Source organism: Helianthus annuus, chromosome 15, assembly GCF_002127325.2.
Source record: "Helianthus annuus cultivar XRQ/B chromosome 15, HanXRQr2.0-SUNRISE, whole genome shotgun sequence".
NCBI lineage: Eukaryota > Viridiplantae > Streptophyta > Magnoliopsida > Asterales > Asteraceae > Helianthus > Helianthus annuus.
Genome location: NC_035447.2, coordinates 63,582,054 through 63,654,142, shown reverse-complemented (window position 1 = coordinate 63,654,142; position 72,089 = coordinate 63,582,054). Strand labels below are relative to the sequence as shown.

The 72,089-nt window shown below is 37.2% G+C and overlaps 3 long non-coding RNA genes across 6 annotated transcripts; all 3 read right to left on the bottom strand.

Annotated features, from left to right (window-relative positions):
• Positions 1–17,314: 17,314 nt before the first annotated feature.
• LOC118487217 lies at positions 17,315–19,269 on the bottom strand. The gene is made up of 3 exons (XR_004880826.1): positions 18,917–19,269; positions 18,477–18,602; positions 17,315–18,102 (listed from the first exon to the last, which is right to left on the bottom strand). It is a non-coding gene; the product is annotated as an uncharacterized LOC118487217 (long non-coding RNA).
• Positions 19,270–19,624: 355 nt separating this feature from the next.
• On the bottom strand, positions 19,625–29,477 carry LOC118487216. Its single transcript, XR_004880825.1, has 3 exons — positions 29,347–29,477; positions 28,037–28,257; positions 19,625–19,731 (listed from the first exon to the last, which is right to left on the bottom strand). It is a non-coding gene; the product is annotated as an uncharacterized LOC118487216 (long non-coding RNA).
• A 13,389-nt stretch (positions 29,478–42,866) lies between these two features.
• Positions 42,867–47,325, bottom strand: LOC110921854. 4 transcript variants are annotated; one of them, XR_004880823.1, is made up of 3 exons: positions 46,935–47,325; positions 43,905–46,171; positions 42,867–43,819 (listed from the first exon to the last, which is right to left on the bottom strand). It is a non-coding gene; the product is annotated as an uncharacterized LOC110921854 (long non-coding RNA). The 4 variants fall into 4 exon arrangements; XR_004880822.1 differs by having other exon boundaries at positions 42,867–43,739; XR_004880824.1 differs by having other exon boundaries at positions 42,867–44,242; positions 44,341–46,171.
• Between the last annotated feature and the right edge of the window lie 24,764 nt (positions 47,326–72,089).

The window sequence follows — 72,089 nt, the reverse complement described above, 5'->3', positions numbered from 1 at the left end:
TACCCTAATTTATGTACAGACATCATTGTAGTATCTTTGCCTGTAAGACTGAATATTGGGATTCTGGATACGGGAGTATATTCAAGAGGTGGGACACATGAATCGATCTATGTTCTTAAAACACTTAAACAGTATCCTGAATAGATTGAAGTTTGTATGAAAATTTAAGATGGATCAGTATATCGACAATCGAGGTGAATTGTTTAAATCTGAGTATGTAATATAGCTTAACGGTACTTGTAATTGGTCTGAAAAGCTGATATGATTTCCTAACACGCTCGCCAAAAACAAATTTGTAAATAGTTTGTTTTCTGCAATTTAAGTTTTCTGTTATTTCATTTCTTAGTTTAGATCATCCTAAAATCCAAAAAGATTTTATTTCTGTTTTATTTTAGACAAACCAGAGTGGAAAGTTGATTGTCGGATTCTAGCAAAATGAAGCAGATGCAGGAGATTCTGAGCTGAAGATCGAGGAGAGCTTACATTGTTGGAAAATGTTTGTTTTCAAAAAGTTTTCAACAAGTTCATTAAGTTGATACTTGTTATTTTTCAGAAGATTGGAAAATTGTTTTACTAAATCAGTTTGTTTCGTCACAAGATCAACCAGGGTCATTAAGTTGAACTTGGTAGATTAATCAAGTATTCAGGGTCATTAATTTGAACTTGAAAACTTGAATGGATTTTTAAAACTGATTGAAGTTGTGTTTATTGTTTGATAAGATAGAATGTAATGTTATCGGCTGAGTAACAGGTTTGGACGATATTTCCCAACGGAGGCAAATTGCAAAAGCTTGATCCAGATATCTCAAGATTCCAGCATAATGAGAGGGGGAGTCAGTGAGAGGGGGAGTTTGGATTAACAGCTATTGGGAAGTTGGTAGATAAAGCTAGAAGTCAGTCTGAGAACCTGTGAAGAATGCTTAAAGATAGACAGAGTTGGTAAAAAGACAAAGACTAAAGGCTACGGATCAGAAGATGCTAAAGAGACTACGTCAACATCCAAGGGGGAGTCTGTTGATGCACGGAATGTCTGTTGACTGCGTCTACAAGAAAGTCTGAAGTCAAGATTGGTCTAAAGGGGTCAAAGTGTAAATATTGAGTTATATAGACTTAGGATCGCTTATTTGTCATTGATGTATTGAGAACCGCTTTTGTGTCATTAGGTTTGAACTGGAACCGCTTTTAGGACATTAAGGTAGGATCGCTTATGTGACAAGGTGCTGGATCGCTTATTGGACTGTCACATAAGCGACCCATGATCTCTATAAATAGGGTGGAGCGGTTCTTCATTTGTAACGTTGTATGTATGTGCTGAGGTGCCGAAACTCTGCTGAAATTTTATCAGAAAGCAATACAAACACAAGGAATTGAAAGGATTAGCTGTTGTTACTTTACTTACGTTGATTCCGCCTTCGTATGTAAAGATGAACTACTTCGACTGACTTTTCGGGTCATAGAACGGTCCAACATATTAAGTAAAGCTGCTCATGTTCGCTATGCACATGTGCATCACATGAAACAATAACATCATCATATCCTATTACACAAAATAACGTATCTTACACAAAACTACTATAACACCTCGCAAAATCATGCCCAATATAATAAAGACACGTGTCATGAACTTTAAACTTATAATGAATTGATTTCGAGGGACTAAAGTTTACAAACAAAGAAAGTATATGTGTGGAAGGACTAAAAGTGTCAACATGACAAATTTGTGCCTTTGATTGACCTTATACGATGTTCGTATTCCTTGTTGAATATAATTGTCAGACATAGAAAGCCGTTTGTGCTTAAAATATAGAATTTACAAGCACAGGGGTTAAACGTGTCAACATGTTAAATGTTACCTCTGAATGACCTTTTAACAATCCCGAAGCATTGTAATATTTTATTATATTCTTACGAATGTCGGACATTGATTTCATGGAGTTTCGATGCACGTAAGTAAATAAAATGATAACTCCAAGAATTGAAGGGTTAAAAGCGTCAACGTTTAAATTTAAGACCTTTCGGGTGATCTCATAACTAACCGGGAGCTTAACGATGTTTATTTGTGACCCAAAACTCTTAAAAGTTAACTATGGGGTCAATAGTGCAATAAATGAAAGTTATTTAGACTTAAAATGGACCAGGGACTGAAAATGCAAAATCTGCAAAGTTGTTACCGGAATAACATGTCCTCGCGGGCCGTGTAGACTCCCTCTAATATCTACGTGGGCTGCGACTGCAGTGCCAGCGACAGAAAATGCTCATCTGCATGTTGCAGCCTGTTCCACCGCCATTGAATGCTTGTTTTTGATACCAGGGACTGTGCAACTGGTTTTTACTTCCCTAGGGACACTTGTGAACATCTGGTGACCTCCTAGGAACAGCTGCAATGATCTTAAGACACCAAAACTTCCTATATAAAGGGCCATATCTTGAGTTCTTCATTTGCACACTTCAAATTTTTACTCTGAACTCACTCTCTGAAGCCTCCTGGTGTTCAAGGAAGCTTTCTCAAGCTCAATATTCGTGCTAAGGACCATTGTAAGCGCTCTTAGCTTCTATAGTAAAGGTTTTATTAGCTTAATGACCGAAAGTCAAAGATATCGTAAATTTACTTTGACTTGGTGATTAATCACTAACGGTCCAGCCATTATTCGAATTGAAAGTGGCTATGTGTTGGTAATTATGTAGGTGTTAAACCCTTAAAAGGGCACCTTCTAATTATCACGTTATCTCAGTCAATTGTCGGGTCAAACTACTTAACAGAAAAGTCAAACGAGTCAGTTTTTGCAAAATAAATTATAACATATAATGTAGAAGCTATAAAATACATTTTATCACTTAAACAACTTGATAAATAATATAAGAACATGTTTAGGCATGTTCAACCCGACGATTTTAAGTTTAGGCTTGGTTCGTAACCGAAAGTCGCAAAATTAGACTTTTGCTTTGACTTACAGTTCTGACCCGATTCAGCTTAGTTTAGTTATGCCTTAGGGTTCCTTTTGGACCACATTATATGTTAGTATAACCCTCTGAGGTTATGCTACATGGTTCCTTAGAAATCTGAATCATTTGCATGTTTCCGTTAAATGCTTAAAAATGGACCATTATGCCCTTTTGTAATTAAAACGAGATTTTTGAAAATGTGAGAGGACAAAAAGTTCTATTACTGATATATAAGTATGTCCTAAAAATTTGACATCAGTTTATGGTCTAAAATAAAAGTTATGCAAGATATCGTAAAACAAAGACTTTTTATTAATTAAATAGCATTTTTGGCATAAATCATATTTAAACCCAATTTTTGGCACCAAACTTTCTACCCACTGTTATAATATAATATTTTGGCATTTTTGGAAATTTTTTTCAAATTTTATACTGATCATATCATAAAGTTCTTGCATGGGCTCGGAATTGACGATAATGCCATTTTCACTAATAAAATGAGTTCTACACATCATTTACATGTCAAACCTTTTTCTACTGATTTTATATATTAAATAAGATATTTTAAGTAGTTAACACTGATCAAAATCTCAGATTTCCTTAAACATATCAAATATCGTCAAATACCGACTTTTATGCGAAATAGGCGCATAGTATGGTTTAAAACCATATTTAGCACCTAAGACTTGTTACCTACTGATTTTAAAAATAAATTTTTATACTTTAATAGTAAGTATAAGTCTTGAACTCAGATTTCCAAATTTGACCTTAAAAACATATGTGAAATGACCAAAATGCCCATACGGTGCATAGTTTGGCCACAAATGATAAACCTCACATATGTATGATATCTTACTGATGTAACTTGATAAAATTAATATTTTTACTGTATATTTTAGACCAGAACCTCAGTTTGCTATTTAACCTCTTTTATAAACTTTAAAATGACCAAAATACCCTTACGGGGCTTAAATTGGTTTTAAAATCATTTTGGGCATAATGGAAGATATCCTACTGATATTGTATCATAGTTAAAGCATATTAACTTGTGGAACTTGTACATGACTCATTTGGTTACCCGTTATGCATATACGCGTTCGGTACGGTCTATGTAACTAGTTTGCATAAATTAACCGAAACGGATCAAACCTTATCATTTTTACTTCAAAATCCATAATGTGTTTAGTTTACCCATTATATACAAGTCTTCTTACTTGTCGGGTCTAAATCACATTCCAATCCGGTCACCGCTTAATCTTGCGTTTTGTACCGTAAACTTTCCTTTAAAACTAACCGGTCAAAGTTACAACTTAAATAAGACCCGTTAGGAATCTAATAGGTTATTAAAACCTTCGCTCCAGATTAGGAGCCCAGTAAAAGCTCCTTGTACTTGCTGAATTGAAAATACGACTGAGAATAAATTATTTTTAGCTCAGGTAAATACTTTTTACTTATTTTCCCTTATACGGGCTTGGGATACGGTAAATTATTACCGCTTGGTCGGGTATTGCATATTTAATCGATTAGTGGTTAAATCATTGAGATTGTGACAATTATGCTCTGTAATCAATGTTCGATATAAAACAATGATGATTATTAATAAAACAATGTGCTTTGGTGTTATTATATATGTTTTGGTGTTATTATGTGTGTATTTGTGTTTGGTGAATTTTTAATTCGATTCGATTCTAATTTCAAGCTTTAAATCGCTTTCTGGAAAGTTATACGCAAACTGGTGCGTAAACGCAGTCAGTATAACGCGAAAAAGATTCCGGAATAGTGACATAGGCTTAACATACCTTAAATAACCTCCACATAACTTAGAAATAAGTTTTGGATGGTTTGGTGTGTTAAAATCAATTTTGTTCGATCGCAGGGACTATTTGTGTCAAACTGTGAAACTATACCGATTTGTGTAGTAACGAACATTCCAGAACTTGATCATAAGTTAAACATACCCTAAATAACCTTTACATAGCTTAAAAATAGGCTTTGAGGGGTTCGGTATGCTAAAATAAACTTTATTGATCAATAGGGACTAAAAGCGTCAAAAAGTGCACAAGTTTGCATTTTCGCGCATATCTTACGTTCTGAATAGATCCGGACATCCAAAAATTTATGTAATCATTAAAATATTTTATTTTAGTGATTGGGATGCTAAAATTCCATTCGTCGCATAATTTGGATCGTTTTTGCGTTCGTTACGACTTCCGTCGTAATTAACCGAACAACGCAAACGTACGACCGAACGAACCGACATCCGAGATATTTTTGAGCATGTTTTGAGTTCCCTATACTTTAACTTCATTTTAGAGCCTTGAAATGAGGTTAACGGGGCTTAAACGTGTCAAAAATGAGCCGAATTGCAAGTTTCTCATGTGCAGGGACCTGTTTTGACAATCTGCCAAAGTATCTTACACGGGCCGTGTAAGATATGCTTGTATGTTACGTGGGCCGCGAGGCCATGTCAGACAGAAAGTTAAGTTTCAGCAATCTGGGCTGAATTCAAGGGTTTTAATGTAATATTTGCAATACCTGGAGATGGTTTTCGACTCCCATTGTATTCTAATACCATTAACCCACATGTATGGCCAAGATTAATCCCTCAAACCACTTGGAATCATCCTATTGATCTCCATTTCCTATAAATAGCAAGATTTCTCATTTGGGTTCTTCACACTTTGATCTGAATTCAGCTCTAAGTTGGGGTGTTTACACTTCATACCTGAGCTATTTTAGATCAAACACCCTTCTTGGACCCTTTGTAAGTCCTCTTCTTGCTTGTTCTTATATTTCAAGCATGAAAGTCAAACAAGTTTGACTTTAAGCTTTGACTAAGTCAATGGTCAACACAAAGTTCCGTTGAACTTTGCAACGTGAGCGTAATCACGATGGCTATAGTCCCTTAATACCTACTGATTACCACGTTGAGTAGGCGTAGTGACGAGTCGTAGTTTCGGCCAAAATGCGTGTTTATGCGTATTTTGTAACCAAACTACTCTAGGGTATCAAAACCGTTTGTTTTGATATCAAAACCTGTTTTCTAAACTTAACTAAACTTGTTCTAGCATGTTTAGCTCGTCACTCTTAGTTTGGTGCTTGTGTAGAGTCGTAAGTCAAGCGGACTAAACACCCGTTTAGACTTTCGAACACGACCCGTTTGGTCGATCGTTAGGATCCGACCAAACCTGTTTAGTGACCATAGTAGCATAGGGAATAACCTTCCGAGGTTATACCTTATGGTCACTGATGTGTGTAAAATGCAACATATAAATTACATCAAATAAGGCATAAAACTAACCCTTTTTAAGTACTAATGTTGGAAAAAGTGTGTTTTTGTATTCCTTTTGTATTTTCAGAATTAAATGAGCTCAGATTAACAAAAGAAGCAAAAAGGCAGCTAAAACTAACATAAATACAAGAAAAGGAACAAAAGTGGATTGCCCGACCCCTCGACAGCTTCCTCCCAAGCAAAATAGAGAAGGCAGAAGACTGAACACGCCCCGTGCTCAGCAAGCACGGGGCTGTGCCCAAGAAGCAGCAGAAAAGACAAACCTGTAGAAGTTTCTATTGCTCACCACGGGGGCGTGCCCAGTGAACACGGGGGCATGCCCAAAGTACTGCAGGCGCATTAATTGTAATTGCGAATTACAATTAATGAGGAGAGATAGTGTCAGACGGGCACGGGGCCGCGCCCAATGGACACGGGGCCGTGCCCAGGCCTCTGTTCAGCCTATAAATAGGAGTGCTTGGCTTCATTGCAACTCATCCCTTGGCACACCACCTCTCTCACACTTCATCCACCACCCACCACCATCACAACACCATCATCCACCACCATCATCCATTGTCCAACGTAGAGTGTGTGAGTCGTCTCGGGATCCAAGATTGATCGTATGAGTTCTTGACAATCAAGGCCATGTTTGCCTAAGTCTCTTACATCACTTGGTGAAGACAAGTGTGTAGTATAATACTTTTATTTTTAATCTTTTGCACTTTTTATTTGGTTTTGTATTAATGACTTTAATAACTAGTTGCTTATGTTGAAGGTGACTTTTCCTTATCGTTTGTCCGTGGTGTCTTGGCATTATTTTACTGTCTATATAAAATAAAAGATTTTCACCATTCATATCTCCACGGTCTATATGGAGGTATGTTGGCTACCTGGTCGGGGGTTAAGGGAACGGTTTGGTAAGGGTCTTGCCCTTGTTCAGCGTTTAGAGGTCCTGCAAGGGACCTGGGTCAAATTTAGTAGGACCTCCTTCAATACCCAAAAGGTATTGGATGGCGGGGGTACAAACTCTTTGATCCCCTCATAAGTTAACTACTATTAATACTATAACCCGGCTATTTAGGACTATCTCCCTGCTGACTCAGACTACTTAGTCGAGGGTAACGTCACCTCCAAAAGAGGGGCCTACCATAATTTGCATTAATAACTTAATTCATTATCTTTCAATAATCCGACCCTTTAGGATTGTATCCTTGCTGACTCAAACTACTGGGTTGAGGGTAACGTCGCCTTCAAAAGAGGGGCCTACTATAATAACTAAGATAATCTCTTAAACAAGAGCAAAAGTGCGAAAATAATCAAAGGTTATACTAATACACGAGTCGGATCCAAGTGATTCATCTTGTCTATCTGTTTTTATTTTTATTTTTATTTTATTTTCAGCATTTAGTTAGTTTTATTTTCTTAGTTTAAAAATCTTTTTTCTAACATTTTTATTTGATTAGACGTTGAGGATAAACCGGTACTAAAAGCTCTTGTGTCCTTGGACGACCTCGGTATCTTACCAACACTATACCACGTCCACGATGGGTGCACTTGCCCATATGTGTGTTTAGTGTTAGTAAATATCGTGTTTTATAAATTTAAAACTTGGCTAAAAAGTGTAAAAAGGGCTTAAAAATATATATCTAAAACATATATACACTAACACGCATCAAGTTTTTGGCGCCGTTGCCGGGGACACAAGGATTTTAAGAAAGTTAGGAATCAACGGCCTAATCATTTTTTTATTTTCTTTTTAATTTTTTAGGATTTTCTTAGTTTTTCAGCTTCTGCAGAGCTCAGCACGGGCCGTGCCTTCTGAACACGCCCCCGTGCTCAATCATTGGAACTGGCAATCTTGTTTTAAGTCAGACAGTAAGCTGAACACGGGGCCGTGCTCACTCAACACGCCCCAGTGCCCAAGATTCAGTTACTGAAAACAGAACCGTTAGATCCGGCGGTTGGTAATTTCTAACACAAACATGAGTGATAGTAATTCTTTTTACTTTCGGCACTCTTATGGTACGTGGTGTCAATTATGTGGAGGCAACCATAAAGAATTAAAATGTTATTTTCTAAATTATAGGCCCCACTATATAGACCGACCGTCTCCCTATAACCTTAAGAGGGGCGAAAGTAAAAATAATCACTATTTCTCCCTCGAATGCGTCCAGCCAGATATTCTGGGAGAAATGCTCCTTGACGAGTTATTTCAACTAGAAAATCTAATTTTAAATTTGTTAAAGGAGCTTAGGAAGGACTTCAATAATCCATCCCAAGACGACGACCAGGAAGAAATGTTGGGGTCGCATTCCAACAACCTCGTTGCTCCCAAAAATACCTTCAGTTCTAGTGAAGACTTGGACGATAGTCGTCCCTGTGCCGATTGTGCCGTGAAGGACTCCCCATCGACTTCGTTCGGTGCATACATAGACCTGAGCGATTCGGCATATACCTTCTTTAACGAGAGCCCGGGAAAGGGTTGGACTTGTCCACCTAGAATAAAAATAGGAATTACCCTCACCGACAACCTCTTGCGTTCTGGCCTTAGCCTAGGACAATTAAGGTATCTTAGGCACTTTGGGGTTGTTTCATCCAGTAAAGAACCACCCAATATTAATAAGTTCCTTAGAAAATGGAAAAACTCCATTAGACAGCTTCCAGACACGGGGCCGTGCCCAGGTCAGCACGCCCTCGTGCCCACCTAAAAGATTCTCTGCTGATTTGGTCAGAATACGGACAAAATGTGTCAGGATTTTAACTGCACACGGGGCCGTGTTCAGCCAACACGGGGCCGTGTCCAGTGCGCTGTCGTTTTCTTTAAATGCAGCCTGATTCCTGCTCATTTTTTACCACTTCAAAGACAGAGATTCCTGGGATCTTCACTCATACTATCCTATGTAAGTTCTAAAAGAAGGTTCCAAAGAACCCTCTTGTCTTTTCTACTTCCATTCATTGCCTTCTCTTTCAATTTTTCATAACATTTCCTTCACTAAAGCTTGGAAACTCTATGATTCCAGCCTTTAGTGTGAAGTTTGTAAGGTTATTTTCCAAGGAATCTTACTTAAAATAAGTTATATAACTTTGTTTTAAATTATCTATGCTTAAAACTCGAATAAAAATCATAAAAATAATTTAAAACTCCAAGATTCCTTGATCTCAAAACCTGCAGACAACTGGACACGGGGCTGTGCTCAGCAAGCACGGGGCCATGTCCGAGGTTCTGTTTTATGAAAATTGAACTCTCTTCGGTATATTTCCTAGAATGGCAAGCAGAACAAGCGGAACATCTTCATCAAGAAATAACCGACAAGGGAGGAGATCGTCAATGGCGGAAGACTCTCTAGTAAACTATGTTTACGCCCTAAGAGAAGCTATTGATGAAATAATGGGGGTGGAAGAAGCATTGGTCGACCGTATCAACCATCTTACGGCGGGACTGGAAGGATGTCTCCGAGAGGTAAACCTCTTGCACCAGAGGTTAAACCTACTCGCCTCTCCTCCTTTGTTACCCATAATAACCCAAAGGGCATGGAACCTGGTCCCCGAAGTCATCATACTCGCCGAATGGTACGCCATACACCCGGAGCCTCCGCAAGGGGTAGTACAAGGAATCCCGGTGGTTATTCCCCCTCCTTCGCAAGATGTTGAGGAAAATGAAGCCACCTTCTTCCTTCCAAGGGAGATAGAAGAATGGCTTTAAACAACTCCTAGGAAGAAAACCATCGGCCGAGGGTCCTACTACATCGGGAAATTATTCCCGAAATTTTCTTATCCAAAAAGTAGAACTCTTTATGATAACTTTGTGTACCTCCTGACCTAATTAGTTAAAATTTTCTTTTATTTTCTTTTGTTTTTAGGAAAGTTATGTAAGATCTCTCTATGATTTTAATGGAATGATGATTTTAAGGTTTGATGGTGTCGTAATAAATAAAACACACTCATGGTGGTCAAGGATGACAAGGGAAACGAGAAACATAAACCCATGCACGAAAACAGGGCACCCGACAACAATTTCTCCATTACAGTAAGTTCAGCATAGGCCGTGCCCAGCCAACACGGCCCCATGCTGAACACCCTGCAGGCAAATGCCCAGTTCAGGTTACTGGACACGGGCCGTGTTCACCGAACACGCCCCCGTGTCCAGGCTTCTGCTTCTTTTCTTTAATTATTGTTACTGGCACCTGGACACGGGGTCGTGCCTGGTCCCCACGGGGCCGTGTCCAGACTGCCAGTAACATAATTTTTTTGCTTTTAACACCATTTTACACATTCAATCAACCTAAAAATTTATTTTTGGGACACATTGAGGACAATGTGTAATTTAAGTGTGGGGGGGATGCTTAAAACCTTGAATTTTGCAAGTCCTAATAACAAGCCTTACACAAAACTCTATTAGAACCGCTAATCACCCCAAATTTTTTCAAAAATTTTCATTTTTCTTTACTTGTCTAAGTTTAAGTTGGGAATCCTAAGACTAACAAGGTTATATTTTTATAAGTTTACAACCGATAGCGTCGTGATAAAAAGAACCAACATAAGAAAATTATGAAACGGCATGACAAGCTTAGTTAAAATTCGATTATATATACTCGATCACATAAAAACCCATTCCCACAAAAGTGAGTTTTGAGCCTTTATTGAGCATACAGATATACATCTTTACACTAAATGCTCATTTTTCGTTTCTTGTGTGAATAGCCGCTTGGTTCTTACGACTCTAGAACTTGCCACGACAATTCATTCCCGGTCCTTACCAACTTAAACCCAAGTAAATAAATGATGGAGGCATTAGGACTAACCCTTTTCCTTTCAACACCATTATTTTTATTTTTCTTTTCACCTACCCAAAAACTCCCCCTAGTTAGCCCCTTTGAGCCTAAGCCTTTTATTTCTTAACTCAAAATCCTTTTTACCCACCAAAAACCCTTTTTATTTTTACCCTTTATTTTAGTAACAAACCCGGTTTTCGTGTGACTGAAAAAAAAAATTTGAAGTTAGAAATAAACAAACAAAGCTCCTCAACCAAAATCTTGTTTGAAGAAATACTTCATTTAAAATAAAAAGTCACAATAAAATGTTTTACGAAAACCGACGCTTTTTACGACCTTCGCCTTTTTCTACTAACCACTAACCCAACCACCCACCTTTAGCCCAAGCCTAACCCTTCACCCAAAAAGTCCTCTTGATATTTACAAAGGTATAAAGTTAAAAATGAGGAGGATTGATTGCTTGGCAAGCTTATGGTAGGAATAAGTTCCATGCCGCTCTCGAGTGATTCAATAAAAAATACACCTTCGGCCGAGTGTGAGTGATTTCTCCCGTGAGGTATGTGAACTTGTATATAAATGGAATTTTAGAAAGGTATGTTATGCCTTAATAAATAATTTACCTTATGAAAAGTTTTTAATAAATCATGACGGATAGGATTGTAAATAAGTAAAAATAAAACCTAAACAATCTTGGAAAATCCCGAGACTCTATGACAAACCCAAAACCTTCTCTTCTACCCATTCCATTTGGGAGTGTAAGCCACATATTAAGGAGTTTTGCTTGAGGACAAGCAAAAATTCAAGTGTGGGGGTATTTGATGTGTGTAAAATGCAACACATAAATTACATCAAATAAGGCATAAAACTAACCTTTTTTAAGTACTAATGTTGGAAAAAGTGTGTTTTTGTCTTCCTTTTGTATTTTCAGGATTAAATGAGCTCAGATTAACAAAAGAAGCAAAAAGGCAGCTAAAACTAACATAAATACAAGAAAAGGAACAAAAGTGGATTGCCCGACCCCTCGACAGCTTCCTCCCAAGCAAAATAGAGAAGGCAGAAGACTGAACACGCCCCATGCTCAGCAAGCACGGGGCCGTGCCCAAGAAGCAGCAGAAAAGACAAACCTGTAGAAGCTTCTATTGCTCACCACGGGGGCGTGCCCAATGAACACGGGGGCGTGCCCAAAGTACTGCAGGCGCATTAATTGTAATTGCGAATTACAATTAATGAGGAGAGATAGTGTCAAACGGGCATGGGGCCGTGCCCAGTGGACACGGGGCCGTGCCCAGGCCTCTGTTCAGCCTATAAATAGGAGTGCTTGGCTTCATTGCAACTCATCCCTTGGCACACCACCTCTATCACACTTCATCCACCACCCACCACCATCACAACACCATCATCCACCACCATCATCCATTGTCCATCGTAGAGTGTGTGAGTCGTCTCGGGATCCAAGATTGATCGTAAGAATTCTTGACAATCAAGGCCATGTTTGCCTAAGTCTCTTACGTCACTTGGTGAAGACAAGTGTTTAGTATAATACTTTTTATTTTTAATCTTTTGCACTTTTTATTTGGTTTTGTATTAATGACTTTAATAACTAGTTGCTTATGTTGAATGTGACTTTTCCTTATCGTTTATCCATGGTGTCTTGGCATTATTTTACTGTCTATATAAAATAAAAGATTTTCACCATTCATATCTCCACGGTCTATATGGAGGTATGTTGGCTACCTGGTCGGGGGTTAAGGGAACGGTTTGGTAAGGGTCTTGCCCTTGTTCAGCGTTTAGAGGTCCTGCAAGGGACCTGGGTCAAATTTAGTAGGACCTCCTTCAATACCCAAAAGGTATTGGATGGCGGTGGTCCAAAGTCTTTGATCCCCTCATAAGTTAACTACTATTAATACTATAACCCGGCTATTTAGGACTGTATCCCTGCTGACTCAGACTACTTAGTCGAGGGTAACGTCACCTCCAAAAGAGGGGCCTACCATAATTTGCATTAATAACTTAATTCATTATCTTTCAATAATCCGACCCTTTAGGATTGTATCCTTGCTGACTCAAACTACTGAGTTGAGGGTAACGTCGCCTTCAAAAGAGGGGCCTACTACAATAACTAAGATAATCTCTTAAACAAGTGCAAAAGTGCGAAAATAATCAAAGGTTATAGTAATACATGAGTCGGATCCAAGTGATTCATCTTGTCTATCTGTTTTTATTTTTATTTTTATTTTATTTTTCAGCATTTAGTTAGTTTTATTTTCTTAGTTTAAAAATCTTTTTTCTAACATTTTTATTTGATTAGACGTTGAGAATAAACCGGTACTAAAAGCTCTTGTGTCCTTGGACGACCTCGGTATCTTACCAATACTATACTACGTCCACGATGGGTGCACTTGCCCATATGTGTGTTTAGCGTTAGTAAATATCGTGTTTTATAAATTTAAAACTTGGCTAAAAAGTGTAAAAAGGGCTTAAAAATATATATCTAAAACATATATACACTAACACGCATCAGTCACTGAGGTTTAATTAGTCGCATGATAGGTAGTTTATATGCCTTTGGTAAATTACCAAAATACCCTTTTCATGCATAATTAGTAATTAAGCATATGTAACCTAAGCTTTTGCCACGTAACTAATTATGTAACATATTTAAACATGTATGGGCATATAATACTTGTCATAAGACTAGTTAGACGTCTCGAACGCGCTTTTGCGCGCACGACACGTTAAAGTAGCGTGAGCTACCTTAATGGGTCGAAATGGGTCGAAAGCACTTAGGTTAGGTTCCGATTTAGAATGTAGGCTTTGTTAAACCATATCAGATGAGTTCCAACACTCATTTGGTTTACAAGACCTCATTCTGTCCGATCTTCCGATTTAGGCGTCTATCATTTGACTAGTGATTCGATTACTAGGTGTTGTTTGATTTCTCTGGTTTGCTCGAGTTTGCTGAAGTTCTATTGATTGAGGATACTTTGCACTCCATGTGAGTACATAGTTCCCCTATTTTACTATTTTCAATTGTTTTGGGGTGATTCATATGTGCTAAATGTTTTCAAGGTTTTAACGATGGTTTTCAAAACGATTTTCGATATTATAACGATGAATTCAAAAACGATTATGATGGTTTATACTAAACAAATAACGATTTCAATAAAGTGAATAAACTAGTTGGTTGTATTTACATAACGAATGGCATTCATTAGCATTGATCAAGCCGACCAGTATTAGGTTATGGTACCAAAGGATCTGACAAATCCCGTTACTTTACTACACCCATGGTTATGTGTGGGGGTTGTGGGTAGCGACTAAATCTGATGTTTGTTAACTTACCCTTTGGTGGTTTGTTAATTCGAGAAGCGATAAGCGAGGTGATCGAGTCACAAAGGTTTGAATGTTATTAGCGAGGCGACCACAAATAGTTTTCACACTTAAAATGAGGACGATTTAAACGATTTGAACGAGTTAACGATTTGGGAACGATTCATACAAGATTAAACGAATTTGATAAACGATTGGTTTTTGGTTAAGTGTTTAGATAACAGGACGAGGGTAATATGGTGAAAACATGGTAGATACGCCGCTGGTACTTCTTATATATAAGTGTTTTCAACATATTACATACCGTGGCGTTATTTAGTTCACTTGGGTAAACGATTTTCGAACGATATCACACGAACGAGGTTTTCGAAATGATATAGACCATACGAGTATTATTAACGAGATTTTATTAACGATTTAATACGAGATGCTTTACAAATTGCTTTATTAAAACAATTTTTTTTGGGTTAAGAATCATGGCTACGAGGTTTTATAAACTATAACCCGCTTGATTTGAGTTGGTTAATTAAGTTGCAATATTATACTCTTTTCAAAACAAAGTTTTTAAAAAAGTATTGCAACATTTAAACTAGCCATGAATCCGACACTCCTATAAAACCTATGTACTCGCCAGCATTTCTTACTAACTTTATTTTCACATATGTTTCAGGTGTTGATGCTTGATGATGATTACTAGGATGCATGAGTCACATAGGAACTGGACGAGGCCTTAGTGACATAATAACAATATTAGTCGTTATGTAACTCGTTTGTTTTGTGTTAAAACAATGTAAATTACTTAGTGAATCAATAAAACGAAACACTTTTTGTATCCAAGGTTATGAAACAATAGCTTCTGTTACAACATTCCCCGACGTTTCCGCCACGGTTTGTTGTCCTACGTGGTCGGGGTGTGACAGAGATAACCCGTTTTAATCTGTTTTGTTTGATACAAATCCTTTGGGGGGTTAATGACCGTGTCCTGGATATCCTCGGCTCATTCATTAGAAATGGCCACGACTTAAGCACGGGGTGTAGGCATACACCTGACAGTTGCGTATGTAAAACGGTATCTCACTCGTGAGGAAACTTCTTGTGGGCCTATACTAGTGGTGTCTCTATTAATCTTGTCTCGGCTCTTCTAACCGGGTCCTGAACGGACGACAAACATATAAATCTGTATACAAGATTATTTCAAATAATTGTCCCAAGTTATAAAATATTTTATGCCTTGTGCATCCAAACCAATTTTATAAATATTTTTCAAAAGAGTCAGTTAATTGTATTTACCAGTGTAAACTGACGTATTTTTCAAAAAGACTAAGTGAAGGTACTACCCGTAATGGGCTGGAAACTCCTGAGTATTAAATAAGGAGTCTTGCAAGCTTTTAATACTTAATGTCTGTTGAACAATATTTTCTTTCTGTTTTAGATCCGCCTGTGGATCCACTTACAACCGTTGTGTAATATTTTATTATACTTTCATTTCTATTTGTATTATTATTTTAGACTTCCGCTGTGCATTAAACTGTGATTATTGACTATGATGATATCAACTACGTCACGATACTCCCCACCGGGCCCACCGGTAATACGTGAAAATATCGGGGTGTGACAACTACTCAAGTTCACAATGCACGTGTGTATTACCTAAAACAACAACACCAGCATATTCTAATTACACAAAATCATCTACACGTATCCTAAACAAATCTGCTCCAATTCACTATGCACATGAATGATATTATTAACTTTATTTGGTTCACATATACATACTAGGTCGGCTTTGACACTGTATAAGTCCATGCAATAACATAACAAGAACAATTAACAAATCAACGACTTGAATCACATTCATATAAATCATTCATAGAAATCAAAGTTACCGATTAAAATAGATACCTAAAGTATAATATATATATATATATATATGTATATATATATATATATTCATAGAAATCATTCATATAATATTATCCTCATAAAGACTATTATCCTCCACACTAACTTTTTTTGCCTACACCCATCAAAAGTTATCCTACATGTTTCGAAATTCATCCTACACATTGAAATTTATCCTACGAAACTCGTAATTTATCCTACACAACTCGAAATTTATCCTACACTTTAAATTATTTTATTTTATTTCTTTGAAAAAATATATATTTTGAAGATAAGTTACAAATTATTTAATGTAGTTAGCTATTAAAGAGGAAGACTACAAATTAATAACCTATGTAGATTTACCAATGTACCCTTATAGTAACATTAAATACTTATATTAAATGAAGTAAAAATAAAACATTCTTATTGGTTGAAATTTCTTCTTTTTTCTTCTTACAAAAAATTTCTTCTCCTTTGAACTCTACGCTATATATATATATATATATATATATATATATATATATATATATATATATATATATATATATATATATATATATATATATATATATATATATATATATATATATATATATATACTAGTCTAAGTACCCGTGTAATACACGGGTGGCTACACAACAAAAAATTTATATTTTAATACGTAAATAATTTATTACAAGCACATTCAAATATTAACATAAATCATAGAAAGTACGTGAAATAACCGAAATTCATGAAAACCATAAAAATTTCACAACTCATTGAAGATCTCTTCATATACAATATTCTTTTTTATTTGTAGGTCTACCTTCGTTGTCAAGTATTAGTAGCTTGATTCCATCTCGTCTTGTAACCCTCGAGTGAATTCACTAAGAACCTACATCACAAGTTTTAATTTCTTATTGTTAAAATGCAGAAAACATAAACAAAGCAATTATCTTTTCATTATGTGCTAGTTAACAATTCTATTGTATATGTACACAAATAAATTTGACCCATCAAATGAAACAGTCGTTTTTGACCTAAAATTAGGTTCAAGAAAAATAAAGTAGAAGATATACAGCAAAAGGACAGATTTACAAAGGTTTAAACTTTAAACTGCCTACCATGAACTTTAAACGCACTACTTACAAAAAGATGCAATATTTTTGGATAAAAAGTGTTTTTGGACAACCTAACGTGTACGTTAAAGGTGACCATTTTGACCCAACCACTTGTTGAAGCTAATGTGCATATAACTTTTAGAGTAAAATGCCATTGTCGTCCCTGAGGTTTGGCTTTTGTTTTGCGACTTTCGTCCAAAGGTTTATTTTCCGCATCTAGATCCCAAAGGTCTGAAATGTTGGCATTTTCATCCGACTCGTTACTCCATCCATTTTTTAACGTTAGGTCGGGGGTATTTGTCTTTTTAGACATTTTTATGATGATTAATAGGTTTGGGTGGGGAGAAAGTAAACAGAGGTAGATATTTATTTCTTATAGTGTTTTATTTTAACAAAAAATGCATAAAAAGACAGAAATGCCCCTCATTTAACGGAGAAAAACGGATGGAGTTAATGAGTCGGATGAAAAATGGCAAGATTTCAAACCTTTTGGATCCAGATGCGGAAAAACAAACCTTTGGTCGAAAGTCACAAAAGTGGCCAAAACCTCAGGGACGAAAATGGCATCGTACTCTAATTTTTAAGTTAAAACAGCTATAAGCCTGGCGATGTTCATATGTTTGGCACTAACAATGTAACACAAGGCAAACAAATATCAAGTGGTAAGAACCGAAACTATCATACTAAATACTAAATACGAAAAACGTAACTGTCTTCCATTGTTGGATCTATATCAATGCTCAAGTCATAACCAGATACATAATAGGCTTGGAAGTTGAGCAACTTGGTCTAAGCTCTGAAATTATAAAAAAAAATATATATTATACCATGTTATTAACCATATAAATCTATAAATAAAAACGCTTTAGAAGATTATATGCTTTAAAAGTAGAGTTTAGACAACTTTCAAGTATGAACCCATTTGACCCATACCACATGTTTCCTTTTAGCTAAATTTTTTATTTGACCTGTTCAGATCAAAGACAACCCATTTCATATTTAAATGGGTTGAATTTGTAAGCCCTCTAATTATGCTTCAAAAATAAACATTGGCCTATTTTCAACCCATATAAATGGTTCACCTTTTAGTTGCTTCTTTATGTGACCCATGTGAGATAAAACACAACCCAAACCAATTTATAAGTAAAAGGGTCAGAATTTATTTTTTACGACTTTCCTGACCCGCTCATTCACAGCAGGAGTTCCTCTAGTAACAGATTCAGCTAGATATGGACTGTGCTAAAATGAACCTCATTCATCACCACTATCACAATCTTGTCCCATCTAACGGGTAGCCTGAGTAAAATAAAGAGAAAATATAAAAAACACATATATTTAAAAAGAAAAGTCATCTAATACGTGACCCTTCTGTCAATCATATATGATTCTATTCATGTTACAGTTATATAAGATTGAACTCGATCTGATAAGAAAAGAAGTTGTATAAAAACCATGAATGGGCTCGTGGTTCGATCTACAAAGCAGTTATATCCTCAGATTACACATAAGGACACCAAAATTCAGTTATTAAAAGCACTGTGAAATTATTCAAGCAAAACTGTTTGTTTTAATGCTACGAAACATATATGGTATCATATTGTAAAGCTAACCTTCGCCACAAAGTGGATCCAGAAACGTACGTTCGCCAGTGCCTTGATTGGTAGTTGACATTTAGACCACCGACTAAACTAATTTTGCTAATTGATCAGAAAATCCGTCGGTAAGCATGTAGTAGAGGATGATTCCAGCCTGCCACCAATCAATCGAAAACTAAACCAATTCCAAAAACAATTAAGAGAACTTTGTGTTCCTTCATCCTCAGTCGTTTTGACAGTTAAAAATATTATAGCTTTGATCGCAACCTCATGGAAGTTAGTTTTGGTGTTGGAGTAAAGTCTCTTCCAGTTGTCCAAAGCCATCTTACTTAATATAATAGTGACACAACATTTTCGAACTATTTACCTAAAATTCAAAAGCTTAAACTGAAATGCGAAATAGGTCATATGATTAATCTCATCCAAAGTAGCGAAAGTACAAAAATACATAGAAGTAGTTGATTTTGAGTTTGTATTTTATATTCAACAAAGCAAATGGATTAAAAAAAATTAAAATCAGTTAAAAGTCATGTGTTGAAAATCACCTATAGCGTATCCAAATGCTTACAAACCTCCGGAAATGTTTGTGATATGTTTAATACACTAAGTACTTATAAACCTCCGGAAAAGTTGATATATGTTTAGGGTCAACTCGGACTGACCTGAAGTGTAACAAAATTTTACCTCTTTTGACCCATCACCGACTGTTTTCTTTTTTTTTTCCATTAATTCGGTCCAGTTGTCATTCCATCAATTCATTGGTAGGAGGTTTAGTGGCTAATGCAAGTGCTCCTAGTGTACACAAAGCTGCGGAGTCCAGAGCCTTCCACCTACAACACACCACCATATATTAGAAAGCAAAAAACAGCACCAACTTTGACTTTTTTAGTCAAAAAATCAAACTATTACCCAAATTGGTGTAAACAAACCATTATTACTCAACAACAAAAACACAATTTACTAAGTGTTCATTAACTTTTGTTATCTTCTGAACTGTAGTGGCAACAACATTGAGTTCGCTAACGGGCCGAGAAGAAATAAAGACTCTGGTCAAACCACCCGTTTTTAGATAAATTATTTATCTATTAACTATCATATAATAAAATAATTCAAACAAATTGACATAATGATGGTTAAAATATTAGCTCCAGGCGAGTTTAATGGTTCAAAATTTAACGGTGGCATTATAATTAGTGTGTTTGTTAGGATCGGAGGTTGTCTGTGAGTGTGTTTGTTTGCATAAAACAAATAAGTGCAGCGGAAATGAGTAGCAAACTTTGTAAACACAAACAAAGGAAAGTGTAGATTGATAAACAATTGCTTTTCATTGAGTCAAAAGATTTACATAAAAGCAAAAGATTACAGTCAAACCTTACAATCTAAACTCCCCCTCAGCCTGATACACCAGAGTTGGTTGCACAAGATGAAAGGATGAATTGAGGAGAAAAACTCACTCAAAACGATCAAGTGTAACAGTACAGAGTACTGTCATACTTATAGGCAAACCAAACTACTGATATGCTTCAGCTGACGTCACCATGATAGTGACATCTAACGACCTAACAAACTATAAATACTGTTCTATACAAACTACTGTTATGTAACATCTGATAATCACTAAAGTACAAAACATAAGGAAACTACTGCTTCACGTTCCACTGTTGTAGCCTTAGCACAGATGTTGAGTCTTCAGTGCTTTCTTCAAAGGTGATCAGTCTTTGAGAGGGCAGTGCTTGAATCTTCAGCAGTACTTAGGAGACGGCAGTAGATAGAGCAACAGAGTTTGTCTTCAGCAGTTGTTAGATAATCATCAGAGTTTGGTTTATCAGTTGTTGTATTTGAGCAGCACTTCAAGATTCATCAGTTGTTGGATAACCACTGTCAAGGAGAAAGATTAGAGCAAACTGCTGCTTATTAAGTGTCCACTGATGGGATCCGGTTTTGGCTTTACATTATCTGTTCCTCTGTTAGGGTTCAATCCCAACAATCTCCCCCTGGAACAGATAATGCAAAAACCCTTCCTTATTCGGGACCTTTATTACTCATCAAGAGTGCCTTAGCTTGTTCTTTGAATTCAGCTTCAAATTCTTTGGCACTCTGGTCATCTTCATCCCTGCACAATGAAAGCTCAAGGAGATCCTGCAAATCTTGAACACTAAGGCCTAGTGCTTCTTTCCTTGATATATGCTTCACCTCACCATTGGCTCTGACCAAAGTCAATACGTGGGTCTTTTGAACAGACATCCACTTTAGTATTTTAAAGCCTAATGGGTTTCTTGGGAGAGATTTATTTCCAGATGAGTTGAGAGATAATGGCCTTGAAAACACATGCAAACTATCAGACATTCTTTTGAGGGCTTCTTCAATGACATTGTTTGCTGCAGCTATGTCATCTGCAGTTTCTTGTTCAATGAGTTCTTGCCTGTCAATCTCTGAAGTATTTGTTGCAGTGTTTGGTGATGCAGATTTGTTTAATGCCTTTTCAAACAGGCTCTGAAGCTTTGTTGAGTTGCCTTCTTTCAGAACCATTTTCATGATGATGTCTTTGAAGTACTCTGCTTCTTTTTCTTTAACCTCTGCCTCAGTCAGCTGTTGTAGTGTAAGGTTGTCTGCTGTTTTCAACACTGTGTTGAGGTTGTCTATCTTCTGTTCAAGTTTCAACATTTGTTCTCGTTTCTGTGCAGCCCTTGATTCAGCAGTTTTTCTATTCTTCAGCCTTTCATAGGCTTCATCTGTTTGCTGCCTAGACCTTTTTGATATGGCTTCAGCAGTGTCTATCTTGGCATCCACCAACTCCCTTTTCTTTCTTTTATACTCAGCAGTGAGATCAGCAATGAGCCTTTTGTACTTACTCCAGTTTGGAGCAGTTTTCTTCTTTGAAGGATCATTTTTGACTTTTTGGATCCTTTCAGCCTCATGCTTCAAGCTATTAAAGGCCATTCTTTAAACTGAGATTCTTCAGCAGAATAGAACTTTTCTTTCATGATGAAGGCTAGAAGTTGTTCTCTCAATCTCTTCTTTTGATCAGCCATTTCCTTTTCTAGCTCTTGAGCAAATTCTTCCATCTGCTTAACCTTTGCAAGGTAGAACTCCAGTCTATTAGCAATGCCTACCTCGCTTAGCCTTTCTTTCTCACTGTCAACTTTAGCTTTGACTTTAGCTTGCCTAGCCTTTAACTTGAGATAATCAGTTATATCTTCTGGAGCTATGTAGCCAATGAGTGAGGAGAATTTTCTTTTTGAAGGATCTGTTTCTATATAAAACTGCCTCATCTCATTTTTGATGGCATCAAGCTCTAGTGGATATTTTTCAGCATTTGGATCATGTATCCCTTCATCGGCAGTAATAGGCTTTCTTTTTCTGCTAAAGAGCCTTGGTTGGGATATAGGAAAGGATAGAGCAGTGGTGGATGGTTGACTAACAACTGTTGAAACAACTGGTGTCTCAACTTCTGCTGTCATTACAACTGCTGATGTGTCAGCGGATGTCTTCTGCTTTTGAGCAGGGAATGAAGGATGTGATGGTGGTGATGGTGGTGGTGACTCATCATCAGGAATGAAAACCCTTCTCCTTTTTAATGGAGGAGAGGCTGATGATGTTTTGGGTGGATCAGTGGTTTGTGATTGTGACTGACTGACAGTAGTTGAAACAACTGGTGTTTCAACCACTGTTGTCATTACAATAGATGTTATAACATCTGCTGTCTTCTGCTTTATGGCAGGAGGCAGTGGTGGTGATGTGATTGTAGATGATGATAGTGGTGGTTTTTGTGTTATAGACACAGATGGTGATGGAGATGGAACGGTAGTTGTGGTGGTGTGTGTTGAAATAGTAGTTGTGTGTGTTGGAGGTGTGTGTGTTGATGAGATGGCAGCTGTTTGGCTACTGACAGCAGTTTTTGTAACTACTGTTGTATCAGCTGTTGAAGTTTTTGTGGTTTTGGGTTTTTCTGGTTCAAAGTATATCCCATCTTCTATACCTTTCTTTTTCAGCTTGGTTTTCTCCCCCTTTTTGGCATTATCTGCCAGGGGTGTATCCATGAAGAAAATGGTAGATGGGCCTTTCTCCCTTTGAGCATTCTGTTGTATGCCGGCCTTTATAGCCTTGATGTCTGCTTGAGTGTCTTTGAACCGAGACTCCACCATGTTAGTCAGCATTTGTACTTGATTTGCGTGCTGTTTAGCAGCCAATTGTTGCTGATGTTCAAGCAGTGGTTGGAGAATATTCCATAGCTCATTTGCAGCAAATGCTTGTGGAGCAGGTGCTTGAGCAGGAGGAGCAGAAGATTGGGCTATTTGAGCTTTTAACAGCTGCTGCACCATATCTTTTATTTCTGCAACTGTAGATTCTAGATTTTCAACTCTGACCGTCAATTCGTTGTATCTTGAAACATCACCTGATTTAACAGGATCATCTGAATCCCCACCAGTGGTGGTTGTATCGATGTGTGACTTAGGAGCTGTTGCCCAAAAGTCATCCATTGATGCCCCTTTTTCTTGGTACTGGGGACTTCTTTCTTCAGCAACCGATAAACCTTTGATGTTACCAGCAGCTAAAGATCACTTACTGGTGGTTACCGATGTTGCCATGGAAGAAATTTCCTTCAAGGGAGTCTTAGTTATGTAACAACTGTCCAACTGAAGATCTGTTGATCCATCAGTTGTAGTTGCTGCTCCACTTGAACTACCACCGAGAGTTACTTGTAACTCGGGGGGTGTAGCCTCCTCAACTGTTGCTTGGATAACAGAGGTATTAACATCAGACCCAGACACTTGTGGAGGTATGATCTCAGTAATGGGTGATTGAGAGGAACTGGTTTGTGTCTGTGCAATATCAACTGCATGCAACAGGGGTATTATTGATTTTGGCAATATAATTGGTGAGGGTATGGGTGTAGAAAGAGACATGTCCTTGGGATCAGGACTATGGAAGATAGATCCGAGTGGACCTAGAGCTTCATATTGTGGTGTCCCTGTGCTTACAACTTGATCCTTTTGTGAGGATGCAAGAGGAGTTTGAGGCTGGGGTTGAGATCTTTCTACCAATTGCTGTGAGGAAGTAGCAGCAGTGGTTTCTGGTGACTTTTGTGTTGTCACTAGCAGTTGCTCTGGGATCTCATCTTCCAGATTTGCCTTTGTTATGGGTTTGGTGGGTTTTCTGGATGGTTTTCTTTTGGTCTTTTTGGTGGTGGCAGGTGTGGGTTTCAGAGCAGTGGATGTGCTACTCTGATCACCTGGAGTAGTGGGCTCAGTAGTGGTTTCTATAGGCCAGTGGCAGTTTCTAAAATCTGCTCTGCCCCTTTTGTTTTTAATTTTATTGGTGCCATCATTCTTGAAAAAGTTTCTATGGTTAAACAGTTTATTTTGAATGAGACACCTTGTTTGGGCAATTCTGCTTCTTTCTCAACAAACTTTTGTTCAAAATAGTAACTTAGAAACCTCGGAAAGAGCAGAAATGCCTTATTATCAACGTTCTTTACCAAATCATCAAATATTTCCTGGGAGTAGTTATAGTTTTCATTGTTCAAGATTGCATACCCCAGGCATTGGATTTTTGTTGGTATCTCATTGAAGGACATTGTTTTATTTGAAACACACATGATCAGTGTGTGGAATAAAAATCTGGGTGCAGAAGGGAAGTAACCCTTTTGTAGGGTGTCCCTGTTTGGTTGTTCTGCATAGCCCCTTTTCATGAAATCCTTTACCAACTCGTCTTTTGTAAAAGAGGTTTTTCCATTTAAATCATCGAGTTTAAAGGTTTCAGAGATGGATTTTGGTGAGATGTTTACCTTCTTACCCTGTATCGAGGAGTTGATGGCGGCGATGATATCTCCTTGTTTTTCAAGGGTGGCATTTTTCCAGAACTCTCTCTGGGTGTCAAGGTAAATAGGCGCGTCTGCTGTTATCAACATTTTGTACTTTGATGCAGAAAGGATGTCAAGGATGGAATCGAAGGTGTGGTTATCGGTAGGTTTTGTGAGTATACCTACATAGTTGTGTGGAGATTTGTAGCAAATCTCCGGCGTTTCAGCAGCCATTTGAGTGGCATCTGCTGTTGTGGAAGAAGATGTTGGTTTTGATTTTGACTTCGATTTTGGTTTCGTCATTTTGGATGAAGAAGATCGAAGAAGTTTTTGGAGTTATGAGAGGGAAACTGTTATGAGAAGAGAACTTTTGGAATTCAATTCGACAGTAAAACCCTGTTTGGATTTAATCAGGGTTTTATTTAGGGAAAAGTGATTGATGATGTGGCAGCGGTTATTTTTGATCTGAAGGCTAAAAACTGACCACGTGTCAAACATATGATGGAATGGTAAATAATGGAGGACCGTTGTTTTGACAACTACTGATGAATCAAGCACCAGTAGTTACAACGGTAATAAAATGAAACAGTGGATGTAACAAGGATTTTAAACATCAGTGTTTTGGAGAACAGAGGTTGACACTTTAGCAGTGGACAGACTTTAGAGAACAGATGTTAAGGCACAACAGCATTTTAGAAACAACAATGGTAGAAGGTTCGTTCAACAACTGATAGTGCAGCAGTATTTCAACATTTGACAAACAATGTTAGCATCTGCTTGTTCAGATGTAGAACTTGATTTTGCTTTGTGAAGGCACAGTATCTTATCTAACATCTGTTGAGCATTTGAGATGCTATTCTTAACAAAATACATTTTAGATGTAAATTATCAAAAATAAATTGTCAACAGTTATCTACACGGAATTTTGTTCAAGGATTTGCCAAATGTCTATTATTTAGACAATGGTTCAGCATCCCAGATGATGAAGGCATTTCTACTAGAGTTGCTCATTTTGTGTCTAATTACAAGAATTAGAGCATGAGTATCTCAGTAGTCTAAGTCAATTTGCAATCAATTTATGATCAGTGAAAACCTAACTTGGGCTTAACATGACCTTGATATGTATGTCATTTCCTTTTGACCAGTTTTAGGGATAGTAATTACACACAAAAACAAGGTAATTACATCCAGACCAAAGATGAACTTTTACTATTAAAAATGAGTAAAAGAACAAAATATATTTCATAAAAGAATAAAATATATCTGGTTTTTATTTCAGAAAAAAAATTCCTTAACAAAAATTAAAGGAAATTTTGAAAATAATCAAAAGGATCTAACAGTTTTCCAGTGAATTCATGATCATATTATTCTCAAGTTATCTTGACCATTGTTTGGGTCATTTTCTTGTCAATTGATTGTAAATCCATTTAAGCATCATCACTGGAGATACTATTGCAACCAGAACAATTCCTGTATTGATGAATGCACACAGTTGCAAAATGATTACTGATGATCTAATTTGAACCTCAAGAGTGTTTTATGCTTATACTCTTTTGCTTTTGATTTCAAAGGTTTTGAGATAGCTACACTTTGAGATTTGTTCCTTTTTCCTTTTCCCTTTTTACCCTTTTTATTCATATGTTCAGAAATACTCACTAGGAGATTATATTTTGAACATACTTTGTCCATAATCGTTTTGAAGCAATGTTTTGAGAAACCTGACCATGTTTGAGCATGTTTTATTACAAATCTCACATTACTTATGATTGGGACTGTTTTGACCTCTTATTTTCTCAATGTGTTTTTGACAAAGTTGATTTGATCCTTGTGAAGGTACTCAACTTGCCTTTGAGCACATGAGAGATTTTGACCAAAGTTTTATTCCCTCTTTTCCTTTTCAGCAGTATTCTAGTGTTTTAGATGAACACAAGTTTTACTGAAATGAGGTACATACTTTAGTTGTTTGTTGAAAACATCACAAATATCAAAACAACAATTGAAATCAATTTTGAAAGCATCGAACGATCCCATAATTTATCAGATATTTTACAGATCTGAAAACTATGAGTGACATATGCATGAAAACACTTGTTGTGTGAGATTTGTGTGTCATATGACATCTTGGTTGATTTACAGAGTTTTTGAATAACCATTTTGACCATGATTCACTCGTTACTCTGATTTTCAACTGGGTACAACCAACCCTTTTAGTATCAAATAACTTTTGAGCTGAACTGTTATGTCAAATTGATTGTAAGATCGAATTTGACTGTCCAAGCTCTGATACCAATTGTTAGGATCGGAGGCTGTCTGTGAGTGTGTTTGTTTGCATAAAACGAATAAGTGCAACGGAAATGAGTAGCAAACTTTGTAAACACAAACAAAGGAAAGTGTAGATTGATAAACAATTGCTTTTCATTGAGTCAAAAGATTTACATAAAAGCAAAAGATTATAGTCAAACCTTACAATCTAAACTCCCCCTCAGCCTGATACACCAGAGTTGGTTGCACAAGATGAAAGGATGAATTGAGGAGAAAAACTCACTCAAAACGATCAAGTGTAACAGTACAGAGTACTGTCATACTTATAGGCAAACCAAACTACTGATATGCTTCAGCTGACGTCACCATGATAGTGACATCTAACGACCTAACAAACTATAAATACTGTTCTATACAAACTACTGTTATGTAACATCTGATAATCACTAAAGTACAAAACATAAGGAAACTACTGCTTCACGTTCCACTGTTGTAGCCTTAGCACAGATGTTGAGTCTTCAGTGCTTTCTTCAAAGGTGATCAGTCTTTGAGAGGGCAGTGCTTGAATCTTCAGCAGTACTTAGGAGACGGCAGTAGATAGAGCAACAGAGTTTGTCTTCAGCAGTTGTTAGATAATCATCAGAGTTTGGTTTATCAGTTGTTGTATTTGAGCAGCACTTCAAGATTGATCAGTTGTTGGATAACCACTGTCAAGGGGAAAGATTAGAGCAAACTGCTGCTTATTAAGTGTCCACTGATCGGATCCGGTTTTGGCTTTACATTATCTGTTCCTCTGTTAGGGTTCAATCCCAACAGTGTTGAATCAAGTGTGTCTTATAACATGTTGAACAAATGTTCACCGGCTAAATGAATTCAGATCAATATTTAATAAGCATTAAAATAATTTAAGATAAAAAATAAGTAATAAAATAACAATTACTCTAGTCATCAGTTTCCCATAGTGAAGCCACTTACAACTACAGTCTACAGCATCAGTCAAGAATTGAGTATGTAATAAATATGCTATATTTTAAAGAGATTTAGTGGTTCAAGTTATAAGTGCTCCTTACCCTTCTACTTCTGAGATTTTATACGGATTACTATCCTTGAAATGTATGAGCTAAGCAAAAAGATGCTTCAGCTAAAGAGATAAATGTATCAATGTGTGCGTAATTAGGACCATCAAAAGCATCTATAATAAGAGTGTTCCCATGTGTAGCGACTTTTTCATCTTTCGATAACAATCTGCATCCATGGTATGCTATCTTCATGTATTGTACTTGTCCATATGCTAGAAACAAAGACACTGACAAAATTAGAAAACAGAGAATTGGAAAGATTTTAAGGCAATTAACTCAATATGCCACCATACCATCTGGGAGAAGATACGACCCACTATGAATTCCGAAACAAATAAATCATAGGTGTCTTAACTCACATTGGCATTGTTGTGGAATCTTGATTAATCTATTTATGAATTCCGAAACAAATAAATCATAGGTGTCTTGACTCACTTACAACCTTTCTACCAATTGGAACAAAGGCGCAAACCCACCAACTATAACCAAGTATGTGTAGCTCGTGCCTCGGCTTGACATCAACGCCTCATGACGTCTTGCCCTTATATAGGAGTCATTATGTTTTGAAAATCTAAGTTCTCATATATTTTTTTGCAGAAACCATTTAGGAAATTTATTCAAAAGTCAGAACCTACTAAGAATCCAATCAGCCCGACTCTAATCTATGGCACTAATACGTGATTTTCTCTTAATTTTTCTCACTTGATAAAATCTTGCCTCTCCCCATGAGGTCAATGGTTCAAGTCCCACATTTAAACGCTTATGTCAACACTGTTAATATAATTAGTTTGTATAACAGTCATATCTCTATCACTATGACTCCCTCTCTCTTGCCTAAATCAGTGTCTCCGACTCTAACCTCTGTTTTTTTTTTTTTTTTTTTTGCTTAAACCTCTGTTCACAACCTTCTATTTTAGGGTTTTTGAGAATTGTTCACAAAGAATACCACTAAATAACCAATGTTGTCTATTCATTTAAGCAAAATCACAAACACTTGGCGTGCAACAGATGGCATTGAGTATTAATAAAAATATAAGCAAATAATAGTTGATCCTAGCATATATACAAAGGAAAAAATGCAGTTTGTTATCTATGCTTCTTTTATTGATGTTTTTCCCTACGCAAGAAGATAATCTAAATTACTGCTTTGTACATGAAGATTCTACAACGGCTATTTCAAGCACCCACCTCCTACTTAGATATTTGTTCTGATAACAAAAACTCACAAATGTTCAAAAATTCTTGAATAAACATAAAAATCTAAATGGAAAATGAAAACATAAATGCACAAATATTATTACCTATTTTTGAAAAAATCATGAGTCAAGTTGCTACCAAAACCCTGATGATTGCCACCAATGCCTTCTGCGTTGTTGATCTTTAAAAACAAAAGACAACAATTTGAATCCAAAGCAACTATTGTTTCTAATTAATTGCAAAAAAAATATATATAGTATGTCGGTACATATATGATATGTATAATTATTTGTCACACCCCCAAAATCCACCTGCGGATAACACCCGCTTCGGGGGCGTGACTGACCAGGATCCAGCCACCAATTATACTGAATACTTTAGTTGATAACAAAAGTAATACTTACTATTCGTAAGCTTATCAAATATTAAGTTCAGAGTTTAAAGTTTTGGTTCAAAACAGTACTAAGTAGCGGAAGCATAAGTAAGGTAGTTTAAAACAAGTTCATGATTCAAAATGAGGTAACACCCAACACAGGGGTGAACAGACACTACACGTTCCCAAGCTGCAAGCTCCATCGTCACTGGTTACCTGCAAAGCATGCAGTAAGGGGTCAACAATAATGCTGAGTGAGTTCACTAGTTGTCCAGTTTTAATTACCCAAAAACTTTGTTTCACCGGTTAATTTATCCGTTTATACATGCCCTGGGGAGCTACCCCAAAAGTTAGCGACTAAACTGTTTTTCCAATACCGAACACTAGGTAACCGTTGCGTATCCGCAGGATGCCCCGATGTCAATGTTCTATCATCATTGACGGATTTCTGAGTACATTAGTTCACGCCCGTCCCAAACCAGGGCACGGTGTGAGGCTGGTAAACACCTAAATAGCGCTATCAACTAATAACCCGCTCGCCTAACCCGGCGACTAATCGGTATTTGTAGTAGGGACTTGAGTGATAGAGTTTCGTTTAGTGCCGTTAGTTGCAATCCGTATAAACAGTAATTAACCAAAAGGTTTCCCAATACCCGGGAAGGAAAAGTAAGTTTTGTTCCCAATAACTAGGGAAGGTATGCAAATGGTATCCCCTTTTTACCAGGGGATAGGGTTGTTAGTCTCGTGTCCCAAACCACCGGGACGCATGCTTTTAAGTTGTGAACTCACCTTGGGTTGCTCGGTAGGTTTAGGTTACTTGTCAATCACGTTGGTCACCACGTCCTAACATGGTTACCGGTATAGGTCAGGTTCGGTGTACAAGCATTCACGTAAAAGCACATATAGGCACGTAACATACATACAGGTAAACAGTCATTGGGTTATTGGGCCGGCCTAAACAATTAAACAGTCAACAGCAACACATAGTCCATTTAACAGATAGCCCAAGTTAACACAAAATGGCCCAATAACCAAAATGGACAGCCCACTCGCAACCAGCTGGTCTCGAGTCGCAACCAGGTGGTCTCGGCTTGTCACGTTATGGTTGCGAGTCGCAATCGTGGTCTCGAGTTGTCACGTGTTGGTTGCGAGTCGCAACCGTCGTAGTCTCGAGTCGAAATCTCGTGGTTTCGACTTGTCATGCTTTGGTTGCGAGTCGCAACCGTGTGGTTTCGAGTCGTAATGCCGTCGTTGCGAGTCGGAATGCTGTCGTTGCGAGTCGTAATCTGTCACTTTCATATACACGTGATGATGCAGAAAAGACAGTCCAAATTGTACATATGAAATCAGACCCATATTTGGAAACAGCCAATAAGGTTTCTACAAACACTTTTCCTAATTTTGACCATATACAACAATAGATCAAACATTACCATTTTAAAATCTTCAAACTATCTTCAACAAGTTCATCAAGTTCATAGTTTTTCCTAGGGTTTTCATGTTAACATAATCACACATTTTTGGACCGAAAATCACCTATTTCTAACAAGATTAATATGCAAGAACAAGTAAAACATACACTTAGTGGCATTAACATAACTCGGTTGGCCCTAAACATCCTTAAACCATTATTCCATAACCATTTAAGCATGTTAGCAAGTATCATACATAGGGTTTAACACACATAGTCAAAACTTCACAATCTTCCTAAAAATCATGCATAGTATTTCTAACCAAGCATAATACTTCTAGTTCATTTAACCAACATAAATCTTATACACAAAAGATACACAAAGATAACACTAACCGGTTATGAAAGGAGGAGCCGAAAACAAAGAAAAGAGAACCGAGAAGATGGAGTGTCCGAATTTGGTCTTGACCGAGTTTCCTCGTCCGAGATCCTTGAGCTTGAACCGAAAGTTTGGAAGAGTTTGGATGTTGTTGGCTTGGGGTTTTTAGTTGAGAGAAAATAGAAGAGGTGTGTGTTTGTTTGGTGTAACAAATGAAGGAAATGAGGAGGAGGTGGGATATATATATGGGGTGTTTCGGGTTGGGCTTGGGGGTTTCGGCCCAAACCGGTTACGGCCCAAGGGCCACTCGAAACCAAGAGGCCCACTCGCAACCGCCCGGTTGCGAGTCATGGTCTCGGGTCGTGGTTTCGGCTCTCATATAAATATATACATAATACATACATATCACACATATCATGCAAAAATCACGTTTCCATTTAATAATATATATATACACACAAAATATTACAAGGTGATCGTTCGGAAAAACCTCGAGTGTCACATTATCCCCAAGTTTTAAGAACTTTCGTCCCGAAAGTTGAAGCAGCCACTGCCAAGCTAGCGTGTTTCAACGGGGTGTCACATCATCCCCCCGTTAGTTTGGAATTTCGTCCCGAAATTCGGCTGTAGCTTCAGTGCTGGGGTTTTCGTTTGGGAATAACTGGGGATACTTGGACTTCATCTGGTCCTCCCGCTCCCAGGTAAACTCTGGGCCGCGCCGTGAGTTCCAACGAACTCGTACAAGGGGTATCTGGCTACGTTTGAGGGTTTTGATTTCTCGATCCGTGATCTCAATCGGTTCCTCAGTAAAGTGTAGCTGTTCATCAATAGTCAGTTCCTTAAAAGGAATTACAAGTGTTTCATCCGACAAACACTTCTTCAGGTTAGATACGTGAAAAACGTTGTGCACTGCACTCAGCTCTGCAGGCAGGTTTAATCTATAAGCAACCTTACCGATTTTCTCGGTAATTTCGAATGGTCCAACATACCGTGGATTCAGCTTGCCCCGTTTACCGAAACGGACCACACCCTTCCAGGGTGAGACTTTAAGTAGAACCCGGTCCCCGACCTGGAATTCTAAAGGTTTCCTACGCTTATCAGCGTAGCTTTTCTGACGGTCACGAGCTGCCGCCATGCGTTGCCTGATCTGTGAAATCTTTTCAGTTGTATCTACCACTAACTCTGGGCCTGTGAGTTGACTGTCACCGACTTCCGCCCAGCAGAGAGGTGATCGGCATTTACGACCGTACAATGCCTCAAAAGGTGCCGCCTGAATGCTAGTGTGGTAGCTGTTGTTGTAGGAGAATTCCACCAACGGTAGATGCTTCTCCCAGTTCTTGCCAAAATCGATCACACATGCTCTAAGCATGTCTTCCAGGGTTTGGATGGTGCGTTCAGACTGCCCATCCGTTTGCGGGTGATAAGCGGTGCTCATGTCCAAACGTGAGCCAAAGGATTTGTGCATAGCTTGCCACAACTCGGAAGTAAAACGAGCGTCTCGGTCGGAAATAATAGAAGTTGGCACCCCGTGCCTGGAGACTACTTCCTTCAAATAGATTTCTGCCAAGGTAGAAAACTTGTCTGTTTCCTTAATGGCCAGAAAGTGTGCAGACTTAGTCAAACGATCTACTATCACCCAAATAGTATCATTCCCGCGTTGAGATCTAGGTAGCCCTGTAACAAAATCCATGGAAATCTGTTCCCATTTCCATTTCGGGATTTCGGGTTGCTGTAGTAGGCCTGCTGGTTTCTGATACTCGATCTTGACTCTTGCACAGGTCAAACACTTGCCAACATAGGCTGCTATGTGGGCTTTCATGCCAGGCCACCAGTATGTGGTTTTCAAGTCGTGGTACATCTTATCTGCACCAGGATGTACTGAATAACGGGACTTATGGGCTTCGTCCATCACAAGCTCTCGTAGATCTCCGTAAAGTGGGACCCAAATGCGCCCTGCCACATAGTAGGCGCCGTCTTCTTTCTGTTCTAGTTGTTGTCTCGATCCTCGCAGGGACTCAGCCCTGATGTTTTCCGGTTTCAGAGCTTCAATCTGAGCATTTTGAATCTGGGTAGGGAGACTAGACTGGATGGTAAGTTGTAATGCTCGCACGCGCTTTGGTACAGTGTCTTTCCGGCTGAGGGCGTCCGCCACAACATTGGCCTTGCCCGGATGATACTTGATGGCGCATTCATAATCATTCAGAAGTTCAACCCATCGACGTTGTCGCATGTTTAATTCTTTCTGCTTAAAGATATGCTCGAGACTCCTATGATCGGTGTAAATGGTGCACTTGGTACCGTACAGGTAATGTCTCCATATCTTAAGCGCAAATATCACTGCTCCCAGTTCCAAGTCGTGTGTTGTGTAGTTCCTTTCGTGCGTCTTAAGTTGTCGAGAGGCGTAAGCAATAACTTTCTCGCGTTGCATCAACACGCAACCGAGCCCATGAATAGACGCATCGCAGTAGACCACAAAGTCGTCAGTGCCTTCAGGTAACGAGAGAATAGGAGCACTGCAGAGGTTATCCTTAAGCCTCTGAAAAGCAGATTCCTGTGCTTCATTCCACTTGTAGGCGACGCCTTTCTGAGTGAGTGTAGTGAGGGGTTGAGCGATCCTTGAGAATCCCTGAATAAATCTGCGGTAGTAACCTGCCAATCCCAAGAATTGGCGAACTTCAGTCGGAGTCTTAGGGGTAGGCCAATTCTTTATAGAGTCGATCTTAGCTGGGTCGACGTGGATTCCATCCTTGTTAACCACGTGCCCAAGGAAATGGACTTCTCGAAGCCAGAAGTCGCATTTCGAGAACTTGGCATACAGTTGCTCATTGCGAAGGAGTTCGAGGATAAGGCGTAGGTGTTGCTCATGCTCTTCCTGACTTTTCGAGTAGATCAGGATGTCGTCTATAAACACGATCACAAATTTGTCGAGGTAGGGTTTGCATACTCGGTTCATGAGATCCATGAACACTGCAGGGGCGTTGGTCATTCCGAAGGGCATAACGAGGAATTCATAATGACCATAACGAGTTCTGAATGCAGTTTTGGAAATATCTTCGTTACGGACCCTTAACTGATGGTAGCCTGATCGCAGATCAATCTTAGAATAGTAGCTCGATCCTTGCAGTTGATCAAACAAATCGTCGATTCGCGGGAGAGGGTAACGATTCTTGATGGTAACCTTGTTCAACTCACGGTAGTCAATGCACATTCGGAACGTGCCATCCTTCTTCTTAACAAAGAGTACCGGTGCTCCCCAGGGTGATGAACTAGGGCGGATAAATCCTTTATCCAAAAGTTCCTGTAGTTGAGTAGAGAGTTCCTTCAATTATGCGGGGGCTAGTCGATAAGGTGCACGAGCTATAGGCGCTGCTCCGGGAGCTAGCTCGATTTGGAATTCGACCTGACGATGGGGAGGGAGTCCAGGTAGTTCCTCAGGAAATACCTCGGGGTAGTCACACACTACTGGAAAGTCTTCAATCCTCATTTCCTTTTCCTGCGTGTTGGTAACAAGTGCTAAGATAGCGGTGTGCCCTTTTCGTAAACACTTCTGGGCCTTCAAGAAGGAGATAACGCCGGAGATTTCTCCACTTTTGCCACCTTGTACAATGAGGGGTTTGCCAGAACGGCGAGGAATACGAACTGCTTTCTCTTGACAGAGGATCTCCGCGCGATGCTTGGATAACCAATCCATACCAATAACGACGTCGAAGCTTCCAAGAGTAACAGGAAAAAGATCGATACTAAATGTCTGACCAGACAACTCTAGTTTGCAGCTTTTGACAACATGTGAGGCCTCGATGTTTCTACCATTAGCTAACTCGACGAGGTGAGGAGAACTTAGTAACGAAAGCGGACGCTTAAGCTTCTTACTAATACGTAGGGATACATAACTAGCATCGGCACCGGAATCAAATAACACAGAAACATAACGATCATCGAGTAGGAACTTACCCGCCACGACATTGGGGTCATTCCTTGCTTCACCAGCTCCAATCACGAAAGCTCTTCCTCTAGCACCATTCCCAGCATTGTTGTTCTGATTGTTGTTCCCAGCTCCCTGATTATTGTTGCGGTTCTGATTCAGTTCAGGGCAATCCTTCTTAAAGTGTCCCTCAGCTCCACACTTAAAACATGCCCGGTTGTTTCCCTGCTGCTGTTGCTGTTGGGGTTGTTGCTGATTCTGTCTAGCTGGGAACTGACTTCTACAATCCTTGGCTTCGTGCCCCATCTTGTGGCATCGCTGACACTGGCCCTTGTTACACGCCCCATGGTGGTGTCTGTTACACTTGTTGCACTTTGGGTAGCTTCCCCGGTAGCCACCCTGTTGCTGGGTGCCTTTGCTGTTTTCAGTTTTCCTTTGCTGTGCTGGGGCCTGAGTGGGGTTAGCATCCTTGCTTTGACTTCCTTCCCACTTACGCTTGCTGTCACTAGAAGTTCCAACAGTGGCACTAATCCTTTTGGGCAACCGGCCCTCTTCTACGGCCTGATCTGTAAGTTTGTGAGCAAGTCGAACAATCGGCTGAATGGTAGTGTGGTTGGCTGAAGTGACATGGCTTCGAATCTCTGGAGCCAAACCCTTGATGTACAGTTCGATCCTTCGGTACATTGGTCGTGACATGTTTGGGCAAAGAGCGGCATAGTCATTAGACAGCTTGGTGTAGGTTTCAATTTCTGACCCAACCATCTTGAGCTCATAGTACTCATTTTCAAGCTTGTGGATGTCGTCCCGGTGACAGTATTCATCCTTAATCATATCCTTGAAATCCTCCCATGCCGTAGCATTTGCAGTTTCCAATCCAAACATCTGAATCTGCGCCTTCCACCAAGAAAGCGCGCTCCCTTCAAGCGTAGCAGTAGCAAATTTCACCCAATTCGCAGGGGGACACTCACAGACAGCAAAAACAGCTTCAATTTTCTCAATCCAATGCAGAAGACCTATGGCACCCTCAGTGCCGTTGAAAGGGAGAGGCTTGCAATCCATGAAAGTTTTGAAAGTACACACTGGTGGTTGCGCAGGTGCATGCTGACCTGTTCGTGAGAAGCGAAGCGTATAGGTTTAGAGGCGAAAAGTCGATGTGGCGGTAGGATCTATACATCCTAAAACAACGAGCTTACCTATAGGGTGAGCTGCAAAAGCCGCAGCCACTGTGTTGAGCAGGTTAGTGAACTGAGCCTGCGTCATGTTAATGTTTCCTCTTCCGCGTCCACTCATTGTCTTCATAACCAGAAAACACAGTATGAGTGTGATGTCGTAGTGTAGCGAGAATGAGATAGAAGAGAGAGGTGTATCTATCTAGTTTAGGCACACTAGTACGTATATCATAACAGGAAACATAAAGCGAACAAGTAAACACTGGTCCGAGCTATGAGGTCAAAAGTGTTGAGCCCTGCACTTGGAGTGTAGTGTCGTCGCGAGTCACGGGTTATAGTCTGGTTTTCTCCAAAAAGATTTTCCCCTTTTTAAAACCAAGTTCACTATAACCAATGGCTCTGATACCAATCTGTCACACCCCCAAAATCCACCTGCGGATAACACCCGCTTCGGGGGCGTGACTGACCAGGATCCAGCCACCAATTATACTGAATACTTTAGTTGATAACAAAAGTAATACTTACTATTCGTAAGCTTATCAAATATTAAGTTCAGAGTTTAAAGTTTTGGTTCAAAACAGTACTAAGTAGCGGAAGCATAAGTAAGGTAGTTTAAAACAAGTTCATGATTCAAAATGAGGTAACACCCAACACAGGGGTGAACAGACACTACACGTTCCCAAGCTGCAAGCTCCATCGTCACTGGTTACCTGCAAAGCATGCAGTAAGGGGTCAACAATAATGCTGAGTGAGTTCACTAGTTGTCCAGTTTTAATTACCCAAAAACTTTGTTTCACCGGTTAATTTATCCGTTTATACATGCCCTGGGGAGCTACCCCAAAAGTTAGCGACTAAACTGTTTTTCCAATACCGAACACTAGGTAACCGTTGCGTATCCGCAGGATGCCCCGATGTCAATGTTCTATCATCATTGACGGATTTCTGAGTACATTAGTTCACGCCCGTCCCAAACCAGGGCACGGTGTGAGGCTGGTAAACACCTAAATAGCGCTATCAACTAATAACCCGCTCGCCTAACCCGGCGACTAATCGGTATTTGTAGTAGGGACTTGAGTGATAGAGTTTCGTTTAGTGCCGTTAGTTGCAATCCGTATAAACAGTAATTAACCAAAAGGTTTCCCAATACCCGGGAAGGAAAAGTAAGTTTTGTTCCCAATAACTAGGGAAGGTATGCAAATGGTATCCCCTTTTTACCAGGGGATAGGGTTGTTAGTCTCGTGTCCCAAACCACCGGGACGCATGCTTTTAAGTTGTGAACTCACCTTGGGTTGCTCGGTAGGTTTAGGTTACTTGTCAATCACGTTGGTCACCACGTCCTAACATGGTTACCGGTATAGGTCAGGTTCGGTGTACAAGCATTCACGTAAAAGCACATATAGGCACGTAACATACATACAGGTAAACAGTCATTGGGTTATTGGGCCGGCCTAAACAATTAAACAGTCAACAGCAACACATAGTCCATTTAACAGATAGCCCAAGTTAACACAAAATGGCCCAATAACCAAAATGGACAGCCCACTCGCAACCAGCTGGTCTCGAGTCGCAACCAGGTGGTCTCGGCTTGTCACGTTATGGTTGCGAGTCGCAATCGTGGTCTCGAGTTGTCACGTGTTGGTTGCGAGTCGCAACCGTCGTAGTCTCGAGTCGAAATCTCGTGGTTTCGACTTGTCATGCTTTGGTTGCGAGTCGCAACCGTGTGGTTTCGAGTCGTAATGCCGTCGTTGCGAGTCGGAATGCTGTCGTTGCGAGTCGTAATCTGTCACTTTCATATACACGTGATGATGCAGAAAAGACAGTCCAAATTGTACATATGAAATCAGACCCATATTTGGAAACAGCCAATAAGGTTTCTACAAACACTTTTCCTAATTTTGACCATATACAACAATAGATCAAACATTACCATTTTAAAATCTTCAAACTATCTTCAACAAGTTCATCAAGTTCATAGTTTTTCCTAGGGTTTTCATGTTAACATAATCACACATTTTTGGACCGAAAATCACCTATTTCTAACAAGATTAATATGCAAGAACAAGTAAAACATACACTTAGTGGCATTAACATAACTCGGTTGGCCCTAAACATCCTTAAACCATTATTCCATAACCATTTAAGCATGTTAGCAAGTATCATACATAGGGTTTAACACACATAGTCAAAACTTCACAATCTTCCTAAAAATCATGCATAGTATTTCTAACCAAGCATAATACTTCTAGTTCATTTAACCAACATAAATCTTATACACAAAAGATACACAAAGATAACACTAACCGGTTATGAAAGGAGGAGCCGAAAACAAAGAAAAGAGAACCGAGAAGATGGAGTGTCCGAATTTGGTCTTGACCGAGTTTCCTCGTCCGAGATCCTTGAGCTTGAACCGAAAGTTTGGAAGAGTTTGGATGTTGTTGGCTTGGGGTTTTTAGTTGAGAGAAAATAGAAGAGGTGTGTGTTTGTTTGGTGTAACAAATGAAGGAAATGAGGAGGAGGTGGGATATATATATGGGGTGTTTCGGGTTGGGCTTGGGGGTTTCGGCCCAAACCGGTTACGGCCCAAGGGCCACTCGAAACCAAGAGGCCCACTCGCAACCGCCCGGTTGCGAGTCATGGTCTCGGGTCGTGGTTTCGGCTCTCATATAAATATATACATAATACATACATATCACACATATCATGCAAAAATCACGTTTCCATTTAATAATATATATATACACACAAAATATTACAAGGTGATCGTTCGGAAAAACCTCGAGTGTCACATTATTTGACAGAACATCAAAGGTATGAGATTCATTATTCCTAAGTTTCATCAGTAAGACACTCTTCAAACGGGAAGGGGGGGGGAGACAATGTAGAGATGATAGAAGATTGTTCCTTAACTGGCTCTAGTAGCCTAGCGACAATTTCAAGACCGTTGTTGGCACCATGGCTTAGCTCAGCGTTGTACCTCATGGTACTGAAAGGACCTCCACTTTTAGTGTTTGCATCACAAGTAGCAGCAAAGTGTCATACATAGCCGATCACAGGGAGAAAAGCTTTAGAACATTTCCATAAATCTAGCTATAAAACATTTAATCTAACCAAGAACTTGGTTGTTTTATTCAAGTAAGTGCCATACTGAACCACTTAATCCTGCATCATTGAGTAGAACAATCCACACAATTATTAGACTAAATAAAAAAAGAGCCCCATTTTCTTCTAGAATTCAATCTTCATGTAAACTTAATTTTACAAAATTATCACTAAATCCATTTTATTTAATCAACTTACTTTTATTTAATCATGTAATGGTCCAAATAATTACCTTCAAAAGTTATACTGTCAAACGGAGTTCGATTATTCATGGTAACAGGAAATGAAGCCACATTAAGTGTTGGAACTTATGATATTTGTTTCGAGGATGATTCCACTAAATTATCCTGAAAACAAATGACAATCAGAATATAAATATTAATATTTTTACCAAATAAACATACTCAAATGGAAGAAAGAGTCATAATTCGGATGCTTCATGAAGTTAATCACATTTTGGATATTAATTCCGCTAGCAGGTTCTTAATCAATATATCATATGTCCGCTTCTGAGAGATTTTTCCTTTTACCCTTTAACAGTAAAACACAACCCATCTTGATCCACTCATTAGTAATAGGCCAAACCATCACCTTCAAAAAAAGGAACTATTATACTAATCATGTTAGTGAGTGAAAATCTTGCCTACAAGATCTGCTTACAGTTGAAGTTGAAATTTGAAACTTTAAAGGTGTGGATCTTGGTTGACCTTGTGTCTTGTCTTGTAAGGGTAAAAATATATTCGGCTAAAAATGGAATTAATGTCGAACGGGTAATACAGATTATAGGTCACCCAAAGTCTATCTTTAATGCATACAACGGATTGTAACTATAAAAACCAATATTTACTAATAAAAATAAAAAAAAAGTTAAGATGTGATTCTATGGGAAGTTTAAACTTAAAAGATTACTTATGCGTATCTAATAGATCAGCACAAGAGCCCCACCACTTCAGCCATATCCCTACCCAACAACTTATTTGACCCATAATATCTTTCTCTCTGTGTCCTTTCTCTAAACTCTATATTCTCTCTACTTCACTGGGCACCACCATACAGCACCACCAAATACATGGAAGTGCAGTTTAAGAAGAACATTGGTGACTCTTACCTTAGTTTTACTATCATCGGTGATGGGGAGAGTGGAGGCGTATTCTTACATGGCTTGGCGGAATGTGCTTCCCGCTAAGAAGGTCAACCAAAAGACTCCCAAGGCTATATATCATGCTTTCAGACGTTACTCTTCCTATAGGATGGAAACAAATTTCTGAAAAGCAAATGAAAAAAAAAATTACTCACGTCATATCTAAAGTAGAAAATCAATGATTTTGATTTTAAATGTTAAAATGCATCTTTCTATAATAAAAAATACTAATTGTACCAAAACTATATATATATAGGGCTGATGTGGCACTCAATGAGGGCATCAAAATTTGGTGTTTTGGCTCCAAAACTCCCATCCCTTTCTTCTTACGAAATGGATCCCCGAATTTAATACCCGACTCACATTTTCAGAGCATATAAAAGATTTCTAATTAGACATTCTGCTTCATACTTGTTGGCTCATGTGACCCTTCCTGAAGAACAGATGATACAAAGCCAAAACTGGTTCTGTAACAACTGATCCTAATAACAGTGCTTTGAACTCCTTTTCCCTCCAATGGCAATGGCATACAACATCTGTTGATTTCTAAAGTCTGTTGTTCACTAAAGTCTGTTATACACAAAAGTCTACTGATATACAAAGTCTGTTGATGACCAATCAACTGTTGAAGTCAAAGAACTGCTGGAAGTTAAAGGCCTGATCAACCTTAATGGAAAGCACTGCTCAGTCTTCATCAGTGGTTGAGCATCATCAGCGGATTGCATTCATCAGGGATTAGTTAATCATTGTCTAATGTAACAGTGTCTGTAATCATCAGTGTTTAGAGGTTGTTAAGATTGTTAGCTGTCACTATCTAGGTGATGTCAGCAAAGATGCCACAGTGTTTAGGATTGTACTATAAATAGACAGTGCCTGTACTGTTCCATTAGATCTTCGCACACACTTGCATCTTATACGAACTAACATTGTGAGCTCAAGCTGAGGGGGAGAAAGTGTTCATGCATATGTTGAATATTTTGTAATGAAATCATTTGACACGAAGTATATATGATGAAAGCTTTTCTTTCCTTGTTTATGTTAGAAAGTTTTTCATTCATTCCGCTGCAAATTATTCCTATGTTTATCATCTTCCATTTCATCTTATAAAAACAACATAAACAAGTAAACTCAGATCCTAACAATACTACCCATAATTTCTTCACGGTTCCCCAGAAAACCTCTGATCTTCACCTAATCCCAGTGTATCTTTCATATCTTCAACCAAGAAACCCTTATATGATTACCGACTCAAATGAATATATTCTTATCTTTAGCCCTCTGATCTTCACAATCTTCATCACTTTAATCTTTCTGGAGAAGGTATGATTATACAATATGTTTGTTTTGTATTTGTTCATGTTTTATTTGTTATGATGATCTTCATTGTTTAAGTTAAGATGAAACTCCCATTCTCATATTTTCGATATGTGTTTCAGTATATAGTTATGATTTTGGTTTTTGATTCTCGTATACTGACCTGATTTTCTCTTGAATCGACGTCTTTTTTTGTGTCTTCCGATTATTTATGGTTTTGGATCCTTAATACTTTATTCGGATGCATATTTGTATCCGGTGAATCTTCTGTTAACCGCATGCTATGATATTTGTTGATTTTGTTGATTATCTTAGTAAGAAATGGTTGTTGGTTTTTTTGATTTTGATTTACTATCGATGTTTTTAAGGAGTATCTTAAGTTGAGGTATGTTTTTTTAGTTATGTTAGGTTTTTAAGCGATTACATTGCTGATTTTGTTCATTATATTAGTAACAAATGGCAAACGATCTATTTTATGACATGTTTATGACTATTTTGATGTTATTGGTTTTTTATTTTGATTTATTGTTGATGTTTTTTTTTTTTATCAGGAATCGGCATATTAATATGGCCTTTTTCTATAAACTTTTAGTGGCACTTTTTCGATCTGCCGCGCAAAGTCTTTAGGCTTTTAGTGGCACTTTTTTATCTGCCACTACAAACTTTTGAGCTTTTAGTGGCACATATTTTTTGCCACAAAAATCACACCAAATTAAATACTATTGACATTTATCATATAAATTTTTATTGATTGCACTTATTATTTATTTACATTAAATAATAAAAATAAATTTGTAAAATGTAGAAATCATAATATAATCACTTCAAATAAAAAGTTCAATCAATCATCTTCCAAAGATTCCAAATGTTTGCAAACAAATATTTAATAAGTGTCAACCTAAGTCTAAATATCAAACATACAAAACAAATAATTAATAAACATTTGAACAAAATACCAAAACTTCATTGCGTTCATGAATCTCTTTCAGAATCTTCATACGAGTAAAATAATCATCATTTTCCCACTTCATATATAGTTGTTCCCTGCACTTATTGCTTATGGCCGACGCATCAGCCAAGCATGATGTAAGAGCAATTAATAAATGACAACTTCACTTCTTTGACATCACTTTAAGCTCTCCAACCAAAGATAGGGTGGGTCTTTCAATACCTCTAGTTATCTGAATTGCCATCACCTAATGAAAAGAGGCTTCATGATAAGACTCTTTACCCATTAGTTGATAACTAGTAGTATCCGCTGCGTTGTGGCCGGGTTCACCTTCACATATTATAGAAGATTACATAAACCTGATCAGAAGAATTAGCAGCCCATTCCAAACATAGTCAATAATATCTACAAAAACAAAAATACCAGTATATACAGCAGCCTTATCAAGATTAGTCCTAAATTTAGTGGCAATAAAATAACAGAAGTATCAACAATTTCTAAACATTCCAATAGCCACTTCATATGATCCCAATTACTAACATCTGATAAATTTGCCAATGATCCGTTGATCATGTCCGAGCACTAGCAGCGGATGAAACAGATCATCATCAGCAAGATATGAAATAGGTGATTCCATTGCCAGTCCAAAACCTTGTCCCCTAGAAAAATTCCATCGAATCCTTCTCTGCCACCTCTACCTTCCCATGATGATGTCGGTCTTGAGGTTTCAAGTGCAGAGGCTATTGTATAGTGTTTATTTAACAAAACACTAATGACTTTCAGGAAAACCAACTTGAATTCAAAATCAATATGATCAACTCTACAAATTTATGAGGTATAGGTTTTATTCAACGAAACACTAATGACTTTCAACAATTAGCAAAAAAAAAGGATAAAAAATTTACCTCAGACACAAGTCATGTGTGTCACGAATTCAAAATCTCCATGTTTCGCTTGGTCAAAATCAATAGCAAGCCGGGGTGTGGCGGCGACAAGTGCTGGGTGCGGTGTGCTGTGCAAAACAGATTTAGGGATGAAGACGATTAAGCATTCAACAGAAATTCAAAATAAACTTAAAATTAATGCAATTTAGTTGCTTACTATTCCATAACAAAAAAAAAAGAGCCTATAAAAAACATCAATATCCATGATTTCTGGATTTATATACATGTGAACAATCCCAAGAGTGCATAAGTTGAAATGACATAATATAACCGTCATTCTGCACCGTCTACTCTAATTTCTGCATTTAGGAGCAAAATATACCGTTCACAAATATGGAAATTTTAATTTTGGACATAAGAGTGTTTTTGGTCGATCTGGACCTGTTTGTTAACCCACCTATCTTGTGACATTACTTTAAGTTTTGTCTTATTTTCTTTTACTATTTAAAGAGATGGAGAGACCGAATCAGCATCCCCACCACCTGTATCTGTAACTACCGGTCATGAAACCGCAATTTCTAGTGCCCCTCTGGCGGCTCCACCAATAGCCGCAACACCTCCTGCAGTTGCTCCATCCACAGCAGCCGCTGCAACTCCTATAGTTGCCCCATCGTCAATAGTCGTAGCCGATCCCCCTCTTTACCTGTCTTCGCCTCAAACAATGAAACAAACAAGTTTAACGACTTTGATCCTCGTGGTTTCATCTGTTCATTTCCAGATTAAATTAAAAATAACTATTCTGTTTTACCATTTCCATTAAGCATTTAAGCTTAGCAAGTCTTAATACTATACACAAACTTATAATTTGGTATATAAATAGAAATTGACCCATTATGCAAACATTAAAGCTGTTTAACCTAAATTAACCCGTTATGAAAAAACTACACATCCGACATATCTTTAGCTAATCTTGTTAACAAATACAGAACGCCCATTACATATTATAATAAAATACTTCAAGTCAGTCGATACCAAAGTGAAATCACTATCTCTAATGGGACTAAAAGAAGAGGTAAAAGGTCAAACATGTTTGGGTTCTTATTAATGGCTAAAATAAAGCTTAAGTGTTATATTCCAAAGGTTTTGGAATATAATCACTTTGACTTTTAGTTCTGTATAGTATGGCCACTATATGTAGCCCTTCCTTTATTTCACACAATTCATTGGGTTTATTTAGCTAGAAAGAAAAAAAAAAGCAGCTTAAATTTTATCTCCTCCCAATATCTCGTGTATAGCTATATTAATTAAATCAATCATTCATTCTTTAGGATGGGTTTAGGTCAAGATGGGTTTTATCAAGATGGATTTGGGCTTGATAGGCTAAAAATATAAATAAATAAAACAAAATCAAAAAAAATTAAAAATCAAAAAAATCAAAAAAAATTAAAAAATTAAAAAAAATGTTTAGTGTTTTTAGAGAATTGCACGTCACGGTGAACTTCATTTGGTACCGGGTACCGGTACCGAGCCGGTACCATAAAACGATGTAATAACTAGCTAGGAGTGGGCTAGTTATTACATCGTTTTCGCTATAAATGCCAAGTCTTTCGACTATTGTCCCATTAAATTACCATAAAACGGTGTAATAACTAGCTAGGAGTAGTACGTGATTCTTTACATGACCAGAACCTGAAATTAAAATCCAACCCATTTACAACCGTCAACCCCAACACGATTACCACCCCTAGTACTAACTAGCTACTCACCATATTGTTTTACTAAAATAGCAGCCAATATAGCATTTTCCTGACACTTATCTGAAGAAAGGCTTAGATCAGGGCATTTCAAGAAATATGTATATCTATTGATCTTCTTATTTGGCATAAGCAATATCCAATGGTGACTCTTCCTTGCTATCTAGAATCACCAGCAGCTCCTCTTTCCTCTTCTGAACCAAGAGTTGGGCTGCGTGCATATTACCAACCATTGCCGCAATGTGTAGGGCTGTTCGACCCTTAGAATTTTGTGTTTCAGTATCTTTTCGTCTTTTAAAAACTCCACCAGTTTTTCTACGAAATAGTTCTGCCCCATTTCAACTGCTACGTGAAGGATCGTGTCAGAATTTTCATTGATTGCCACTGTGTCTGCACTTTTGTGGATTTTCAATATGTATTTTGCTTTCGACCACCACCCTTCAACAACAGCTTCATACAATATCTTCCTGTCTGTGTTGTCCATTTCTGGGATATCTCTTAAAAACTCGTTTTCGAACTTAAATTCTACTGAATCTGTAGAAGCATTTCAGTTCTTTTTCAAAAAGGGAAAAAAAATTCAAAATCAAATAATAACAATTATGCCAAAACTTGAGTTACTGTATAAGATATCATATACGTGGTTGCAGGGGCGGACCCAAGTGTATGGGTGGACGCCCCTCTTAAAAAGATTTTTTTAGTGTATTTTATAGGCTAAAATCCCGATCGCACCTCTTGAAAATTTGGTTGAACCCTTTATAAGAAACATTTTGTCGAACAGTTGGTGTGCAAACACCATACTTCAAGAACTTGTGATTTTCTTGTATATAACACCTCCAAATACACCTCTTCTTCAACCTCAGTCAATTAAAGGCCAAAATCAGATAAAATTAAGGCCTTTTTTCTAATTCTTTTAGTTTTGCGAATTCTAGTAAACGTAACAAGTTAACCACTGGTTCAGTTCAGTAGCAATCATTACCCGTATTAACCACTGAAATACACACAAATTTTCAAAAATCATTTGACCTATTAGATACGAGAGCAATCATACCTTACAGATCTTACGTATTGATCAGTTAACAACTTATAAACAAACAATTACGTTTTCAGGCAAACATCACAACGAAAAGATCAACTAATTTAAAAAAAAAAAACACTAATTTCATTCAGAACTTGTGATTTTCTTGTATATAAACCCTAAAACATCATCTGACGAAATCGAAAAAAATCAGCAATCTAAAAACGTAAGTATAACAATTAAGCAACATGTCATCAAACAAGAGATCAAAGAATAAGATACCTCAGAGAGAAGGTGCAGATTTCCTTCGGTGCACAACCTGTTGATGATATTTTTTAAGAGAAAACCACAAACGACGAAGAATAGTTGATTTGACGCGTTGCTACTCATATTGGAGTTGGCCAACCTTGCAATTGGAGAACGATTCAATAATGTCGCTTCTCCTCCGCCACGACTTGAGCGATTTTAGGGTGAATTATTAGGCTTTTTATGCAAGTCCCTACATTTGGGTCGACCATGGCTGACGACGGCTACAATTAGGTTTGAGAGGATAAATGTGGTGCAGTGGGAAGAAGATGAATGTAACTGAACTTGGGTAGTTTTGGCCTTTTGGGGATGGAAAACAAGCGGGAATACAATTTTTTTCGAGAGGGATAATGAAACGCCTTTTGGGGCTGGAAAACAAGAGGGAATAATAAATTTTTGCGGAGAGGGATGATGAAATTTAAGGAGTAAAAAAAAACAAAAAATATATTTAAAATTAACGTAATTATTTATAATAACTAGAATTACGACCCGCCGCAATGCGGCGGGAATTCTTAAGTTATAACTAAGTCGATTTAAGACCTGTACGTTATGTTGAACCTGTCGAATGGGAAAAAATAGACGATGTAAACACGTTCACCCACACACGCACGTTGCGTTGTGTTAACTCGCAAAATTTAGAACGAAACGTAAAACGTTAAACAAAAGACGCACGTTGCGATGTGTTAAGTCACAAAATTTAGAACGAAGAATAAAGCGAAAAATTTGCGGAAAATGAAAACTATAAAGGACCAAAGTTGAAAGTAAAAAAAGTTGTGAGGATAGATTGCAAAAGATAAAAAGTTTTGGGTTAAAAGTAAAAAAAAACAAATAATTTTGGGTTAAAAGTAATTTATGAAATACTTTTGGGTGAAAAGTAAAAAAAATCATTTTTTTTTGGAAAACCCCCAAAGCCAAGGTTACAACAACCATATGCGCAACCATTTTTTCTTTGGAAAACGGCAGGGGGCATAAACCGTGTCATAGCAACAATGTCATACCATCGCCAAAGACCACAAACACTGAATTTGCGGCGAAAAAATTAGACTGAAACGTAAAACATAGAAAATAATAACTAAGTCGATTTAGGACCCGCACGTTATGACGAACTTGTCAAACAGGAAAAAAATAGACGATGTAAAAACGTTGAACTACACACGTACATTGCATCTTAGAACGAAGCGTAAAACGAAACGTAAAAATGTTGAACCACACACGCACATTGCATTGTGTTAACTTGCAAAATTTAGAATAAAGAGTAAAACGAAAAAATTGCGAAATATAAAAAGTAAAGGAGACCAAAGTTGAATGTAAAAAAGTTATTAGGTTAAGCTGAAAAGATAAAAAGTTTTGGGTTAAAAACTATAACCCAAATAGTTTTGGGTTAAAAATAATACATCTAATACTTTTGGACTAAAAGTATAAAATCAACATTTTTTTTTGGGAAACTCCCCAACCATGATGTACAACCCATAATGCATAAAAAAGTTGATAATTTATAGTGTATAAATAATATTTTTTTATTTTATAACTTGATCTAATTTACATAAAACAACTTGTATTTTTGTAACCCTGTCTAGTTAATATTTTTTTTTAATTTTAATCAATTAATTATAAGTTTTAGTATAATTTTGACAGAAATAGAGTGATGGGTATACCTATTTCATCAAACATTCAAACCTAGTTTTATGTATTATGTTGTATTGTAAATTTATTTGGAGAGACGAATATAAAATTTAGGGCAAGGGACAAAGGAGGGAATAAAGAAAATTTTAAAAAAAAGTGCTCGATAATTTTAGTGGCATATTAAAAGTGCCACTAAAAACCTAAATTAGTGTTGTAAAAGCTAAATGCCGCTAAAAGTGTGTAATAAGCAAATACGGCATACTCAAAGTGCCATTAAATTCTAAATTAGTGGCACAAAAGCTAAATGTCATTAAAAGTGTGTGCCACTAGATCGCATTTTTTTGTAGTGTAATAAAAATATAAGCAAATAATAGTTGATCCTAGCATATATACAAAGGAAAAAATGCAGTCTGTTATCTATGCTTCTTTTATTGATGTTTTTCCCTACGCAAGAAGATAATCTAAATTACTGCTTTGTACATGAAGAGTCTACAACGGCTATTTCAAGCACCCACCTCTTACTTAGATATTTGTTCTGATAACAAAAACTCACAAATGTTCAAAAATTCTTGAATAAACATAAAAATCTAAATGGAAAATGAAAACATAAATGCACAAATATTATTACCTATTTTTGAAAAAATCATGAGTCAAGTTGCTACCAAAACCCTGATGATTGCCACCAATTCCTTCTGCGTTGTTGATCTTTAAAAACAAAAGACAACAATTTGAATCCAAAGCAACTATTGTTTCTAATTAATTGCAAAAAAAAATATATAGTATGTCGGTACATATATGATATGTATAATTATTTGACAGAACATCAAAGGTATGAGATTCATTATTCCTTAGTTTCATCAGTAAGACACTCTTCAAACGGGAAGGGGGGGGGGACAATGTAGAGATGATAGAAGATTGTTCCTTAACTGGCTCTAGTAGCCTACCGACAATTTCAAGACCGTTGTTGCACCATGGCTTAGCTCAGCGTTGTACCTCATGGTACTGAAAGGACCTCCACTTTTAGTGTTTGCATCATAAGTAGCAGCAAAGTGTCATACATAGTCGATCACAGGGAGAAAAGCTTTCAAACATTTCCATAAATCTAGCTATAAAACATTTAATCTAACCAAGAACTTGGTTGTTTTATTCAAGTAAGTGCCATACTGAACCACTTAATCCTGCATCAATGAGTAGAACAATCCACACAATTATTAGACTAAATAAAAAAAGAGCCTCATTTTCTTCTAGAATTCAATCTTCATGTAAACTTAATTTTACAAAATTATCACTAAATCCATTTTATTTAATCAACTTACTTTTATTTAATCATGTAATGGTCCAAATAATTACCTTCAAAAGTTATACTGTCAAACGGAGTTCGATTATTCATGGTAACAGGAAATGAAGCCACATTAAGTGTTGGAACTTATGATATTTATTTCGAGGATGATTCCACTAAATTATCCTGAAAACAAATGACAATCAGAATATAAATATTAATATTTTTACCAAATAAACATACTCAAATGGAAGAAAGAGTCATAATTCGGATGCTTCATGAAGTTAATCACATTTTGGATATTAATTCCGCTAGCAGGTTCTTAATCAATATATCATATGTCCGCTTTTGAGAGATTTTTTCTTTTACCCTTTAACAGTAAAACACAACCCATCTTGATCCACTCATTAGTAATAGGCCAAACCATCACCTTCAAAAAAAGGAACTATTATACTAATCATGTTAGTGAGTGAAAATCTTGCCTACAAGATCTGCTTACAGTTGAAGTTGAAATTTGAAACTTTAAAGGTGTGGATCTTGGTTGACCTTGTGTCTTGTCTCGTAAGGGTAAAAATATATTCGGCTAAAAATGGAATTAATGTCGAACAGGTAATACAGATTATAGGTCACCCAAAGTCTATCTTTAATGCATACAACGGATTGTAACTATAAAAACCAATATTTACTAATAAAAATAAAAAAAAGTTAAGATGTGATTCTATGGGAAGTTTAAACTTAAAAGATTACTTATGCGTATCTAATAGATCAGCACAAGAGCCCCACCACTTCAGCCATATCCCTACCCAACAACTTATTTGACCCATAATATCTTTCTCTCTGTGTCCTTTCTCTAAACTCTATATTCTCTCTACTTCACTGGGCACCACCACCAAATACATGGAAGTGCAGTTTAAGAAGAACATTGGTGACTCTTACCTTATTTTTACTATCATCGGTGATGGAGAGAGTGGAGGCGTATTCTTACATGGCTTGGCGGAATGTGCTTCCCGCTAAGAAGGTCAACCAAAAGACTCCCAAGGCTATATATCATGCTTTCAGACGTTACTCTTCCTATAGGATGGAAACAAATTTCTGAAAAGCAAATGAAAAAAAAATTACTCACGTCATATCTAAAGTAGAAAATCAATGATTTTGATTTTAAATGTTAAAATGCATCTTTCTATAATAAAAAAATACTAATTGTACCAAAACTATATATATATAGGGCTGATGTGGCACTCAATGAGGGCATCAAAATTTGGTGTTTTGGCTCCAAAACTCCCATCCCTTTTTTCTTACGAAATGGATCCCCAAATTTAATACCCGACTCACATTTTCAGAGCATATAAAAGATTTCTAATTAGACATTCTGCTTCATACTTGTTGGCTCATGTGACCCTTCCTGAAGAACAGATGATACAAAGCCAAAACTGGTTTTGTAACAACTGATCCTAATAACAGTGCTTTGAACTCCTTTTCCCTCTAATGGCAATGGCATACAACATCTGTTGATTTCTAAAGTCTGTTGTTCACTAAAGTCTGTTATACACAAAAGGCTGCTGATATACAAAGTCTGTTGATGACCAATCAACTGTTGAAGTCAAAGAACTGCTGGAAGTTAAAGGCCTGATCAACCTTAATGGAAAGCACTGCTCAGTCTTCATCAGTGGTTGAGCATCATCAGCGGATTGAATTCATCAGGGATTAGTTAATCATTGTCTAATGTAACAGTGTCTGTAATCATCAGTGTTTAGAGGTTGTTAAGATTGTTAGCTGTCACTATCTAGGTGATGTCAGCAAAGATGCCACAGTGTTTAGGATTGTACTATAAATAGACAGTGCCTGTACTGTTCCATTAGATCTTCGCACACACTTGCATCTTATACGAACTAACATTGTGAGCTCAAGCTGAGGGGGAGAAAGTGTTCATGCATATGTTGAATATTTTGTAATGAAATCATTCGACACGAAGTATATATGATGAAAGCTTTTCTTTCCTTGTTTATGTTAGAAAGTTTTTCATTCATTCCGCTGCAAATTATTCCTATGTTTATCTTCTTCCATTTCATCTTATAAAAACAACATAAACAAGTAAACTCAGATCCTAACAATACTACCCATAATTTCTTCACGGTTCCCCAGAAAACCTCTGATCTTCACCTAATCCCAGTGTATCTTTCATATCTTCAACCAAGAAACCCTTATATGATTACCGACTCAAATGAATATATTCTTATCTTTAGCCCTCTGATCTTCACAATCTTCATCACTTTAATCTTTCCGGAGAAGGTATGATTTTACAATATGTTTGTTTTTGTATTTGTTCATGTTTTATTTGTTATGATGATCTTCATTGTTTAAGTTAAGATGAAACTCCCATTCTCATATTTTCGATATGTGTTTCAATATGTAGTTATGATTTTGGTTTTTGATTCTCGTATACTGACCTGATTTTCTCTTGAATCGACGTCTTTTTTTGTGTCTTCCGATTATTTATGGTTTTGGATCCTTAATACTTTATTCGGATGCATATTTGTATCCGGTGAATCTTCTGTTAACCGCATGCTATGATATTTGTTGATTTTGTTGATTATCTTAGTAAGAAATGGTTGTTGGTGTTTTTGATTTTGATTTACTATCGATGTTTTTTAAGGAGTATCTTAAGTTGAGGTATGTTTTTTTAGTTATGTTAGGTTTTTAAGCGATTACATTGCTGATTTTGTTCATTATATTAGTAACAAATGGCAAACGATCTATTTTATGACATGTTTATGACTATTTTGATGTTATTGGTTTTTTATTTTGATTTATTGTTGATGTTTTTTTTTATCAGGAATTAGCATATTAATATGGCTTTTTTCTATAAACTTTTTTCATCAGAGTCTTCTGATTACCTGGTAAGGTTTTTAATTTTATAATCGACTATTGTTTAGAAAAACTTATAATATAAGTGTTTTTAAGTAATTATGTAATTTAAATTATATTTTTTTGAAGGAAATCCCATATAGATTCAAGAACAAATACTTATCCAACGCTGTCCAAAACACTCAAGCCATTATCAAATGTGTCAATGGTAAGACTTTTGAAGTGCTTTTTACGAAGCACGAAGGTGAATTTGCTTTCAAGGATGGGTGGGAGAAAGTTGTATTTAACTCTCACTTTCTGAAGGTTGTTTATTGGTTTTTAAGCAAACTGACATGTGTGCTTATTTATTAACACCGTTTAACAAAATCTATCCTCATCCAAGTTGTGCTTCTAATATCCACCATTTTTATTTCTATATCAACTGAGAAGCATATTACTAATGTTGAATCATTCTTCCATCGGTTGACTCAAGAGTCTTTGGATACATTGGTTAGTGTACAATCTTCATTTATTTTTATTTATCCATTGTTAGTTAATATAAACTTAATTATGTATGATTATTATGTAATTAGTGTTATACTTACCATCAATACGTAATGTAACGATTTATCGAAGGGATACGACGGTTGAAGGAAAATCCTGTTTCAAATGACGGTTATTCCCGCCATATTTCAACCGCAAACATCTCTTGTATATATATGTAATAACCGGCAAATATGTTCGGTATCAAGACAATCTAGTTTCCTTCGAATTGTCCATACTGTTTCTCCTTTGTTTTTCTCATTCATACTCTGTTATTGTGATTGATCATTATACACAATGCAAACCAGTTCATGGAATATGGGTGATGCTTCCGCTGATATGAAACCGAATATCCAACATAGTGGTATCAGAGCCACGGTGGGAAACCGAATTATGGAATCATCATCAACACTTCTCCCATGCGATCACTGCAGGGAAGAAAAGATCGAAAGGCAAAAGAAAGTATCACATGTTAGACTGTGTTACTATTGTCATGAACCCGGACACCAGATCTACTCATGCAAAGCAAAGGAAAATGACGAGTGATGTATTGCAAAATACATACTTTTATCGTGTATAGTTTGTACGTTTTATCGTTATTTTTAGCTTAGTTTAGTTTGGAATTGCGTGCTATTGATCTACATTGCGTTTTCCAGGTCGTGATACATAAAATGTGGAAATTGGAGCAAAACCGAGCTAAAGTGTCAAATGTCAAGTTCCGGATCCAATATACAAAAGTGTTAGAATAGTTTGGAAGATTTTGGAAGTTGGAGCTGAGTTTAGGAGTCAACATTCTGTGAAAAATACCCACTCGCGTAGCGCTAGGGTAACAAGAGGAAAACTTGATGTGGAAAAAGTAGTTCAACTAATTAAACTAAAATTACCCTAAACTAAGACTCAAGTAATAAAAATATAGACTTTTTAACCTGACTAAACTACTCACCGGCAAGTGTACCGGTCGACTCTAGCACAGAAAAGTAAGTCTGGATGTTGAACCCACAAGGACTCTACGAATTACGTTAACGACTCAACTTAGACTAGACACTGACACGACTAAACGAATATTGTGTTTGGGGGGGGGGGTTTACTAAAATCCTAAAATTACGATTAAATTGAAATTAACTAAAACACAAACGAAAACTAGGGTTTTGATTCAGATGAGATTAAGGACTACCTAGACTTGAATCCAGTTTGACTACGAATGGACTTCTAACGGTTTTATTGTTGTATGGAGCCGGGATCGTTAAATACTAAACCTTAAGGTATTTCAATGCTAAGACTTCCCGACCCTTCTCAGGAAGAAAGCTAGGAAACCCTACAAGACTGTTATGATTACCGACTGTTAGATTTCCTCTCAGTCCTCTAACGACTCTAAAAGTGCCCTAATATGACTATCTACCTCTCAACGCGATAATCTAAGGCAATTCTAGGTTCTGACTTGGTTTACTAGACACAACTGCAATTAGGGAACTAACCTCGACTTCTCTCAAAATCTAATTTAGCTATATATTGCACCGCGACCTAATAACTAACTCGAGCCTCTCAGCGACAAGTTAAGCAGAATATTCACTTCTAATTATATTTTAGTTACTGTTCCTAAGGCTATCGGCCGTTTTACCTAAAGATCACCCGAACCCGCAAGGATGCAAATAATCAACACAGACCTATTTTGTGATAAAGACCGTCACTAAGATCTATGTGAAACAGCAAATAATCCACAATCAAAAGTAAATACGCACACGCACCAAATCAGAAAATCTAGAACACTTTACTTTCAAAGTCAATCCATAATCAAACAATAAAAACCGTTAAAAGATCCAAACATAATTTAAACCTTCATCAAATCTAGGTAGTATCTAGGGTTTAGCCAAGAAACATGATGTCTAACAAGAACAAATCAAATGCAAAACAAGAATTCATAATCAAAGTATCAAAAACGAGAAAATAATGAAAACCGGGAGATAAGACCCGAATAATCTTCTTTCCTACGCTCCGTGCTTCAACCTGATGATTCTTGCAAGCTAAATCGCCTCGAAAAACTCCAAAATCTGCTCTCAAAGTCGCCTAGGGTTTCTTGGTTCGTGTGTTATGTTCTAATGATGATTAATTTCCTTTTTATACCAAACCCTAGCCGATCAGCAATCAGGCGCGTCATTCAAGCCAGTCGCGTAGCGCGACTGGTCTCATCTTCACGCTAGCGCTACGCTAGCGCCTCAAGGTCAGCAAAAGTCAACTCCTTCTCAGTCGCGTAGCGCGACTGATCCTCTTGTTACCCTAGCGCTACGCGAGTGGCTGTTTTTCACAGAATGTTGACTCCTAAACTCAGCTCCAACTTCCAAAATCTTCCAAATTATTCTAACACTTTTGTATATTGGATCCGGAACTTGACATTTGACACTTTAGCTCGGTTTTGCTCCAATTTCCACATTTTATGTATCACGACCTGGAAAACGCAATGTAGATCAATAGCACGCAATTCCAAACTAAACTAAGCTAAAAATAACGATAAAACGTACAAACTATACACGATAAAAGTATGTATTTTGCAATACATCAAATAAAATGTGCTATTGATCTACATTGCGTTTTCCAGGTCGTGATACATAAAATGTGGAAATTGGAGCAAAACCGAGCTAAAGTGTCAAATGTCAAGTTCCGGGTCCAATATACAAAAGTGTTAGGATAATTTGGAAGATTTTGGAAGTTGGAGCTGAGTTTAGGAGTCAACATTCTGTGAAAAATACCCACTCGCGTAGCGCTAGGGTAACAAGAGGATCAGTCGCGCTACGCGACTGAGAAGGAGTTGACTTTTGCTGACCTTGAGGCGCTAGCGTAGCGCTAGCGTGAAGATGAGACCAGTCGCGCTACGCGACTGGCTTGAATGACGCGCCTGATTGCTGATCGGCTAGGGTTTGGTATAAAAAGGAAATTAATCATCATTAGAACATAACACACGAACCAAGAAACCCTAGGCGACTTTGAGAGCAGATTTTGGAGTTTTTCGAGGCGATTTAGCTTGCAAGAATCATCAGGTTGAAGCACGGAGCGTAGGAAAGAAGATTATTCGGGTCTTATCTCCCGGTTTTCATTATTTTCTCGTTTTTGATACTTTGATTATGAATTCTTGTTTTGGATTTGATTTGTTCTTGTTAGACAATATGTTTCTTGGCTAAACCCTAGATACTACCTAGACTAGATGATGGTTTGATTTACGTTTTGGATCTTTTAACGGTTTTTATTGCTAGACTATGGATTGATTTTGAAAGTAACTTGTTCTAGATTTTCTGATTTGGTGCACATGCGTATTTACTTTTGATTGTGGATTATTTGCTGTTTCACATAGATCTTAGTGACGGTCTTTATCACAACATAGATCTGTGTTGATTATTTGCATCCTTGCGGGTTCGGGTGATCTTTGGGTAAATCGGCCGATAGCCTTAGGAACAGTAATTAAAATACAATTAGTAGTGAATATTCTGCTTAACTTGTCGCTGAGAGGCTCGAGTTAGTTATTAGGTCGCGGTGCAATATATAGCTAAATTAGATTTTGAGAGAAGTCGAGGTTAGTTCCCTAATTGCAGTTGTGTCTAGTAAACCAAGTCAGAACCTAGAATTGCCTTAGATTATCGCGCTGAGAGGTAGATAGTCATATTAGGGCACTTTTAGAGTCGTTAGAGGACTGAGAGGAAATCTAACAGCCGGTAATCATAACAGCCTTGTAGGGTTTCCTAGGTTTCTTCTTGAGAAGGGGCGGGAAGTCTTAGCATTGAAATACCTTAAGGTTTAGTATTTAACGATCCCGGCTCCATACAACAATAAAACCGTTAGAAGTCCATTCGTAGTCAAACTGGATTCAAGTCTAGGTAGTCCTTAATCTCATCTGAATCAAAACCCTAGTTTTCGTTTGTGTTTTAGTTAATTTCAATTTAATCGTAATTTTAGGATTTTAGTAAACCCCCCCCCCCCAAACACAATATTCGTTTAGTCGTGTCAGTGTCTAGTCTAAGTTGAGTCGTTAACGTAATTCGTAGAGTCCTTGTGGGTTCGACATCCGGACTTACTTTTCTGTGCTAGAGTCGACCGGTACACTTGCCGGTGAGTAGTTTAGTCAGGTTAAAAAAGTCTAGATTTTTATTACTTGAGTCTTAGTTTAGGGTAATTTTAGTTTAATTAGTTGAACTACTTTTTCCACACCAAAGTTTTTGGCGCCGTTGCCGGGGATTCTTGGCAATTGCGTTAATTGCTTAATTTGGATTTCAACTGATATCGTTACGTGCTTTTGTGTGTTTGTGAGTCGTAGGAGTCTAAATAATTTTAGTGTCTTTTTTCGTTTTTTTTCGAGTCTTTTGTTGGAGTCGTTTTACTTGTTTGTTCTTGATTTTGTAGTTCATGCCCCACACGCGTTCGCAAGGACCAGTAAAGCCACCAATTGACAAGTCTTCCTTCTCCACACCCAGTTTGCAGGTAAACAAATCTTCAACTTCATCTTCAGCCCCTTCTGACTCTACCCTTCCATCTAAACCACCAAACTACGACTTCACCCCTAAGTCATCACCCCACAATTCCCCACCACCCTCCCGTCACCCTAGTCCACCACCAGTTCACCAAATGGCCGAAAACCAAACTGTCCACCAGCGTTCCACCGCGGGTTTTACCGCAAACTCACCCATCACCCTCCCTGAAATCACCAACGATAAGTCTTGGCAAATTCCTTCATACATCATGACTGCCATTAACAACTCTTGTCAGTTTCACGGTCGTGATGATGAAGACGCGCCAGCACATATCAACCGTCTCACCCGTCTGTGTAGCACCTTCGGCATCGAAGGTGTGAATCTTGATGCCCGCTATCTCCAAGTCTTCCCCTTTTCGCTTGCTGGCCGCGCAGCCACCTGGCTTGATTCGCAGCCGGCAGGTACTTACACCACTTGGGCTGGACTTAGAGATGCCTTCCTTGCTAAGTATTTCCCACCTGCGAAGGCCTCCCGCCTTCGAGATCAGATCCATTCCTTCAGAATGGAGCCTGACGAACCTTATCACTTAGCATGGGAGAGGTTTCAAACATTGCTCTCGCGTTGTTCCCAACATGGACTGTCGGATTGGGCCTTAGTAGAAAAATTTTATAATGGTCTTACCCCTGAGTGCAAGGCCCGATTCGACACATCCGCAGGAGGCCACCTAATGGGAAAGAAAACTGTGGCTGACTGCAACGACCTCTTTGAGAGCTTCGCTCATGCTGATATAGATCATAGTGCTACCGGCAGGAATTCCAATCCTGTGATTACCTCTTCATCCTCTCGAGGAGTGAATCAAGTCGTTTCAGACTCAAAGGTAATATCTCAGCTTGACTATATCACCAAAGAGTTGCTAGAAATTAAGAAGAAGGTAGATAGATGCGAGGTTTGTAGAGGGGGACATGACACCATAGATTGCCCAACCATCACCCTAGAGCAGGTCGAGTATATAGCAGGTCAAAATAGGGGTCCAACTAACCCGTTTAACAATAGTAACTCTAATTGGCGTGCTAATAACTATCGTTCCTCAGGTAACCCCCCTGGTTTTCCATCAGGTCAATATCAAAGTAGGGGGCCAGGTTTTTATTCTAGTGGGGGGTCGGGTCAAACAGGTCAATTTACTAGTTCAGGTTCAGGGGGGCAGTTTAGAGGTGAGGGGTCAAACCAAGAGGTTCAACCTAGGAATGAGGGGTCAAATGGTAGTTTGTCTAGGATAGAGGAACTTCTTTCCCAATTATTGGTTAGGGATCAGGCTACCCAACGTACCTTAGAGGACCATGCTACGCTTTTAAAGAATAATCATTCAAATTTCTTAGACCTTCAAAGGCAAGTTGGAGATATTGCACGCCAGTTGCAAGAACGACCTCCCAGTCAATTTTCGGGCAACACAAGGCCCAACCCATCTGGCTCTTTGAAGGCAATTTCGACCCGTAGTGGTAGGACCTTAGGAGAGGTAGTGAGACCCGAGAGTGTTGAGATAGAAGATGAGGACCCCGTAGATGAGGAGATTGAAATGGAGGCGCCCGGTAAAGTGCAACCTAGGTTAATCCCAGAAAGTACCGCACACACCGGGGGGCCTTCGAGTGAGAAGAGTGTAGGAAAGAAACCTGTTCAAGTTGTTCCATCACCCACTGTTAATATTTCCCGTGCTCCGTTTCCTTCCCGCCTTAAAAATCAAACCTATTCCAAAGAGTACGGGAAATTTTTAGAGATCTTTAAGCAACTTAGGATCAACCTTCCATGCATAGAAGCTCTCCAATCCATGCCCAAATATGCAAAATTCCTAAAAGACCTTCTAAAACGCAAGGATAGGTTAGGAGAGGTTTCTAACATTCCCCTTAGTGGAGGATGTTCAGCCGTAGTGTTGAACAAGGTTCCGGAAAAATTGACGGATCCGGGCCTTTTTACCATCTCGTGCTTGTTTGGGAGTGATACTGAATGTAGGGCCCTAGCCGACCTAGGAGCGAGTATAAACCTAATGCCATATTCTTTGTATGAGAGGTTAGGTCTAGGAGAGTTGTCACCTACACGCATGTCTTTGTCGCTAGCCGATAGGTCCGTTAAGTATCCACGTGGCATTATTGAAAACCTTCTAGTCAAAGTGGATAAGTTCGTCTTCCCCGTAGACTTTGTTGTTCTTGATATGGAAGCCGACGAGAAGGTTCCTATCATTCTAGGACGCCCATTCTTGTGTACCGCCAAGGCCATCATCGATGTCTTTGACGGGAAAATCACACTTCAAGTCGGTGAGGAGAGAGTTAGTTTCGAGATAGCACGCTCTATGGACCACCCTAGTGGTTCCGATGATCTTAGTAGTCCTTGTCATTCGGTCTATTTCATAGAGTCTTTCTTATCATGTGTCGACCATTGCTTTGACTATATTAGTGGAGCCGATTTAGTTAAGAGTAAGTTAGATGAGGTAGTTGATAAGGTAGAGGAGGTTGCAAATGAGAGTGAGGAAGCAGAAGAGAACGAGTGGGTCCCCGAAGTGTTAGAGTTGAGTGAAGTGAAAAGTGAGGTTGAGAGCACACCATTAGAGAAACCCGCCCCATTAGAACTCACAGTTCTTCCATCCCACTTAGAGTACGCTTTCATAGGTGAGGGTTCTGATTTTCCCGTCATTATTTCGTCTAAGTTAGAGGAGGGAGAGAAGGGTAGGTTGTTGGAGGAAGATGAGAGAAGTGAGAAAGAGGTGGTAAGCGGTCCTAGTTTGGAGGAAGCGATAGGACCCAAGTGTGGGGATCCCCCCGATAGGAGAGTATATGATCTTGAAAAAAGGGGTAAAGTGCTTAGAATTTAAGATAGATGCACTGAGCAAGGCTCAGTGTGGGGACAAATTTAGGTTTGAAATGTATAAGTTTAAACCGCCCGATGATGGTTTGAGAGATTGTGATAGGCATGCGGGTGTTCAGATAGATTCGGATAATAGTAGGTATGATGGTGCTACAGCCCGTGAGGTTTGGTATGGATGTGAGCTGCGTCTATATGATCCTCCGTGAGTGTTAGAGAAGTTGATAACACATTTGTAGAGTTTGTAGATTTTGAGTCTTTTTCGTAGTTTTTCGGTGTTTGTGTTGTGTCGTTGAGAATTTTGCAGGTTTCATCATCGATACGGAACGGAGAAAGCATGAGAAAAGAGGTCCCAGGTAAGTGTCTTGGACACTTAGAACAATTTTTGAGGGTTTTGGATGGTTTGGGAAAAGTTTCAAAATTTTTCTAAGGCATGGAACAAGAATTTTAACGAAACCTCCTGTGAAAAACGACCCCTAGCGCGACGCCTAGGCCCTTCGCGTCACGCGAGGACTAAAGGTTCAAAATTAATTAAAAACGACCCCGCCGCGCAACGCGAGGCCCTCCCCTGGACCCTACGCGTCACGCGACGCCATGCCGAACCGTTTTAAATCATTTTAACTTGGACCTTTTCACATCTCCAACCCTTAAGTCCCGAATTCGTGCTCTATTCTCGCGTTTTTGGACAAATTCGTGCACCGAAAGTTCAAGGCTTCCTTTTTCTTGCCAAATCCGTATCCAAGGTATGATTTCTGTAATTTCTTGCTTGTGAGTAACTTTATTGCTTAGAAGTAGTAGTTTTTGAGTCAGTTTGTTTTTAGAATTGGTATTGCTTTGGGTTTTGTTTTGCTGTGTTTGTGCAGGTTTGGATTGCACCACCCGTACTCAATCTCCATTCGGGTGAATTCGAAACTGCCGTATTGATAAACCCAAGCAGACTAGGCAACGATCGCGAAGGAAATGCTATACGATCGTTAGTTGGATTCAAGACTCGTTCAGCTGGCACTGACTTTTGTCCTAACCAGCTAAGTTTTTTTTCCAACTCTCTCTCTGTATTTTTATTTTTTTTCGTTTTTAGTAGTTGTTAGGTAGTGTCAAGTCGTGTTTTCGTTCTTGCATTAGGGACAATGCAATCTCTAAGTGTGGGGATGGGAATGCATGTAAATAATCGAGTCTTAATTATAAAAATCCAAAAAAAATTAAAAAAATTGAAAAAAAAATACAAAAAAATTGAAAAATCAGAAAATGTCTTTCGAAATAAAAAGAAGTTTGCATTTTTGAACGGAAAATGATAGAAAAAAACAAATTTTTGCTCGGGTTGAATAATAATAATATGAGATCTAAATAAACCGAGTTTGCGTCTAGTTAGGGATATGTGGATAGGCCCGGGTTTTGGTTCTAAATCCCTTTGAGTTAATATACCTTAATTGTCGGTCTGCTAGTGGGTTCTCGCCTGGGAAATATGGGAAACTAAAACCGGCGAAAATAGTATAAGGGGTGCCGTTATAAGCTAAGATAGTTAGAGTTTTTTATCATATCTCGCTGAAAAAAGAAAAAAAAATAGAATAAAAGTGAGCTAGAAACTAAATGAAAGTAACACAGGCCTGTGTAATCTGTGGTTGGGGATAGCGACTCTACAGCCGGAATGCCTCTGGGATGTGTGAAATCGACTTGCCGAATAAAAGTACTGAAACCTATGTAATCTGTGATTGGGGATAGCGACTCTACAGTCGGAATACCGCTGGGTTAGGGAAAGCATCGTCTAGTCTCACGAATATAAACTTGAAAAAAAAAAAGCAAGCTGAAAAAAAGAAAAAAAAATGAAAAAAAAAATATATAGATTTGATTTCAAACTCTCTTTATCTTGGTATAAAACGGTTAGGAATTGGTCAAATGATCGTTCGTTTAGCCCTATAAGCTTGAGTTGGGAGTAGGTGGACTGTAGATTCTAGTGTGAGACCCTAGGTAGACTGACCGCACTTAAACTAAATTTACATGATAAGGGTTTAGGATTAGATTTGGGTTTAAAGTGGACAAATATATCCGCAATCGCAGCTAACGCAAGCTTTGGTTTTAATTAAGTATATCTATGATTTTCGGTCCGAGTAATTGTTTGTTTCTGATTCCGTTGCATAATTCTTTTTCGGGGACGAAAAAAGAGTAAGTGTGGGGATATTTGATGTATTGCAAAATACATACTTTTATCGTGTATAGTTTGTACGTTTTATCGTTATTTTTAGCTTAGTTTAGTTTGGAATTGCGTGCTATTGATCTACATTGCGTTTTCCAGGTCGTGATACATAAAATGTGGAAATTGGAGCAAAACCGAGCTAAAGTGTCAAATGTCAAGTTCCGGATCCAATATACAAAAGTGTTAGAATAATTTGGAAGATTTTGGAAGTTGGAGCTGAGTTTAGGAGTCAACATTCTGTGAAAAATACCCACTCGCGTAGCGCTAGGGTAACAAGAGGATCAGTCGCGCTACGCGACTGAGAAGGAGTTGACTTTTGCTGACCTTGAGGCGCTAGCGTAGCGCTAGCGTGAAGATGAGACCAGTCGCGCTACGCGACTGGCTTGAATGACGCGCCTGATTGCTGATCGGCTAGGGTTTGGTATAAAAAGGAAATTAATCATCATTAGAACATAACACACGAACCAAGAAACCCTAGGCGACTTTGAGAGCAGATTTTGGAGTTTTTCGAGGCGATTTAGCTTGCAAGAATCATCAGGTTGAAGCACGGAGCGTAGGAAAGAAGATTATTCAGGTCTTATCTCCCGGTTTTCATTATTTTCTCGTTTTTGATACTTTGATTATGAATTCTTGTTTTGGATTTGATTTGTTCTTGTTAGACACTATGTTTCTTGGCTAAACCCTAGATACTACCTAGACTAGATGATGGTTTGATTTACGTTTTGGATCTTTTAACGGTTTTTATTGCTAGACTATGGATTGATTTTGAAAGTAACTTGTTCTAGATTTTCTGATTTGGTGCACATGCGTATTTACTTTTGATTGTGGATTATTTGCTGTTTCACATAGATCTTAGTGACGGTCTTTATCACAACATAGATCTGTGTTGATTATTTGCATCCTTACGGGTTCGGGTGATCTTTGGGTAAATCGGCCGATAGCCTTAGGAACAGTAATTAAAATACAATTAGAAGTGAATATTCTGCTTAACTTGTCGCTGAGAGGCTCGAGTTAGTTATTAGGTCGCGGTGCAATATATAGCTAAATTAGATTTTGAGAGAAGTCGAGGTTAGTTCCCTAATTGCAGTTGTGTCTAGTAAACCAAGTCAGAACCTAGAATTGCCTTAGATTATCGCGCTGAGAGGTAGATAGTCATATTAGGGCACTTTTAGAGTCGTTAGAGGACTGAGAGGAAATCTAACAGTCGGTAATCATAACAGCCTTGTAGGGTTTCCTAGGTTTCTTCCTGAGAAGGGTCGGGAAGTCTTAGCATTGAAATACCTTAAGGTTTAGTATTTAACGATCCCGGCTCCATACAACAATAAAACCGTTAGAAGTCCATTCGTAGTCAAACTGGATTCAAGTCTAGGTAGTCCTTAATCTCATCTGAATCAAAACCCTAGTTTTCGTTTGTGTTTTAGTTAATTTCAATTTAATCGTAATTTTAGGATTTTAGTAAACCCCCCCCCCTCCAAACACAATATTCGTTTAGTCGTGTCAGTGTCTAGTCTAAGTTGAGTCGTTAACGTAATTCGTAGAGTCCTTGTGGGTTCGACATCCGGACTTACTTTTCTGTGCTAGATTCGACCGGTACACTTGCCGGTGAGTAGTTTAGTCAGGTTAAAAAAGTCTAGATTTTTATTACTTGAGTCTTAGTTTAGGGTAATTTTAGTTTAATTAGTTGAACTACTTTTTCCACACCAACGAGGCCACTTAGTTAATCCGACAAGCGATCAACACGGGCATACAGCGTCAGAACGATGAAGAAGTTTTCCGACAAGAACTGATTGTCACCGGAACCGAAGGCGGACAATGGGGTGACATATGGTATGTAAGTATAGTTTTTACTCATCATTTTGCTGGAATTCTTAATGTGTTTAAATGGATTAAACACATGGTTGGGGTAGAAACGAAAACTAGGGAAGATAATTTTCTGTTTATCCGGGGAGTAGGGGCCGTAGAGGTTAAAACAGGGAATGAAAATCTACGTATACAAAGTGTGTTTTACACACCAGAACTAGATCGCAATGTATTAAGCATGGATCAACTAGTATTACAAGGTTATACTGTTAAGAAAACCGGAGATAAAAGCAAAATTTATCCCATGTTTAGTGCCTCGATTTCAAACACTGTGAATGATATAACTGGATTAACACGAGAAGAAGAAATTGGAATGAAAGAGAAACAAAGACTAATCGATCATAATTCCACAAACGATGAATACAAGGAGGATTATCTCAATTCGTATTTCGAAAACTTACATATATCTTCACTTGAACCCGATTGGAATGTAATGATCATACAAGCCATGGAGTTTCATTATTTTTCTCACTCCAAATCACTGTTAGACATGTTGGAAGATGGGGAATTCGTGTTTAAATACAAACATGAATTAGAGATTGGTTTATAACAATTAAACTTGGAATCTCTACTCGACCCATTCCACCGTTTTCAACTGATAACAGGAAAGTAGATTTGCTCGATTTATATATGGTAATTAAACGAGATGGAGGGTATAAGAATGTTACCGATAATAATCTTTGGGCAGTAGTAGCAAAAGACATAGGATATAACTATAACGATGGTGAGTTAATGAGGATTATGTACGCAATGTATCTGGACATTCTAGTCTATTATTACAAGTTTAAAATGGTTCAAGGAAAGGTGATAGAAAAAGAAATGGTTGAAGATGACGAAGGTCTGTCCGATTATGACCGAGAAAGAAGGAAAAGCGAAGGGGATGTACAAGAAGAAGAAACACTACATCACTATGCCTTGTTTGCTGGAAATGACTGGGAAGGAATGAAGAAAATGCAGAAGCGACATCGTTTCGATTTCAAACAAGCTATGAAGGCCATGGATGAAGCTAATCAGAGTGTTCTTATGCACTCTTCTAAGCATAATCAAGTTTAGGGGAGTGTGTTAGTTAATATAAACTTAATTATATATGATTATTATGTAATTAGTGTTATACTTACCATCAATATGTAATGTAATGATTTATCGAAGGGATACAGCGGATGAAGGAAAATCCTGTTTCAAATGACGGTTATTCCCGCCATATTTCAACCGCCAACATCTCTTGTATATATATGTAATAACCGGAAAATATGTTTGGTATCAAGACAGTTTAGTTTCCTTCGAATTGTCCAAACTGTTTCTCCTTTGTTTTTCTCATTCATACTCTGTTATTGTGTTTGATCATTATACACAATGCAAACCAGTTCATTGAATATGGGTGATGCTTCCGCTGATATGAAATCGAATATCCAACATCCATTAGAAATATAATGTATATGACCAAAATTATGTTTCCATGCAGCTCATATCTACTGATTTTGTGAAGGACACAATACAATTACCCCAACTTCACAACTTGTCATTTAAGGTTCATGTCAATTCCTGGGACAGTTTTAGTGTTTGAATTGAGAAGGATCCTTCTACTTCGAGCTATTATATTTTTGAAGGATGGGAGAACATTGCATCATATGCAGATCTATACCCGGATTACTATGTTGTTCTTAGGTACATATTTAAAAAAAAGTCCAGTTGAATGTATTTGACAAATATGCTTGTGAGGTGATTGTTCCGAAGGCTCAAAATGAGTTGCCTAAATCTGCATGTGCAAAGAAAAGCTCTCCTTTGAATGCTAGTGTTCCTATTCCAGTGATTGAGTTAAAAAACACCGATTCGGACGATGATCATTATGAGTCTGATCCTGATTATGCTGTATCTACGGATCATGAGTCGGATGATGTTTCTTCACTTTTAACCACGTATGATAGTGATGAGCAAGATACTGATGGAATTCTCAAGGAAGAAGATGAGCAAGATATTGTTGCACCAAATTTTATGAAAGTCGATCCGAACTATCATCCCATAGAGTTCGAATGGAAATTTGATAGGCGTTTTGTAAGTTTAACTTTATTTTCATATTACATTTGTTCATCTTATATAAAATTTAATTTTGAGTTTAGTATTAAACCTTTATTATTTATAAACCGTAATTTAATTTTTGTATTCAATTTCTGTGTTGTAGCGTCTTAATGTTGATGTTTCTATGGCGTTCAGAATCGACATAGAATTGACATGACTATAAAGATGTGCGTCCAGAACTTGGTTGGTGTTGATACAATTGTTTCTTTTTGTGCCGAGAAACATGGTGCTGGTTTTCGATGTTATGCTTCTGAATGGGCGAGAAATTTACCAAACCAAATGGTATCAACCATCCAGACAAGTGCCTGTTTGTTTATTGTTCAGTTCAGAAGAAGTTGATATTGGAGAATGTGGTGAAGTAGTTAAACTTGTTGGTTCGAAACATTATAGTGATCGTTGGTTTTTTTGGTATGTTGATAGAAATTACTTTGCTATGTTGGTTTAGTACGTTAAAATCATCATTTGGTATGTTCAAAACAGTAGGTACTTTATAATCACATTTTGTGAAGTTTTTAACATTTGCTAGGTTTTACTATATATCATATAAGATACATAAGTTTTTATTTCTTATGTTTTTATCTATTTTATTTTTTAGATAAGTTTATTAATCATGATAATATTGTGTGCATTGATTTGATAGTTAGTTGTGTCAGTAAATTTATAAATTACAATTTTGTCTAATATTACTGAATCAAATAATACTATAATTATTAGTTATTTAATTTTGGTGGGTTTATTTTTAAAACATAAATCCTTTACACCAGTTTTGAGTTTTGAAACCATTAAGCCTATTTTTCAGTGGAATTAGTAATTGTATTCAATGCTATCCATATATTAAAAATGAAATAGTTTGTAAATTTTATACACCTAAATGAAAACTGTCAATTAGCGCCTCCAACATTTCCTAATATATGCTATATCATTAATTCAGACAATTACTTTTAATTATAGTCAAACAATTTAAATTCCAATTAAAAAGTTTTAATTTTGGAAATTAAACAATTTAAATTCCAATTAACGCCTTAAACATATCCTTATTATAATCTTTTTATTGATTTGAAAATGTAACATAACCCTTACCAAAATATCGATCCAGATATAAATTCCGATTTTAAATTTGAATGTAAAATTTAAAACCAATTATATATACGTTTTACTAAAATTAAGGTATACTAATTCATTATGGTCAAGTGAAATATAACACCATGAAATTGATTATGATCACTTAAGTTAAATCGTTATAATATATTCAAATTTTTTTTATTCGTTTCTTAAAATAAGATTTAATGTTTTTTTGCTATACATACATGTTCCATTATCACCCTCTTCCACATGTTTTGTTCACTACACGTATTTCTCTTATTGAAATGGAAGCTGAGAACATAAGCATGTTGAATAATCTTAATGCTTTGTCAAACAACTACACTCTAAAGTTCAAGATCATATTTCTCTCTCTCTGGAGGAAGATGATGAACGGTCGGAAGACTAAAACTTTCCGTGTCAACATGATTTTTATGGGAGAAGAGGTATGATTAAAAAGTTTTATTTCACTCATATTATGTTATATAGTTTTTATTCTTCTTGAACCGTATAACATGTTCTACTCTTTTAACTTAACATTATTTTTTAGGGTTAAAAGATTCAGGCATGTTGTTTGCAAAAGATTTTGTCAAGATTTATAAATTACAATTTTGATAGTTAGTTGTATCAATAAATTTATAAATTACAATTTTGTCTAATATTACTGAATCAATTAATACTATAATTATTAGTAATTTAATTTTGGTGGGTTTATTTTTAAAACATAAATCCTTTACACCAGTTTTGAATTTTGAAACCACTAAGCCTATTTTTCAGTCGAATTAGTAATTCTATTCGATGCTATCCAGAAATTAAAAGTGAAATAGTTTGTAAATTTTATACACCTAAATGAAAACTGTCAATTAGCGCCTCCAACATTTCCTTAAATATGTTATATCATTAATACTGACAATTACTTTTAATTATAGTCAAACAACTTAAATTCCAATTAAAAAGTTTTAATTTTGAAAATTAAACAATTTAAATTCCAATTAGCGCCTTAAACATATCCTTATTATTATCTTTTTATTGATTTGAAAACGTAACATAACACTTACCAAAATGTCGATCCAGTTATAAATTCCTATTTTAAATTTGAATGTAAAATTTAAAACCAATCATATATATGTTTTACTAAAATTAGGGTATACTAATTCATTATGGTCAAGTTAAATATAACATCATGCAATGCATGAAACGTAGAGTTTTGTGGAAAGTTTTAGTGTTTGGGGGAGAGATCAACATTGGGTCTCTCTCCGGATGTATACTTCTTTGGTATTGTTTGGTTAGCTTGTAATCAGGCCGATTTGTAATGTTATACAACCGGATTAATATAAAGAAGTTGTTTGTTTGTCTCTAATCTCTCCCGTCTTGAACATAATCACTCACTAACCACGGTTTCCGTCCGAAATCTCAAACCTACAATATTTAATTCAAAGATACAACTGATTCAAAAAAGTAGTACCGATTACTAGGGGTGTAAACAAGCCCAGAGGCTCGAGAGCTACTTGTGATCGGCTCGGTTAAAAGCCCGAACGAGCCGAGCCTTAACGAGCCCGAGCTCGAGCCTGAAATAGAGCTCGTTTTGTTATCGAGCCCGAGCTCGAGCCTGAAATACAAAGCTTGTTTAGGCTCGCGAGCCTAAACGAGCCCATACAAAATTTAATTTTTTTTATATATAATATATTAATAATGATGATAACATTGATGAGCCGAGCTCGAGCCGAGCTTTGGCTCGTTTAAGTGATGTTGAAGTGAGCTCGAGCCGAGCTTTTAGCTCGTTTAAGGTTGTTCTCAAAATAGTTCGAGCCGAGCTCGAGCTTTGGGTTTTACTCACTAGCCGAGCTCGAGCTCAAAGAAGTAGGTTCGAACCGAGCTCGAGCTCGAGCTTCATAAAAACCTAACGAGCCGAGCTCGAGCCTGGTCGAGCTCGGGCTCAGCCCGGCTCGTTTACACCCCTACCAATTACTATAATAAATTTTTCGATTTCTATAATATTAAAGAGCTATGTTTATAAAAAAAATAACACATTATTAAATTAAAACCATATAAAGAAGCAACAAGTTTAGGCTTACCTTGGTTGTAACTTGTGCTTGGGGTGTTTTTCAAAAAAAAATTAGAACTTTCCTTTTTAACCTTAAAGTTTTAATCTTTAACAATTTAAGTTTAAAGTTTAATCTTTGTTTCCTTTTTACCCCTAAAGTTTTAATCTTTGATAATTTAAGTTTAAAGTTTTAAACTTTATAAATAAGCAAGTTGAATATGCATACATGTGTTGTAACATGTGCTTAGTGAGTTTTTCAAAAAACAAAAAAAACTAGAACTTTCCTTTTTAACCCTAAAGTTTTAATCTTTAACAATTTAAGTTTAAAGTTTAATCTTTGTTTTCTTTTTAACCCTAAAGTTTTAATCTTTGACAATTTAAGTTTAAAGTTTTAATCTTTGGTAATTTAACCCTTTTGATTAATTTGATTTTTCACTTCTAATTCAAAAGTTTCTATCTTATACAGTTTAACCCGTTTGATTAATTTGATTTTTCACTTCTAATTCAAAAGTTTCCATCTTTTGCAATTTAACCACTTTGATTTTTTTTTTACTTATGTGTGGTAATCTTGGCTTTGGTGGGTTTTTTCAAACAAAAAATGGTTATGCATATTGTTGTTAAAACCTTGGCTTTTGGGGGTTTTTAAAAAAAAATTATTTTTTTTACTTTTCACCCGAAAGTATTTCATGAATTACTTTTAACCCAAAACTATTTGTTTTTTTTACTTTTAACACAAAACTTTTTATCTTTTGCAATCTATCCTCACAACTTTTTTTTATTTTCAACTTTGGTCCTTTATAGTTTTTGTTTTCCGCAAATTTTTCGCTTTATGCTTCGTTCTAAATTTTGTGACTTAACACATCGGAACGTGCATCTTTAGTTTAACGTTTTTACGTTTCGTTCAAAATTTTACGAGTTAACACGACGCAACGTGCGTGTGTGGGTGAATGTTTTTACATCGTCTATTTTTTCCCGTTTGACAGGTTCAACATAACGTGCGCGTCTTAAATCGACTTAGTTATAACTAAAGGATCCCCGCCACATTGCGACGGGTCGTAAATCTAGTTCTATATAATTAACATATACATACTTTCTATACAAGACCTAATTTCCTTTTCTTATAATTAATTCATTCCAAAAAATTAAACCCCCATTTTACCGAAAATTAGGCTCTCATATGTATATAGTTACTAGGTTAGAACCTCGTGTATTACAGGGGTTGATTAAATGTAATTTTATATACTAAATTAAAACAATTATTTTTTTAAAAACTTGTTTATTACACGGGTTGAATAAATGTAATTTTATATATTAAATAATAAAAAAATTATCTATAATAAATGTAATTTTATATATCAAATAATAAAAACTTGTGCATCGTACGGGTTGAATAAATCTAATTATATATACTACATAATAAAAAAAAGTTATATTTTTAAAAACACTGTGTATTACACGTGTTAAATAAATGTAATTTTGTAACCTTGTATATTACACGGGTTGGATAAATGTAATTTTATAAACTAAATAATAAAAAAGTTATATCTTTATAAACCCCGTGTATTATACAGGTTCAATAAATCCAATTATATATACTAAATCATTATCATCATCATCATACTCAGTAAATCCCACCAATAGCAAAGCTAAGATAGGGTCTGAGGATGGTAAGACGTAGACAACCTTACCTCTACCCCGTAGGAATAGAGAGACTGCTTTCAGTGAGAGCCCCGGCTCGATAGTAGTTTTGCATCATGCCTTGGATATAAGGCACATAACACTCAAAAATCGGGACAAACACCGATTAGTGCATGGTCCATTTTGTCTTTCTACTATCAACGCCACCACATGATAATGATACATGATTAATCATCCTCCGCTTTTAACGTTATTTTAATGAACTTAGTAAAATAATGTTAAAATTAATGCAATTTCACTTTTGCCCTCCGAGCGTCCACACATATACATTATATGCGCATACCGCAAGCGGGGCGAATCTATACTATATAATAAAAAAAGTTATATCTTTAAAAACACCATGTATTACAGGGGTTAAATAAATATAATTTTGTATAGTAAATAATATGCTATTGGATTCGTTTAAAAAAGCATAAATTTGGTTCGGTTTAATTCGAATAAAGTCATAAACTTGGTTAAATTTAATTCGAATTGATTAGAACCCCAATTTTAAAAATAAAAAAAAAAACAGAATTATATTATAAGCTTCTCTTCCTAATTAGTGTTTTTTAAAGTTTGATCTAATGTCTAATTATATTATAAGCTTCTC